At 40.0% G+C, this 72,089-nt stretch overlaps 1 long non-coding RNA gene across 1 annotated transcript; it reads right to left on the minus strand.

The window, feature by feature from the left end:
* Positions 1-14,322: 14,322 nt before the first annotated feature.
* On the minus strand, positions 14,323-46,504 carry LOC140523987 (uncharacterized). Its single transcript, XR_011973536.1, has 5 exons — positions 46,195-46,504; positions 37,258-37,503; positions 34,572-34,622; positions 30,900-30,976; positions 14,323-15,561 (listed from the first exon to the last, which is right to left on the minus strand). It is a non-coding gene; the product is annotated as an uncharacterized lncRNA (long non-coding RNA).
* Between the last annotated feature and the right edge of the window lie 25,585 nt (positions 46,505-72,089).

The raw sequence follows: 72,089 nt of genomic DNA on the forward strand, positions 1-72,089 counted from the left end.
AGTTACTCATGGCACTGAGAGATTAAGTGATATGTCCTAGGTCGCAAAGTCAGAAAGCTTGGATGGATCCTGTGCCGTGACTACCATGCAGACATACCATACTGTGCAAGAGTCACACATCATAGAGTCCTGGGGAATGAGATCCAGCCCAGAGACCAGACAGAACTGGGGCTCCTTTCTATTCTATGACAAAGCTGTTCATTGCTTCTCTGTTTAGCTGGCTGTGCATGCTTATTTGTCACTTATCTGTTTCTTTCAATTTAGATTTCATTTAGTACCACAAAACCCTATTGGCCAGCAGAATGGCTAAGATGTGCTTGTGTGTGTGTGTGTGTGTGTGTGTGTGTGTGTGTGTGTGATATTTATGTGTTTTTTTTTTAAACAGAAGATAAAAGAGAGCACATTTCTTCTGCGAGGGAGATGGCACATTTACTTCAGCCCAAACCTAGAAGCTTGGGAACTAATTTAGAACAATTGAACAAAGAGGAAAGGCCAGTGTCATACAGCACAGGCCTTGCAATGAATTTGGAATGCAGATACTTACAGAAATAAAATCATGAACAACAAGCCGCAAAACAAATACAGGACAGACATTTTTTTCTTTCACTTTTTATGATGTTAGTGGTATCCATTTGCCTTACCGAGGGTTGAAATGTATGCCAGGCTCTAAAAAAGAAAAGGGAATGAATTGTTCAGAAAGGGAAAGCCATGCTCATAAGGAGAAGGGACCTGTTACTGCCCACAGGAAGGAGGAAAATCAATTTGTATAAGCATATACAAGCTAGGTCCACCTTAGTGGATGATGGATATTTCAGATTCTGCACCTTCTAAATGTTTTCCCTAGGCTCTTCTCATAGAATTTTCCTACCCTAAATTCCCCACTTCTCTAACATAGAATCCTAAAGATCATTTCCCTGAACTGAATGCTTTATCTAAATCATTCCCATTCTTCTGAACCCAAAATTTGTTTTTTTTTTTTTCAATAAACTTCAAATTTCTTTACAATGATTCTCCCCTCCTTTATAGCTCTCTTTTCTCTCAACTCTTACCTGGCCCTCAGTCATTGAATAGATATGGCTTGAGACAAATGAAGACCTGGGACAGACTTTAATTTAGAAAGGCTGAGGTCACTCACTGCATCCTGCCATTCTCCAGTTGTCTTGAACTCTGGACTCCAATGACTAGAGGAGAGAGTGAGGCTAAAGACTCTGCAGCTTTGCCTCACTTAAAGATATTACCCTAGTGATGTCATTGGTCCTCTTGAGAACAAACAATCCCAACCACCAAGGCTTCTGACTTAACCACCATCAGTCCTCTATCTTAAATCTGTCCAGTGACATATCCGCTAGTCTATTGTTTCAGTACCAATGTCAAAGAAAAAAATTAGCTTCTCTAAACCCCAATTGTATTTTAGTTGTTTTGACCTTATCCACCTTGGGGTTAATCCCCAATTCTATCCACCATTTTGTGGATTTTTGTGGTTACTCTAACTCTGTGACATGGACTGAGGGTAATTTTGGAATGCAGAAAGAGGCCAAGGAAGGTAAAGAAAGTGAATTGATTCTCTCATTCAGCAAAGCCATTATGTTCAGTTAGGAGGAATCCAGGAAGGACTACATTTAGCATCCTATGCACTGTGTCTCCTCCTATAGTTATCTCTTCCCAGCTCCCCCCACTTCAAGAGCAGTGGTGGAGGGTCCTAAATAACCAAACTCTTTTGTCTCTTTCTTTTAAGAGGGCAACACCCAGATGCACAGGTTGAGTGGGGAGGGGAGGCCCCTACAAATATTGGGAAATTAGGCTTAATCCTTTCTCTGTCAAGACTTTGGAGTGAGCTTTCTCTGCCTTCATAGCTGGGGGCCAGGCTGTTAATGCTCAATTCATGTCCAATCAGTGAACATTGATTGGAACCTACTGTGATAGGTTGTAAAGAGGATGACAAAGATGAATAACATGTTGCAGTTAAACTGATCTCCAGTAGAAGACATTCCACCTCCTGTCCTTGCACCTTTACTCAGGTCGTTGCCCATACCCATGCCCAAGCCCATGCCCTTCTTACCTCTGCCTCCCTAGCTCCCTTCAGAGCTCAGCTTAAATGCTACCTCCAGTGTTTCCTGATCCCCCAATTCTTATCTCTTTTTTCTCTGCTCCTCTCCCAACTTACTTATTTACTTTGAAAATATTTTAGAATTATTTGTATATGTGCATGACATGTCCTTCCCAACTGAATGTAAACTCCTTGAGGTCAAGACTTTTTTTCCTCCATTTTATATCTTCAGTGTTTGGCATAAATCACAGCTACAAATCAGAATAATAAGCCCCCCTTTAAAGAAATTATCATTTTACTATTATATTGATTACCAATTATTAAATTGGGGTTTAGGCTTTTCTACTTTTTCTACTTCAAGGCCCAGCTCCTATAAAAAGTCAGTGTGTGAAGGACATGCCTGATCGATGAGACTGTCTGAAGTCGTCAAGAAACATGCTCTTCAATCTTGGGTGGGACCCCACCCCCCACCCAACTGGGAGACCTTATTTCTGTTTAGAGTATTAACAGAATCCAGTCTGGGTGAATTCTTACTCCAGGGAAAGAAGCCCCTGTCCTTGTACCCATCCATTAGAGTTTAGGGTAACCTAGCTCTTGAAGGAGAAAACCAACCAGAGTGGTCTGGATGGAAATGGATTCACTTGTCCAGATTGCTGGAGGGGGCTGAGTCTCAGGAGCAAGTCACATTCTCAGCAGGAGGAGCTGAAGACTCTTAGCCCACCTCATTAAAGGTCCACCAATCAGGATTAATTTTCACTTGTTGGGGCATTCCATTTTACAAAGGTACTTAGCGCACTTAAGTGTCTTGGTAGATTTGTCTTTGGTTACCAAGGGAAACCAACAACCGTCAATTTATTGATTGCTGGCTAGCCTACCTAATAAATTGATTATTAATTACCTGGAAACTCTTTCTCTTGGGTTTTTCATTCATCACAGCCTGAAATGGTAATATTATTCAAATCCGTGCTGTGTATTTCCACTGGGCTGAAACTATGACTACATTTTACATACTCATAACTTTGAATGCAGATTTGAACACATGGAACCACTTTAGTATGGAGGTTAGACTTAATAAGTAATTGTTGAATTGAACCAAACTTGTGATTTCTTTGGTATAGGGAAAGAGACTCCCGGGACAGACCACCCCTCCCACATACCTAACAAGCTAACCCCAGGGTTGATCGGGGAAACAAAAAACAAAAGCCTACTTTTAGCCTAGACACACATCAGCTCAACTTAAAGATCTGTACCTTCTGACTGAAAGAACCAAAAGCTACAACACTCAGCCAACATCATGAATCGGAAAAAGCAGACGAAAAATGAAAAAACCATAGAATCTTTCTATGGGGATAAGGACCAAAACACAAACACCAAAGAGGTTAGAGCTGAGACTGTACTTCCATCTGAAACCTCAGATGGGACTATGAATTTCTCGCAAGCACAACTAGATTACCTGGAACGTCTGAAGAAGGATATAAAAGAAAAACTGGCCAATGATTTTAAAACTATAAAAAAAGAATTCACTGATGAGAACATCACCCTGAAAAAGAAAATTGAAGAAATGGAAAAGGAAGTTCAAAAATTAACTGGAGAGAATAATTCCCTAAAAGGAAGAGCTAATCAAATGGAAAAGGAAACCCAAAACCTAATTGGGAAAATTGATCAGATGGAAAAGGAAACCCAAAACCTAACTGGGAAAATTGGTCGAATGGAAAAAGAAGTACAAAAATTAAATGGAGAAAATAGCTCCTTAAAGGGAAAAATTGGTCAGATGGAAAAGGAGATGGAAAAGCTAACTGAAGAAAACACTACGATGAAGATTAGAATTGGGCAAGTAGAAACTAATGACTCAATGAGGCAACAAGAATCAGTCAAACAAAATCTAAAGAATGAAAAGATAGAAGAAAATGTAAAATATTTAATTGGAAAAACAACTGACCTGGAAAATAGATCCAGGAGAGAAAATCTAAGAATTATTGGCCTGCCAGAAACCCATGATGAAGAAAAGAGTCTGGACAATATCTTCCAGGAAATCATCAAGGAAAACTGTCCAGAAGTACTAGACTCAGAGGGCAAAATAGTCATCGAAAGAATCCACCGTTCCCCGCCCGAAAGGGATCCCAAACTCAAAACCCCAAGAAATATAGTTGCCAAATTCCAGAGCTATCAAGTGAAGGAGAAAATACTACAAGCAGCCAGAAAGAAACAATTCAAATATCAAGGACACACAGTCAGGATCACACAGGACCTTGCAGCTTCTACATTAAAAGATCGAAAGAATTGGAACCCAATATTCCGTAAGGCAAAGGAGTTGGGACTTCAACCAAGGATCAACTACCCAGCAAAGTTCAGCATAACATTTCAGGCAAGGAGAAAGTCATTCAACGAAATAAGGGATTTCCAGAGCTTCCTGAGCAAAACACCAGAACTCAATAGACAATTTTATCTTCAAATGCAGGTCTCCAGAGAATCATAAAAAGGTAAACAGAGGGGAAAAAACAAAAACAAAAACTTGCTACTCAATTAGGGCAAACTGTTTACCTCCCTATAAGGGAAGATGATACCTGTTAATCTTGAAAACTGTGCAGCTATTATGATAAAAGGGATATATGTAGAGGGAACGGGCATAAAGTAAATGATGTCATGTCAAAAATATGATTTAAGTATGAGAAGGGAATGTAATAGGAGGTGTGGAAAGGGGGAAGCAGAAAATGGCAAATTATATCACAGGAAGAAGTACAAAACTATAGTAGAGGGAAGGAGGGGAGGGAGATGAGCATTGTTTGAGAGGTACTCTCATCTGATTTGTTCAAAGGAGGGAACAATAATCTTAAGTAGATAATCCTAACTAGCTCTATAGCTAGTAGGAGGGGAAGGGGGAAGAAAGGGGAGGGTGGCTAAAAGGGAGGAAAGAAGCAATAAGAGTAAAGGGGACTAAAAGGGAGGGGGGTCAAAAGAAGGAGGGGAAGGCTGCAGGAGGAGGGGGAGAAAAGTGAATACTATTGAGGAGGGGAAGGGAGACGGGAGAGCTAAAAGCACAAATGGTGGGAAAGAGGTTGGAGGGAAATACACAGATTGTAATCATAACTGTGAATGTGAATGGAACGAACTCTCCCATAAAACGGAGACGGATAGCAGAATGGATTAAAAGCCATAATCCAACAATATGCTGCTTACAAGAAACACATTTGAAACGGGGGGATACACATAGGATAAAGGTCAAAGGATGGAGCAGAATATATTGTGCTTCAGCTCATGTAAGAAAGGCAGGAGTAGCAATCCTAATCTCAGACAAAGCAAAAGCAGAAATAGATCTAATCAAAAGGGATAGGGATGGAAACTATATCCTGCTAAAAGGCACCATAGACAATGAAGCAATATCATTACTAAACATGTATGCTCCAAGTGGTATAGCATCCAGATTCTTAGAGGAGAGGTTGGGGGAGTTGAAGGAAGAAATTGATAGCAAAACTATACTAGTGGGGGACCTCAACCTCCCCCTCTCTGAACTCGATAAATCCAACCTCAAAATAAACAAGAAAGAGGTTAAGGAGGTAAATAAAACTCTGGATAAGGTAGATATGATAGATGGAGAAAATTAAATGGGAATAGAAAGGAATATACTTTTTTCTCAGCGGTACATGGAACATTTACAAAAATTGACCATGTACTAGGACATAAAAATCTCACAATCCAGTGCAGAAAGGTAGAGATAATCAATGCATCCTTTTCAGATCATAATGCATTAAAAATTACATGTAATAAAAGGCCATGGAAAGAGAAACCAAAAATCAATTGGAAACTAAATAATCTAATTCTAAAGAAGGGTTGGGTTAAAGAAGAAATCATAGAAACAATCAACAATTTCATTCGAGAGAATGACAATAGTGAGACAACATACCAAAACTTATGGGATACTGCAAAAGCAGTTATTAGGGGAAGTTTTATATCTCTGAATGCTTACATAAATAAAATAGAGAAAGAGGAGATCAATGACTTAGGCTTGCAGTTGAAAAAGCTAGAAAAAGAACAAATTGAAAATCCCCAAGTAAATACCAAATTAGAAATACTGAAAACCAAAGGAGAGATTAATAAAATTGAAATTAAGAAAACTATTGAATTAATAAATAAAACCAATAGTTGGTTTTATGAAAAAACTAATAAAATTGATAAACCTTTGGTCAATCTGATTAAAAAAAAGAAAGAAGAAAACCAAATTACTAATATTAAAAATGAAAGGGGTGAACTCACCTCCAATGAGGAGGAAATTAAAACAATAATTAGAAACTACTTTGCCCAACTTTATGCCCACAAATTCGATAATCTAAACGAGATGGATGAATATTTTAAAAAATACAAATTGCCCAGATTAACAGAAGAGGAAGTTGAATACTTAAACAACCCCATCTCAGAAAAAGAAATTGAACAAGCCATCAATGAACTCCCTAGGAAAAAATCTCCAGGGCCAGATGGATTCACAAGTGAATTCTATCAAACATTTAAAGAAAGAGACTCCCTGCTCTGCAATTCACAGTCTTCTGGAGTTTACCTGTGACCAGGGAGATTAAGTGATGTACCCAAAGTCTCACAGCATGAATCTGATTGGCACTTAAATCCAGGTCTTCTCCAAGGTCAGCTCTCTCTCCACTACGGCATGATGCCTTACTGAACAGAATTCATCCATCAAATATTCATTAATACCTACTATGTGTTAGGCACTGTTCTAGGTGCTGGGGATGCAAATACTAAGGAAGACAATCCCTATTCACAAGGAGTTTACCTTCTAATGGGGGATGACAGCCAGTACATGTGAAAATATATATAATAGGTGGCACAGTGGATAGAGTGGCAAGCCTGGAGTCAAAAAGACTCATCTTCCTGGATTCAAATCTGGCCTCAGATACTTACTAGTTGTGTGATCCTAGGCAAGGCACTTAACTCTGTTTGCTTCGGTTTCTTCATTTGTAAAATGAACTGAAGAAGGAAGTGGCAAACCACTCCAGCATCTCTGCCAAGGAAACCCCAAATAGGGTCATAGACAGATGGACATGCCTGAACAACAAACAGCAAGATCTACATAGTAGTTAAATAAAGGGTAGTTTGGGAAAGAGGGTGCTGGCTACTGGGCAGGAAAGGATGAGAAAAGATTTTATGCAGAAGATGATGCTTGAGCTGTGTCTTAAAGGAAAAGAAGGATTCTCTAAAATAGAGATGAGGGAAATACATACTAAAAATAATAAATAAGATTTATAAAGTACTTTTAATTTTACAAAACACTTGCCTCAAACCAGTTCTTTGAAGTAGTCAGTACAAGTATCATCATCCTCATTTAACACATGAGGAAAATCAAGTTTGCAATAGTTAGGTGATTTGCCCAGTTAGGAAGCGTTCAGACCTTCAAATGAAATCTAGGTCTTTTGACTCCAAATCCTGTGCTGTTGTTTTATTTTTCATTTTGGTAGTTCTGCTTTCAAATAGCTTATATATTATTAGGGGAAATATGTACGCAAAAAATTTAAATCTTTTTTGACAATACCAAATAAATGTGGATTGCAGGGATCGTTGATAGTATGGGAGCAAAAGGAGGATTTACATGGACACTTCGTTGGCATAGAAGCTCCCAGTGAGGAACTCCTGACAGTGCAGGCTGGCACCATCTCTGTAACTTTGAGTTGCCTGGGGTTCTTGCCCAGTGATTTCTTAAAGGTCCCATAGTATTTCTCATAGGCAAGATTTGAACCCAAGTCTTCTTGACTTCATGGCCAGTCTGGTACTTCACACTGTCTCTCTAGGGTTACGTGGGTCAAATCCATAATTTTCCTAACACTGGCTTTTCTGAGTGGATAAATGGGACATTTTTGAATAATCAAAATCTGTCACAGGGAGAAACTAAAGCAAGGTATCTTAAGAAAACCATATTCTTTTTCTAATTGTCACCTCTGTTCTTCAAAAGAAGATGGTTCTTGATGTTCCTAGTCTTCTAAGCAAGAGACATAGAAAGGGTCTTAAAGAAGTTGGCTGATGAGTTTCTTTATTAAAAAAGAATTTATATATCAACAAATGAATTTATATATCAAACAAATAAATTCAAAAGAATTTATATATCAACAAATATATATCTTCTTCATTTATATCTAAATATCTAAAAAAATATTTAGAGCCCAGATGTCATCAGTGTGATGTCACATTTTCTAGTAAGTCAGACTGGCTCATGAAAAACATAGCTTCCACTACCTGGACTCTGAGGTTTTCCTTTTGAGGAAGGTTGGGAGCCTGTGCAACAGGCAGAAGTCCTAATGGATGTTGCTGGACATAGGCATAGACATATACATAGATATAGACACAGACACAGTCAAAGACAGACGTAGATATAGACATAGAAATGTTCAGACACAGATAGTAATATAAACAGAAATAAACACAGACACAGACACACAGCTATAGACACAGAAACAGTGAGACCTCCAGATCCCTGAGTCCATGGCTAGTTCCTGCCACAAACTGACTTCTACTCAGCTCCAGCGATGATTATATCCGCTTACCACACCCAATCCCTCCCCATAGAGATCTATGGCAATCGGTTCATGATCACCACACCCTTAGTACATTCCGGGCAGTGGAATGGGGAAAGTAGAGTGTATGTATGAAAAGTGAAGGATAAATGAAAGATTCCCTCATTCTTTTAATAACATCCAGCTTCTCCATTCAGGAAAGGAATGAGTAGACCATTTATTTTACAAAGAAGCTGAATCCAGTCACCTTTACTAGGAAGAAATGCACAGTACCTACTGGTAAAATTTTGGTAATATTGGGTAATAATCCTTTAATCATGCAATTATCTCAAGCATAGGTACATCTCCTTCTTCCCATCTCTCAGAACCTCATTGTGGGAGGAGAAAAAGCAAGTGAGGTATTTGCAAAGACCTCAGATATAGAAATATCATAATAGTGGGTCTCTCACAAAGCTCTCCTGGGGAAAGAGTTCCTGGGGATAAGCTAGGAGCATTTGGTATTTCAAAGCCAGGACTAAAAATAATCCAGCTTTTTCAGAAATTTCCCCCTTGTAATATCAGAGCCAAATGCAGACATGACAACAGAAGCATAAGAGGAGAATTGAGTATGAGTGAATGCCTGGAAGATGAGCTCAGGCTAAAGGGATGGTGTTTGCATGTGGGCTAGGGAGAAGGAAGGAAGCAAGACTGCCCGTGTTTTCTAGGTCAGTGAAAGGGAGAACATTTTTTAAAAAACAGAAATAGGAGACAAGCAGAAAGCATTCAATAGCCCATTCACTCTAAAGAGCATTAGTCTCTTCAATAAAGCAGAGCAATTCATAAGAACAAATTGAAAAGTTTCTAGAATATTGAATCTGAGAACCAGGTTCTATCCTCAAACTACCATCCCTATTCCAGGCAAGGGAATGATGTCTCAGTGTTTACTCTGTAATGTTCTTTCAGTGATGCTGCATGGTTATGAGTCATGGATTGTCACAGTCTTTAAGGAACTGAATTTGAGGATTATCCAAGGATGTGATGGTGAGGCTGATGGAGGGCACAAATAGCTGTGACATGTGACAAACAAGGAATATGCCTCCAAAAGGTGCAAAAGCTTTTACCAAAGAAATATATAAGTAAAAAAAATATATAAGTAAAAATATATAAGTATAGGTTGCTCACATGTTGAGAGCATTTAAAGAAATCTCCCCATAAATGCAGTATGGGGACAAGGTGGGGTCAAGTGGGTACACACAGGGAACCCAGTTCCCTTGTGTAAAGAAGAGGCTGGGTACCACTTATAATATAATATTAGCTAGCATCTATATAGAACTTTAAGGTTTGCAAGGTATTTTACATACATTATGTCACTGAATCCTTACAACATCTCTATGGAGTAGGTGCTATTATTATTCCCATTTTACAAATGAGGAAACTGAGACTGAGAGAGGTTAAGTGATTCTCTGACTTTAGTGAATGTCTGGGCTGGGATTTGAACTCAGGTCTTCTTAACTCTAAGTTCAATACTCTAACCACTAGGCAAGCTAGACTTGCCAGGATGGGGCACTATAAAGGTTTTGCATGTTTGTAGTGAGGTACCCAGATTAATAGAAATATAGACTTCTCACTTTACATAAATTTACACTGTGTAAATTTGACTCCCTACTGATGGGCTCTGGCTCTGGACAGAGTAGGGGAGGGTGGGGTTGTGGGGTGTGTGGGTGTGGCATCAAAGACCTGTGAAGCCCATATGGCTACCTGCTGATGAGCTGTGGAGGGAGTGGGGGCCATGTAGGGCCTGGAGAAGGGAAGGAGAGGTCTGCAGAATAGTCCATGTAAGTTAACCAAGAGTACATATACCTTTATCAAGCTCCACTGATATGGTCTGGGTTTAGACGCTAGAAAAATTTTCCATTTTTAAGCTGAAAGCATGCTTTATATCTTAAGAACTACGGAAGTAGTCAACCAGACCCTTCTGTGCCTAACCTTTATTCTTTCCTCAATAGCTGCATAAGTCTAGAGGTTTTATTATCTTTTATTGAATCTATTACTATCTTAGGAATCCAAAGTGACTGCTCTCACCTTGGTTGGCCTCTTGTCTTTCTCTCTCTGCTTCTCTTTTTTTCTCTTTATTACTCTTCTTTCTTCCTCGCTTCCTCCCCCTCTTCTTTCTTTTTCTTCTTCCTCCTCTTTCTTCTTCTTCTCCTTCTGTTGTGATCTCCATTGTTGTAGGGTATACTCATAACAGGTGCATCTCAAATACATTGGAGAATTGGATTAAACTCCACAATTCAACCCAATTGGAACCAAATACCCTATGCTTTCTCACCTTTACACCTTCATCTAATCGATTTCCTCAGTTTTGAATGCTTTTTTCCCACAATACTGCTTCGAAGAAGCTTACCCATCTTTCAAGTCCCAATTGCAATGGCACTTCCTCCATGTACTTTTCCTATAGGCAGGGGGAATGTGCTAGATGAGCTTTCAAGGGCTCTCCTAGCTCTGAGATTATGTATTCAGAAAGCAAGAAGGGAGAAAGAAGGCCCCTCCTTTTAGTTGCGAAGTCAATAATAATTTTCAATATTATGAGAAAACTGTTTGACAGGAGTGTTACTTTGTAAAATAGTAAAACCAAAATGAGATTGACACAACCATTTGGTCTGTCTTCATGGATGATGGCTTACTTGTATGCTTATGATGTGATATTCACTAAAAATAAGAAAGGAAAAACAATTGTGAATAATCTCCATTCTGAAAGATGTGGGAGGGTGACCAACACTTTGCCTGACCTTCTGCCGGACCAAATGAAGGTGGGTTGACCCTCTAATAAAAGAGGTAGTGGTTAGATGTGAGGAAGGACTTCCTAGCAAACACTGATGATAAACCTGGGAGGCTTTCATATAGTTTACAAAATATTCATTTCTGGAGGAAATCTGGAGAGATAAGGAGAGATATCTTCCCTCCATAATGTTTGGATTTGAAGTGGCTATTACTGAATACAAAGGAATGAATGACATGAATTTTACAGGATCTAATTAATTCAGAATTTTTGATCATCAAATGGAACCCATAAGAGAGATTTGAGGAAGGAAGAGCAAATAGAGGAAAGAATAGCCTAGAGGAAGCATAATATATCACAAAGAACACTGGATTTGGAATCTGGAAATGGCCTTGAATCTCAGCGCCATTGTTTACTATCGATGTGAGTATTGGTAGCCATCTCACTTCTTTCTCAATCTTAGTTTCTTCCTCTGTAACAGGAGGATAGTTATACTTCTATTTCCCACCCAACAGGGTGGTTATGGGGAAAGCACTTTGAAAACTTACAAGTGCTACAGAAATGTAAGATTTTTTACACTTTAATTTCCTTGAGATGACCTGGAGTCATTAGTAAAGAGGCCAGAAAGTGAGTTCTTTTCAAAGAAATGTGTGTGTGTGTGTGTGTGTGTGTGTGTGTGTGTGTGTGTATTTTCCCCAATGACATGTTAAAACAATTTTTAAACATTTTTTAATAGTTTTGAGTTCTAAATTCTATCTTTCCCCCTTTTCTGAGACAGTAAGTGATCCAATATAGAGTATACATGTACAATCATGTAACACATTTCCATATTAGTCATTTTGTACAAGAAGACTCAAATAAAAGAAATAGAATAAAAGAAAGTGAAACTCTCTATGGCTTCACTTCTATAGGCCTGGCTTCTTTTTGCTGCCCAAGATAATTCTGGGTCACCTTCCACTCATCTTCACTCAGTGAGTTCCTTAGGTAGTGCAAATTCTGAGCAAAATATAATTAACTTAATATAGCTACTTCAAAAAGGTTAACAAAAATCCCACTAAGCACTCTAAAACTCAATGGGAATGAATCTTTTCTGCCTTATCTGCTACTTCTTTGATATTTTGATGCTCTGATGGCTCTGTGATCTCACTTCCTCAAGAGGTGCTGATTACAACCTACTCACACTTCCTTATCCTATGCAAGTCTTATCCATATCCTCTCCAAAAACCTTTAAACTGGGTCTACACAGTGGGTGGCAAGGCAGTCCTTTTATTCTTTCCCAATTGATTCCCAAGCCCAACTCCCACACAGGTAAATCCAAATTGCTTCTCCTCCCAACTCTTCGTACTATGAAGACCTTGCCTATAACTTTACTGAAAAAAAAAAATGGAGTTCATTGGCCATGAGCTTCTTTGTCACCCATTCTCTTCATCTTACTACTCTTTAACACCATTCTCCACTCTTTACCTTTCCTCAAATTTCAGACAGTGAGCTCTTCTTTCCAAAACCAATCTGATGCTATCTGGTCTTGAATCTATCTTCTCTCATTTCCTCTGGTGGATTGCCCTCTCAATCATTCTCTTTAATTCTCTAATCTTTAATCTTTCCCTATCTATTGCTTTCCAGTTACCTTTGAAGCTACCTAAGTCATCTCCACCCCTTCACTCAACTCTGCCATCCCCTCAAGCTATTGCCCTATACTTTTCTCTACTAAACTTCTAGAAAAAGCTCTAGTCGCCTCCACTTCCTTTCCTCCCACTCACTCATCATTTAACTGAAACTGATCTCACCAAAAGTAACCATGATTTCTTAATTGCTGAATGGGATGGTCTTTTCTTAAGTCTTCATTCTTTTTTACCTCCCTGCTACACTTGGTCCTATTGACTGCCCTCTGTTCCTAGATGCTTCTCTCTGGGATTTCGTGACACTACTGTCTCTTGGTTCTCTTAACAGTCTTCAGTCCCTTTGTCTGGCTCGTCATCAATATCATGTCACCTTAATGTCTAGACTGACTTTCTCTCTTCCCCCTCCCCCTCATCTCCATCTGTCTCTCTCTGTCTTTCTATATACATACATACAAATACACATACTCTCTGTATCTCTCTCTTTATAGTTTCTTCATTTACCTTTTATTTAATTATCATAGCTATGCCGATGACATGCAGATTTGTATTTTGAGTCCCAGTATAGCTGGTGCAGTGGATATAGGACTGGGTCTGAAGTCAGGAAGATCTGAATCCAAATAATGTCTTCAGACGCTAGCTGTGTGAACCTGGGCAAATCACTTCACCCTATTTGCCTTCACCCAGTTTTCCAATCTGTAAAATGAGCTGCAGAAGGAAATGGCAAAGCACTCCAGTATCTTTGTCAAGAAAACCCCAAATGGGGTAATGAAGTGTCAGACATGACCCAAACGACTGCACTGATATCTCCTGAACTGTATCACTAAATTACCAACTGCTTATTAGATGCTCTTATAAAAGGATATCCCAGGGACATATCAAACTTGATATGTCTAAAACAGAACTTGTTATCTTTTCCCTAAAACCCAGCCCTTTCCTGAACTTCCCTATTTCTGTGGAGAGCATTTTAATTGTTCTTGTCTCCTAGCTGCACAATGTTGACATTATCCTTAACTCTATACTCTGCTTCACGCCATATATCCAGTCAGTTGCTGGGTTTTTTTGCTTCTTCTTCCACATCTCATATCTTACCTTTTCTTTCTACTCACAAAGTCACCACCTTAGTTCAGGCCCTTATCACCTTTCTCCTAGCATACTGCAATGCCCTCCTAATTGGTCTTCCTGCCTCAGGTCTCTTCCTACACGAATCCATTTGCCGTACAGATGCCAAAGTTTTCCTTAAGCACAGATTTGGTCATATCACTCCCCCACTCAATAAACTTCAGTGACTATTGCCTCTAGGATAAAATATAAACCCTCCATTTGGCTTTTATTTTCTTTTATTATCCTGAACTTAAACACCTCCATTCAAGAGTACTTCTACACACACAAAAGAAAACGAATAGAGTGCTTTATTCATATAACTGTGAATCTCCATTTCACACTGCTTGCTTTTTTCTTTTTTAAGGTTTATAATGAATTTCACCCTTTACTTTCAAAAATGTCCTGCTTGTCTGTGCTTCCTTCTGTTTGCTTTTGTGCACTTTAAAAATTCTACAGTGGTCTTCTTTTGTGGTCTCACTAATGCTTTCTTCTCATCTTCTCTCTTAATACCTCCTTAAGCTTCAGGAAATTTGCTTTGCTTGTGACTTCCTTCCACTGCATTATGCCCTCTCTTACTCCTCCCCAATCTCCACTTATTTTCCTGTGAGTTTGATGTGTTTCTACACCAAACTGTATGTTCAGTCATCTTTTATGCATTCAGATAAGAATGAATTCATTCATTCCCTTCTGTCCCCTCCCAATTCTTTCTGCAAGAGCTTATGTCATTTTTTTTAATCTCTTGTTTCATTTCTCTTAGGTATGCATGAAGTTCTTCTGGAAAACCATTATTTCCCCTTTACATTTCCCTTTGCAGTTGTCCTAGAGTTAGATTTGCAACAATTTTGATAATGGATAGTGTTTCCTTTGATTTACTCATCTCCCTAGCTTTTGTTCTTGAATTGGGGCTTTGTGCTAGGGTTAGACTCCTGACCTACTCCCTACTACCCTTTTGAGTAGGGAGCTTGGCTTTGTTTAGTCTCAAGCTAGTTTCTTCAGTTCTTGTGCTAACCTCCACCTCTCAAGATCTGCCCCACCTGAGACTTTTGAGGTATATAGAGTCTAGGATGTTTAGGGCTCTCTCAGGTATCTCAGGGCAGAGTGTTAGGGACCTCAGAGCCCCTATGCTGTCCCTGATCTGAAAGCTGCCTTCTGTGGACTTTCCAAAGTTCTTACCCTGGGGATTTCTAACCATCTGGGACTTTTTCAGGGGAATTCTTCTCTCTTGCTGTCTCTAGACAGACTATACATGCCCTGTCTCTGGGTATGCTCATTTTATTTGATAGACCCCTTTTCATATTGTCCCTGGGCTTCTGGCTGACTTCTTGTGCAACTTTAAAGGGCAAGATGTCACTATAATTTTTCAGTGAATTTCTTGACAATTTTTGGTCAATGTGAACTTCAGAGTTTTGTTGGAGTGGGTATGTGAAAGCTGGGTGGCCTGCCTCATGTTCAGGCAACCATTGGCTTCTCTCATCTTTGGTCTCATCTTTTCCTGATGCTGGTAATCATCATGACAACATTCTGAAATAGGAGAAGATGACAAGCATGTATCAGTGCCTCTGGAACTCTGACATTTATTTTATGGAGGCCATTTCACCTGTTTCTGCTTGCTAGTGTCCAAATTCAGTCTGGAAGTCTCCATTTGGATTTTAAAGCCCTTTACAAAATGCTCCCAAACCAATCTTCCTAATCTCAGTATAATTACTCTCCTTCCTACAATCTACGGAGTAGTTACACTATCCTTCTTGAGTCTTCATCCACGGCCATTTCCCATCTCTCCCACCTGTACCTTTGCACTGAGCATCCCCCATGCCTACAATGTATTCCTTTCTTGCTTCTTACTCTTGGAAGCCTTGGTTTCCTTCAAGGCTCAGCTCAAAAACGACCTTCTCCATGAAACCTTTCCTGATGTTCCTATCTGCTAATGCCCTCCCTCCCAACCTACCTAGCTTTTTAATTATCTGTTATTTGTTCTATATTGATTCAATACGCATGCATATATTTACATATTTCCCCTGATAAAATAGGGACTCCTTCATAGCAGGGATTATTTCTTTTTTTTTTTTTGTAAACCCGGGGTCTAGCACAGTGTCTGAAATATAGTTAGTATTTAATATATACTTGATTGATCAAATTAACAGGACCCTAGGGAAAGAGTCCAGTCTCAGCTGAGATCTCGTGAGGAAATTAGTAGGATATGAAATTAGAGTTCATAGGGTAACCAGACCCAAGGAGGTAGATAAACAATGAGAAGGTGTTTGAAGTGCTGGTTTGAACCCTAGAAGAGTAATACAGTCATGGAGAACACAGGTCAAGAAGAATGGAAGGCATGGCTTGATGGTGGTGGTGGTGGTGGTGGTGACAGACTCCATCTGGGGACAGTACTGTCCGAAGGCAGAGCTGTATTGGCTGTGTCCTCAAACGTTGCTATTGCCTGATTTTAGACAAGAAAACTCCTAGGGGCAATGGATTATTTTCCTGGGAATATGAGTAGTAATTATGGCTGTTGTTCAGTTATTTCAGCCATGTCAGACTCTTTATGATCCCCTTTGGGGCTTTCTTGGCAAAGATACTGGAGTGCTTTGCCATTTCCTTCTCCAGTTCATTTTACAGATGAGGAAACTAAAGCAAAGAGGGTTAAGTGATTTGCCCAGGTCACATAGCTTGTGGTCTGCCATTTTCTTTGCCACCTCATTTTACAGATGAGGAAACTGAGGCAAACAGTTATGTGACTTGTCCAGGGTCACACAGTTAGTAAGTGTCTGAAGCTAGATTTGGATAATAGCAAGTACAAACATGTGAAATGGCCTCTATAAAATAAATATTAGAGTTCCAGAGGCACAGGTACATTCTTGCTATTTTTTCCTCTTATTTCAGAGTGTTGTCTTGATGGTTATCAGCATCAAGAAAAGATGAGAATATCAGAGAAGATGAGAAGGAGCCAGTAGTGAAAACAGGATTCATTGCATCTTTTTTAGACTTTCTGAAATCTGAAACTTAGAACCAAACAAGTTTTAGCCCCTGCTGTAGAATGCCAATTCAGACTCAATGGCCAGGGACCCAGGTTGTTCATGCACTTTGCCACATCCATCTCATATAGACTTCTTCTACTTATGTGCCATGTCTAAATCTGGGGGCTTTACTCCTTTCAGAAAAATGGATGATGTGAACAAACACTTTGAAGCTTTACCTTCATTTTCTTCTTCTGATGAAGATTCTGGAGGACATAGTAATGATGAGTCTTTCAGATTTTAAGTACAGTGCTCTGTCCACTGCAATGTACCACTTAGCTGCTCTGAGTAGTAATTAGCTTATACTACTTGAACTTTGTACAAAGATAAAGGAGCAGCCATGACCCACGATCTTGAATATTCTATCTAAAACACCCAGCATCTTCGGACTGTCCATTCTGTTTAAAGGATGGTGTCTCCTTGTGTTGGAGCACAGTACCTATTGTTTCTATTGCCCTGAAAATAGCTTTCACAAATGTTTGGGAATTTGGAGCATTGGAAAACACAGGAGAATTAAGTAAGTAGAGTAGACAGTAATAATCCTCAGAAAATGGTGGCCAACCACATAATTATTGAAAAATTCTCCAAGGGGGTTGAGGTTAGGGGGAAATTGTGTGTGTGTGTGTGTGTGTGTGTGTGTATGTGTTCATCCTTCATTTTTGAAGAAGACCATGACATCAGAGAAATGATGACATGACTTGCACTTGACTTTGTTTTGAGTGAGGGAGGGCTGTGCAAGGTCACCAGCCTCACTTTCTCCTCCTGAGTCATCTGGGTCCAGTGACCAGATATTCATCAGGATGACTGCACATGCAGTGGAAGACCCTGGTCTTTTTAGGCTGGCCTTTTCAGGGGGAGGTAAAGGTGAAGAATGAAGAAAAGAAAACAGAGTGATCTCTTCTCAGTGTCAGCAGCAATAGATTCCATGAGGATCTTTAAGGTAAGATGGGATGGTCTGTTTTGATGCTTTATTCTTCCTGAACCTCAGTTATGTACTAGCTAAGTGCTTAAACCATTCCCAGAGGACTAGAGTGCATTAGGCACCACCAGTAAAAGTTACACTGTATTTATTCATTCCCCAGGAGCCCAGAGGGACTTGAATAAAATGAAAGGGCAGAACATGGAGAGACCATAAAAAGAGAGTTTGGTTTTTATGCACTGGAAGGAAACCTGGAGAATTAATTCCCAACTGGCAGAGGCCAGGGTGACAGTAACTGAGTTTTAAGTGGTCTCAGAGAGAATCCTGTGGAGGAAGAGGCAGGAAGCCTTGACAAAGCAGGCTGGAGGCAATGTGAACTGGTGGTAATGGTTCTTGGGGAGGGAGGTAGTAGCAAGCAGGGAATGGACCTGCTACTGATATTCACTGCTGTGTTGAATGTGAAGTGAGATAGGAGTCTTTTAAAGCACAGCAGAAACTAGGTCTCATAAAGAGGCAACGAATTCCTAAAGGGGTAGAACTAGGAACGCCCATCCCCAAAGGGCTATGTGTCTGATCTATAGGGTGACATTTTTCTGAGTAACTAATTATCACTTTATTAATTATGTTAGCTAATAATCAAAAAATTGGTGGTCAGTGGTTTCTCTCAGAAAACCAAAGACCTCCCAGTGGAGACACTAAATGAGGAAGCAGAGAAGGAATCTTCAGTTCCTCCTGCTGATAATGTGGCTTGATCACGAGACTCAGATACCTTCGGCAATCTGGACGGGGGAATCCATCTCTATCCAGACCTCTCTTGTTGATTTTCTCCTTTATGAACTGGGTCATCATTTTCTTGGGTAAAAGAGAGACAATTTGGGGAAAGTCAACTCACTCTGTAAAGGACCAGGGCAGGGGAGGGGTGGTAGATTAGTAAGTTTGTCAATGAATATTTATTAAACAACTACTATGTGCCAGGCACTATGCCAATTGCTGGGGATACAAAAAGAGGCAAGACAGTCCCTGCCCAGAAGGAGATCACAATCTAACGGGGGAGATAACAAGCAAACAAATACGTACAAACAAGTTACATATTTCCCTCTTAAATAGGAAATAATTAGAAGAGGGAAGCCACTAGAATTAAAAGGGGTTGGGAGAGGCTTCCTGTAGAAGATGGGACTTTAGTTAGGACTTAAAGGAAGCCAGGGAAGCTAATAGAAAGAGATAAGTAGGGAGAGTGTTCCCAGCATCGGGGACAGTCAGAGAGAGGGCTTGGAGCTGAGAGATGGAAAGTCTTGTTCTTGGAACAGCTAGGAGGCCTGTATCACTGGGTCAGAGGGTGCGTGGTGGGGAATAAGATGTAAGAAGACTAAAAAGATAGGTGGGGGCTAGGTTATGAAGGACTTTGAATGCCAAACAGAATTTTGTATTTGATCCTGGAAGTTATAGGGAGTCACTAGAGTTTATTGAGAAAGAGGATGACATGGTGGGACCCATGTTTTAGGAAAATCACTGATGGCTGAATGAAGGATGGAAAGAAGTGAGAAGAAACTTGAGGCAAGTGACTGCAATAATCCAGGTGTGAGGTGCCAAGGGTCTGCACTAGAATGGTGGCAGTATCAAAGGAGAGATGTTGCAAAGATGAAATCACTAAGCTGTGGCAACAGATTGAATTTGGGAAGGAGGTGGTGAGAGAAAATGAGGACTTGACAACGTGAGACTAACAGGATGGTTTTACCCTCTATAGTAATACGAGAAGGGGAGGGTTTGGGGGAAATATAATGAGTTCAGTTTTTGACAGGCTGAGTTTAAGATACCTACTGGACTTGCAGCAGAGATATCTGAAAGACTATTGAAGATGCAAGATTGGAGGTCAGTAGAGAACATAAGTAGATTTAAGAATCATTAGCATAGAGATGGTAATTGAACCCATGGGAACTGATGAGATCACCAAGAAAAGTAGAATAGGAGAAGAAGAGAAGAGGGACCAGGACAGATTCCTGAAGGACACATAAAGTTAGAGGGCATGATGTGGGAGGAGGAACAAGGAAAAAATTTGAGAAGAAAGGGTCAGATCTCTAGGAGGAGAACCAGGAGAGAGTGGTATCCTGAAAACCCCGGGAGAAGAGAGTATCAAGAAGATGATGAACAGTATCAGACACTGCAGAGAGGTCAAGGAGAATGAGGATTGAGAAAAGGCCACTGGATTTTGCAATTAAGAGATCATGGGTAACTTTGAAGATGAGATCAGAAGTCAGGTTGTAAAAGGAGTTAAGAAAAGATCGAGAGGAGAGAAAATATCATTGTAGACAATCTTTTTAATGAATTTAGTCACAAAGGGCAGAGGAGATATGGGACAATAGTTTTGGGGACAGAAGGATCAAATGAGAGTTGGGAAGGGCAAAGTGAGAGGTGGGAAGCAAAGAGAGTGTTCCTTTGAAGTCATCCTTTTAAAAGCTAATAACAATAGAAATGATAATGGTAATAACAATAATATGAATAGGCAAACTCAACAATGAGGTCCTGGTCCCTGAAATACGTGCAAGCCTTCTCTGCTTGCTTCCAATCTAATATGTGGAATTTTGGAAGCCAGTTTTGGCCATGATGACTTAGAAGTTCTGAGCTATAGGGTGATGAATAGCCTTCTAATTGACTTTGGAGCCAGAAAACTAGATAATTTACGAGGCATGGAGCTGGAACTGAGTTAGCACAAAAGGATCAATATACCTCTCCCTTACCCATTTTATTCTGAGGGAGGCAAGAACTACTGTGAACCCAGTGTGAGCTGGTTCAGCAGCTTCCTTATCTCCCCAACCAGCAGCCATGTGTCTGTAAACACACAGCTCTGATGTTTCTTTTATCTTGTGTTTTATTCATTCCTGAATTCACCTAGATGTGTATGCTGAAAGGGAATTGACTAGATCACAACCTTATGAACTTCAAAAGGTTGAAAGAACCTTCAGAGGTCTCCTCAGCAACCAGAGTCAGTAAGAGAGGCCATTAGAACATAGCAAGGGAGTAAACTTCTTGACCTTCCCCAACAGTGGATGAACCCATCAGCAGAAATGCTCTGCTCTGCCAGGATCTAGCCCAGCTGAACAAGGGAGCGACTTATCCATTGAAGATGAATCAGCTTCAAATGACCTTTGTGGGGACCCCATTAGGGGAACGAAGCATTCCCAAGGCTATGTCACAAGGTACCCTGGGTTTCACGTATTTCTTACACCTGTGTCCTACTATCTTTATTTATACCAATGACTTTAAGTTCTAGACCTCTCTCCTCAGGAATCTCAGGAATACAAGGGAAGACTATGGTCCTAGTTTGGGGTGCTATCATCACTATTTTTGTTGTTTAGTCATTTTTCAGTTGTGTCCAACTCTTCATGACTCCATTTGGTGTTTTCTTGACAGAGATATTGGAGTGGTTTGCTATCTCATTTCCAGTTCATTTTATAGATGAGGAAACTGAAGCAAACAGGGTTAAGTGATTTGCCTAGTGATTCACACAGCTTAAAAAGTGTCTGAAGCTGGATTGGAACTCAGGAAGAAGAGTAGTCTTTCTGACTCCAGGTCTGGTGTTCTATCTGACCTACCCTTCCTATGCCTTTTTAGTAAATATCACTTTGTAAAAGCTAATTGATATCAAATAATTAATTGATATTGGTGTTGGGGGACAGGGCTTGGGGGGCGCACACTAGACTGGAGGTTGTGAGCAATAGTTTTGGAAACCACAACTTTTCTAGATTACTCTGAGGAGGAAAGAAGTAGTTAGCCACCTTTTGAGGAACCAACCAGCAGAGTTGGGAAGGCAAGTTCAGAAAGGGTGTTAAAACAATATATATTATAAATAATACGTATACATATTTATAATTATATATTATGATTAATTTTTCAAAATGTTTTACATAAACATTACTTCCATTTTACAAATGAGAAAATTGATGCTGAGAGAGATTAACTCCCATACTTCAGATACAGGAAAAGATGTTAAAAAACCTGCCCAGGGCCACACTTCTAGTAAGTTCTGAAAAAATGGGAATCCTAGGCTTCCTAAGAACTTGTCATAATAATACTGGAGGAATTTCTTGACTGAAATGCTAATGGTTGTTTTCAATCCTCTGAGAAGGAATTCCTTATTTAATACCTCTGGGTGTTGTGAAGGTGGAGGTTATGCCAGTGAAATACATGCTGTGGCCAGTTGGTTCAAAGATCTTGGTAAAGTAGAAAAAGAGCTCTGGATTTGGAATTGGAAGACTTAGGTTTTACCAGTTCTACCTGTGTGATCTTAAGCACGTTTAAAAAATTTGTGTGTGTGTGTGTGTGTGTGTGTGTGTGTGTTGGTTTGTTTTGTTTTACCATCTTTGGTTCTGTTTTCTCATCTTCATACAGATAACAACACTAATCATTCAAACTTTTGAAGAGAAAGGATATAAATCTTGGAACATAATTCTTGGAAATCTTTGGAAAAATTATATGTGAGTGGAGGGTAGGGGTGGGATTAGACTAGGTTATCTCCCATGTCTTTTAAAATTCTGTATTCTATTACTGTGTCAGTTTTCTGAGTACCAGTCTAACTTACTAAGGGCAAAGAGGCTCATCAGTAGATTGACCACAGGATAATGAAATTTTGGGATATCACAACGCATGAAAGGTGGAAGGGTTATGATCTGTGCTGATGTAGGAAATTCCCATATGAATAATGATAATTAACAATTGTTGTTGTTGTTTTTTTTAGTTGTATCTGACTCTTTATGACCCCATTTGGGGTTTTCTTGGCAAAGATACTGGAGTAGTTTGCCATTTCCTTCTCCAGCTTATTTTACAGATGAGGAAACTGAGGTAAACAAGGTTAAGTGACTTGTGCAGGGTCACACAGCTAGTAAGTGTCTGAGATCTGATTTGAACTCAGGAAAATGAGACTTCTTGACACCAGGCTTGGCACTCTATCCTCTGTGCCTCCTAGTTAACATTTATACAGTACTTACTATGTACTAGATACTGTATACTAAGCACTCTACAATTATTATTTTATTTCATCCTCACTAAAACCTTGTGAGATAGGTGGTATTATTATCTTCATTTCACAGGAAGTAGCTACTAGTATTAGTACCATTTTACAGATGAGAAAACTGAGGCAAATATTGATTTAAGTAACTTAGCCAGGGTCACACAGCCAGTAAATATCAGAAGCCAGATTTGAACTTAGGTCTTCTTGATTCCAGGTCCAGCACTCTATCCATCGCATTACCTAGCTACCTGTGATAAGGATGAGAAAAACTATTCATACAGACAACATCACTGATCATTTAAACTTCCAAAGAGAAAGGATATAAATATTGGAAAATAATCCTTGGAAAAAACAGCGAAGCTCAAAGAGCATGAAGGACCCAGTGTCCCTCTTTTATCATTATGGGCTGATAGTATTTAATTTAACAAACATTTATTAAATGCTTACTGTATACAAGACTGTGCTACATGTAGCTACATATAATAGTACTCCAGTACTTGTTCCAAACGCACACAGATATCTATGTTGCAAAGACTGTAGAAACAATAGCAAAGTACATTGGGTTGATGTGACTGGTTAATAAGGACTGTGGGTTATTATGGGGCCCAGGAGGAAGTGAGTACCATTTTAATGATTGGGAGGTGGAGTAGGAAAAGAAAAACAGGTAGAAAACATGCAGGCTCATCCTGCCAAAGATGTCTTCCCAGCCAGAAATCAACCAAGGTGTTATTTTACCTTTTCTTTCCCCAAATTCTGCACTTTCTTTTTCTAAGGACTATAAGCAGTCCTGGCAATGAGAATGTGAAGGAGCTATATGGATGAGATGATGAGGCAGAGAGAGAGTTCCAGCAGAGGAAAACTAGTGAAAGCTTGAATGTTTACGCAGAAGGGAGTCATGGAGAGAAAATTAGGAATGCATGGACACAAACCTCCAGCAGGTCCTCACCTAAGATACAATACACTTTATTCATCCTCAAGAGGCAACACCATGTAGCGGAAAGAGCACAGAATTGGGATTTGGGAGGTCTGGGTTCAAGTCTTAGCTCAGTTACCAATTGAGGGACTCCTTCCCCACTCTTTGCCTATTGAATTTCTACACATCTTTCAAAGCTTTACTCCAAAGCTGTCTCCTCAAGAGAGCTTTCCTTGTTTCCCTGGTCTCTTGGCCCTCACCTATCATATCCTATTCAGAAGAAATGGTGATTTTTTTCCCTAAACCACAAACTCCATGTGGGCAGGAACTGTATCACAACTAAATTTTGTGCCTCCCATTTAACCTAGCATTGTGCTCTTGTGCAGATATCCCTTCCAGATGATGAGCAATAGGGGTGTGGTGCCCCCCACCCCGAGATGTGGAAAATCTGCCAAGATTTTTGGCCCTCCCTTTGTCCCAGAGAATCTGAATTATTATGGCATTCAATGATAAAATAGGTTATTACATAATACTATACATGTATTTTATGCATTTATGAGTTTCTAAACTTTTCCTGTACTGTTTGCTGGCCTTTGTGTGTTATCAGCAGCTTCTGCAAAGTCCCCCCAAATTTCCATTTAGTTTCTTATGTCCACTCATGATATTGAAACCTTGATGAGTCACTATGTGGAAAGGATAGCTGTATACAGGAGGTTATAGTGATTGTTGTTGATTGTCCTTGGTTCCTGAAGAGGACCATGATATCAAGGAGGTGATACCAGGACATGCAGGTAAATTGGATTCAAGTGAGGGAGCAGTTTTGTTAAGATAGGCAGGGGCTATGTACAGAATCACCAGCCTCACTTTCTCTTCTGAAGCCATTTGAGTCTAGTAGTAAGATGTAGATCAGGATGACTGGAAATGGCATAAAATGCAGTGGAAGACTTTGGCCTTTGGCCCAGGTCTCAGTTTGAGGCAACATTCATACCTTAAACTCAAATCACTCTGGCTCTAGTTGATTGACCAAGAATCGGTCCCAGGTCAAGCCCCATTTGGTCATTGTTTGGGCCCCAACTGACCTAAAAATAACAATTGTTTCTAGTTTGGCTAGAAACTCTGAGGGTCTTCCCCTCTAGGATTAAAATTTTTTTTTTCTTGACTAGGTGAAAGAGGCCTGCCTCTTTTTTTTTCTGTCTCATTTCTTACCTAGCCTGAACCACTGAATGGGTGTTGCCTTAGTCAAACTGGGACCTGTTAAAGACCTTTGCTTAAAAAGGCCAAAGTCTTCTACAGCATCTAGGGCCATCTCCAGTTGTCCTGATATATCCTCCCACTGGACCCAGATGTCTCAGGAGGAGAGAGGGAGGCTGATGACTCTGCCCTCCACTAAAATTCAATATAGAAGGTAATTATTGAATGAATGAGTGATTTGGACAAGTAATTTTCCCTTTCCAGGTTTTAGTTTCTGCCTCTGTATAGCTTTCAAGGCCTCTTCTAATACTAATGGCCCATGCCCATTCTTCCACATGTAAGTACACACCATGGTGACATTACAGATGGTATAAAAGTGCTCACACTCTGGGAAACAGCAGCATGAAGTGGACAAGTTAAGAAATTTTTCAATGTTTGGCACCATGGAGAAGGGAAGGAGGCTGGCCTCCACAACAAAATCAACCAGATACAGCTGGCAGGGCATGTGAATTGATCTGGGCCAGAGCAGGATGAGGTCCCAGCCATGGTTAGCTCCCAGCAGACAGAGTCGAGCCTCTTTTACCGAGGTTCCCCACCCTAGAGGGAGAGGGTGGAAGGGAAGCCAATTACATCATCATTTGGGCTGGGGCCAATGACATCACCAGGAGGGCCAGCCGCCAGCCACAGAGAATTATTTATGGAAATGGCTGGGCACCAGGTCTCAGATTCTGAGCTGTTTCAGATGTGAGTGGAGACATAGACTCCAGCTGTCTTAACAAAGCTGCCAGACCTGAGGTTACCAAGAGGAGGAAAAAGGTGGAGATGGTGAATGCAGCCAACTGAAGGGGACAGGCCTCTTCAGAGCCTTTGGGGGACTTGGATTAATGAGTTGCATCAGTTTAATGGTTCCATGCATCCTTTGTGTCAGCACAGTTCAGACTGTAGAGCCAAAAGACTGAGCCTAACTCAATAGAGGTAGGCCTCAGATACTTCCTAGCTGTGTGACCCTGGGCAAGTCACTTAACCCTGTTTGCCTCAATTTCTCCATCTGTAAAATGAACTGGAGAAGAAAATGGCAAACCACTCCAATATCTTTGCTAAGAAAATCCCCAATGGAGTCACAAAGAGTCGGACATGACTGAAACGAATGAAAAACAGCAACGGCTCTGTTGAGTTCTGAACCTAATACATTGTTGGCACTAGCAAAGTCTCTCAAAGCATCAGGCTCCATGAATTTGAACCTTGGCTCTGATTCTTATGCAAATTTGGACAAATCACTTAATCTCTTTTAAGCCTCAATCATGGGATTGAACTACATCAGTGGTTTTCAATGTGTGATCTACAGACCCTGGGAAGATCCCAAAACTTTTTCATGGAGTCCGTGAAATTAAAACTATTTTCATAATAATACATTTGTTATGTTGAGTAGTTTTTCAGTTGTATCTCTCTTGTCATGACTCCATTTGGAGTTTTCTTGGAGAAGATATAGGAGGGGTTTTGCCATTTCTTTCTCAAGCACATTTTACAGATGAGGAAACTGAGGCAAACAGGGTTAAGTGACTTGCCCAGGGTCACACAGCTAGTAAGTATTCGAGGTCAGATTAGATTTGGACTCAGAAAGATGAGTCTTTCTGACTCCAGGCCCCACACTCTATCCACTGTGCCATTTAGCTGTCCCTAAAAAATGTCAAATCTTTTCTTTGCACTAGGTGTCAAAGTAGTAAGAGTTCTGGGCCTGAAGTCAGGAAGACTGATCTTCCTGAGTTCACATCTGACCTCAGACACTTACTAATTATGTGACCTTGGGCAAGATACTTAGTCCTGTTTGCCTCAGTTTCTTCATTTGTAAATGAGCTGCAGAAAGAAATAGTAAACCATTCCAGTATCTCTGTCATGAAAAACCCAAATGGGGTCACAGAGTCAGACGTGATCAAAAAATGACTGAACAACAATGTGCCAGGAACCATGATAAGCCCTGAAGATCCAAAGGAACATAAAAGATGTAAAATCTTGAGAGATCTCAATTAAATGGGAGAGACAACATGCAAATAATTTTGTATAGTCTAGTATATACTATGAATAGTATAGTATGAATTAAAAATAAATAGAGAGAAATCACCAGAATTAAAAGGGACTAGGAAAAGCTTCCTGTAGAAGGTGAGATTTTAATTGGAACTTGAAGCAATCCAGGGAAGCCAGATAAGGAGAGAGAGCCTTCCAGGAATGGGGGACAGCCATTGAAAATACATCTAACTTGGAGATAGAGTGTCTTGTGTAAGCAGTAACAAGGAGGCCAGTGTCACTGGGTGGAAGAGCATATGGGGCAGGGTGGGGAGGGTGTAAGGCAGAGGTTCCCAAACTCATTTTCCCTATCTCCTCCTTTAAAAAAAATTACTCAGTGCCCCCCTAGAAATTTACTTTCTTTAACCCTTTAACATTTTTTTAAAAATTGGTATCATTTCAAAAAATAGAATTAAAAAAAGATGCATCTTAAATTTAATGATTTATTGTAAATTTGTGAGGTGTTTTTCCTGCATTGAAATTTTGATGACATGATATTGCATCATGTAACCATATAGTATCACATTGTAAACAAGTCATTACAAGCACATATTCCTACTGATGCATGCTGGACTTCCAGACAACTTGCCTGCCAACACCTACTTGTTAAGACCTGTTAGCAGACTTGATCACTGATCTGTTATAACTTGCATTTTGTGTGTTTATTTGGAAAATAATGTAATTGCTATGACTTTAACTCTGTTCCATAACAGATGAAACATGAATGGAAGATTTTTCAAAATTTTCTTCTCTTCTTTCCTTATGTTTCCACTGCCCCTTATTTTTATTCAATGCCCCTCAGTTGCACCCAAGACTACTACCCCCCACCCATGCCAGCACTCACAAGGGAGCAGTATCCCTCATTTTGGGAACCTGTGTGTAAGGGGAAAGAAGAGGTATGTGTATATGGGGATGGGGGCAGGGCTTCATGCTTTGAAAGACTTTGAATACCCAGGATTTTTTATTTGATCCTAGGTGTAGTAGAAAGACACTGGAATTTCCTGAATAGGGAAGTGACTTGGTCATACCTGTACTTGAGGAACACCACCTTGACAGCTGATTGGAGGCTGGACTGGGTTAGAAAGAAACCTGTAGGGGCAAACCATCCAGCAAGCTATTGCATTAGTCCAATTATGAGGTGATGAAGGCTTGCACTAGGGTGGTGGTAATATCAAAGGAGAGAAGGGAGCATACGTAAGAGATGTTACAAAGGTAGAATCAACAGGCCTTATTTTAACAGACTGAATACTGGGAGTGGTGGAGCAAAAAGAGTTCCCTATAGTAAACAAGAGAATTTGCGTGTGTAGATAAGTACTTATGTGTGAGTGTGTACAGTTATTCCTACCACATTGTGACTTTTCCCATCACAGTTTTGACACTTCACGGGTTAGCATAAGAAATTAAGTAGGAATTTGGGGGGAATTTTGCAGAAGCCGCAGAAAACATACAAAGATAGCAGATGACAGAAAAATACTTAACCCAAATTTTACAATAAGGTAGTGTAAACACCCCATAAAAGAAAAAGAAAAAATTCACACTTCTTCAGTGGTACAAAGAGAGGGCCAAAAAAATTTCTGGAGATTTTCCAGATTGTGGGGGCACTGGACCTCTAGCCTCTATGACGTGGATAGGATAGCTGTTTTTGAGTCTGACTGTCTATGTGAACTTGTGGGCTCTAAGATATAAAATAATCAAGTGTTTGTATGTGTTACCTCTGTAAATTTATATATCTCCTTGTTGCCTCTCTCATGAAGCATGTAAGCTCCTGTTGAGTAAAGATTGTTTCATTCATTGTATTTGTACCCCCAGGGTCTAGCCTAGTGTCTGGTACACTTAATAAATACTTGTTGATTGATTAAGTATGGTATAGTTGAGAGAGAGAAATGTACAGCCAGCAGAGGACATAAGACTGTCCTATAGCAAAAATGAGGGATGGACTGCCCAGAGGCTCTATCAGTCCCCACATAATGTCAAGACATAGAGACACAAATAATCTGCCAGGATTTGTGGGCTGATAGAAACAAGAATCACAGAACATGAGAAGATATGGACAGTTGATAACCTACGCCATTTCAGGAAGCAGCCAGGTTATAGATTCATTGACATTTTCACTCCTTAGGAGTAGGGATTGTTTCAGGCTTTGTATTTGTGTCATTAATGCCTAGCACCTGGAGGCAGTTAGATGGTATGGTGGATAGAACCTTGATTCCAAACCTCCCTCAGACTCTTACTTGCTGTGTGACTCTGCACAATCACTTAACCTTTCTCAGCCTCAGTTTCCTTATATGTAAAATGGGGATACTAGCAGTACCTATCCTCCTGGATTGATATGAACATCAAATAAGAATATGATAAAGTGTTTTGCTAACCTCCAGGTTCTATATACATAGTTATTATTATTTTTGGCTCTGTACTTGGCACATAGTAGGTGCTTGTTACATTTTTGTTGCTGGATTGATATCCAAGGGAATATATGTTACATATCTGTGCTTACATAGTTGCTTAGTTGTATATCGTTGAGTGTATGTGTATGAGAGAGACAGAGACAGAAAAATACAGAGAGAAAAACAGAGAGAAGGACAGGAGGAGAAAGAGAGAGAGAAAAAAGAGAAAAAGAGAGAGTGAGAAAAAGAGCGAGAGAAAGAGAGAGCGAGAGAGAGAGAGAGAGAGAATATGAGCAATTGGGAACTGAAGAATCAATGGGGAAGAGAAATCACTGTAGGGGCTGGAAAATATGATTTTGGTGAAAGATACAGAAGCACTTATGGAAGCTTCAGCAAAACTAGACAAACCTTTCAATCCATTTATCAAAAGTGCCTGCAGTCCTGTAGCCTGAGCAGGTGCAACAAGAATAAAATATTGAGTGGAGCTGGTGATTATGGAGCTGGAGAAGTTTAGTAAATAAAATATACTGGAAGCATCTCTCCCCCGCCTTCCACCTGAGATGAGTTGGCTCAGGGCAGCTCTCCTCTCTATCAGTGCTGCTGAAAAGAAGAAACTGGATGGAAGGGAGGTGGTGGTGGTAGAGGTTATAAGGGTCCTATGACGTTTTCTCTTTAGATGTTGTTCAGTCATTCCTGACTCTTCATGATCCCATTTGGGTTGCTTTCTTTTTTTGGCAGAGATACTGGAGTGGTTTGCCATTTCTTTCTCCAGTTCATTTTATAGATGAGGAAATTGAGGTAAAAAGGATTAAATGACTTGCCCAGGGTCACACAGCTAGTAAGTATGTGAGGCCACATTTGAACTTAGGAAGATGAGTCTTCCTGACTCCAGGTCCAGGACTCTGTGCACCATGGCTAGCTTCCCCTTCCTTTAGATGAGGGTTCCTCAAGTTAAGGAAAGTTGTGGGAAAGATCCCTGGACATCATTAAGATCAGAACTATAATGTTAACAGCCTAACATGCCCCTTCTCTGGGTAGAAGGAAGTAGGAGTAAATTCAGTTGGTATAATTCTTTGTACCAGGCTTGTTCTGGGACCCATTTATGTCATCATTCACTCCTCCATTTCTCATGCATGTAATGCGGGGGCTCTAGAGATTAGGAACCTTGAACCTAGATTTTATAGGTGTAGGGAACCTGTAGTCTTGAGGCCACATGTAGCCTTCCAGGTCCTCAAGTGCAGCCCTTTGAATCCAAATCTGGACTCAGTCAAAGGGTCACACTTGAGGACCTAGAGGGCCACATGTGGCCTTGAGGTCACAGGTTCCCCACTTCTGACCTAGAACAACACTGGTACCCCTGAAGATCATCTCTTACCAAAATGAAGATCAAGTTCTTAGCATTGTCAGCATAAAGCAGCTCTGCCTCTTCATCTACTCTCCCATCATTCACTCCTACCAAATGAGATTAATAATAAATAATAATAATAGCTAACATAATCATAATAGCTTAGCACCTACTAAGCACCCAGGTGCTGTGCTCAGTGTTAAAAAATATTTTATTTGATCTTCACAACAACCCTAGGAGGTAGGTGCGTACTTGTAAAATGTTGAATCCAATGTCCTATAGTAGGGGCTTAATAATTGCTTATTTCCTCCTGCTCCCTGCTACCACATTGCTTGCCACCATCCATAGTCCTCTCTAGCCAAGGAAATGCTAGCCTATCACCACATTCAGATATGCCTTAATACCCTGGAAATGCTAGGGCAACCAGGCTCCATTCTGTTTGACTCTTTCCAGAGAGTGCTCTAAAGAAACTAGTGTTTTATGAGATGCCATCAGCTGCTTCAACTTCCTCTTCATCGGGTGAACCACAGTGTCCCACTATCTCTATGATACTGACACAGATATCCAAATAGTTACTTACAGGTAGCAGCAGAAAACCGGGGTCCTGTGCCCCATTCTTTTGTCTCCTGAACTTTTCTCCCTAGAACAATGGAACTTCCAAAGGAGAAGTCACCTTAGTTAACTAAAGTGACAGTAATATAATAATAGTAACAACAGTAGCATTTACATGGTGTTTGTAAGGTTTGAAAGGTTGCCTTATATTTTAAAATTTGTGTTTATTATATATAATTGTATATAATTATTTATTGTACATTTATTTACATTGCTTCATTGGATCTTCCCAACATCCCCGTAAGGTAGGTGCTATTATTGTCCACAGTTTACTATTAAGGAAACTGAGCTAGATAAAGGTTAAGGGACTTGCTCAGGGTCATGTAGCTGGTAAGTATCTGAGGCTGGATTTGAATTTGGATCTTCCTGACTCCAGACCCATTGCTCTAACTACTGTGAACCCTATGGTATGGATTTGATCACTGTAGTCCAACATTCATCTGAACAGAATCCCATCTATGGCATCCTGAACGAGTAGCAATCCACTCTTTGTTAGATAAGGGTTGGAAATTGACTGCTGCCTGGTGCCCTCCAATCCGCTTTGGGTCAGCTCTAGTTGTTAGGAAGTTTTGCCTTTCATTGAACTGAAAACCACTTCCCTGTAAATTCTACCCATTTATCTTACTTTTCCCCTCCAGAGCCAAATTAAACATGTGTAATCTTTAATGTGATAGTTTTTCAAATACTTGAGCACTTCAGTCATTGCCCTCCAGACTAAACACCTCTATTCCTCTGACCAATAATTATATGGCATGGCTTTTCTTCTAACTACCTTGGTCAATCTCCTCTGGGCTCCAACTTGTCAATCTCCTTGGTAAGGGGTGTTACCCAGAATTAAGCATCATTTTCCATATGGGATTAGGTCAGGGTGGAGAATTATAAAACTATAATTTCCCTCATTTTAGATATCAAGTTTCTATTAATGCAATTAATGTTTATATTAGGCAGCTAGATGACACAGAGGACAGAGAGCTAGGTCTGAAGTAAGGAGGGTCCTAGTTCAAATCAGTCCCCAGACCCTGGGCAAATCACTTTGTCTTTGTCTCCCTCAATTTCCTCATCTGTAAAATGGGATAACACCTTCCAGGTTTTTTGTGAAGATCAAATGAGATGGTATTTGTAAAAAAGTACTTAGCACAGTACCTGGCACATGGTAGATGCTTAATAAATGCATATTTTCTTCCTTCCTATTAATTCATTATTAATATTATGAATATAATAACATTGGCCCAAATTGACCTTCTGGTCTACCAAGACCTCTAGGCTGCTTTCACAGGAGCTATTGTCTAACTACACCTCTCCCATCCTGTACTTATGCAGCTAATTTTTTTTAACTTAAGTGCAAGACTTTACATTTAACCCTGTTAAATACCATATTATTAGATTTGAGCCATTAGCCTAATCTGTTTATATCTTTTGGCATCCTGATTCTGCTATTTCAACACATTAACTATGAATTCCAGCTTCATATCATCTGCAAACATGATAAACACTCCATCTTTGCTTTCATCCACATCACTGATAAAAATGTGACTGCAGCGCCAATGACAGGGTTTGGCAGCATTTCATTAGAAGTCACTCTTTGATTGGAGACCATACTGTATTCAGTTATTCAACCAATTTTGGTACCTCCATCCATTCCACATTTTTCCATCTTGCCCACATTGATGTAGGAATGGACATTTAGGCTGGAAGAGAGCTTATGGGTCATCAAGTCCAACCCCTGCATGTATATTACGTATTAATTTAAAATTACTTCATAATCATTTTTTTCACTTCCTAATAGGTGAAGAAATTGAGGCACAGAGAAGTTTAATGACTTTCTCAAGGTCACACAGTAAGTATCCAGGGCAGATTTTGAACTCAGATCTCCCTAAGGCTAAGCCTACTGTCACCTAACTGCCTCATGAAGCACATTCTCAACAATATATTAAAACCAAGGCAAAAATTATTTATAGTTCTCTCTATTCCTTTAAAATCTTCTATGGAATGAAACTACAGTCAAGGGGATCCCAAATAAGTAGTTCAGTGGTAATGGTGTCGTTATATTAAAAAACAAAACTATAGATTTTCTTCTTCTTCTTTTTGCTCCAAGGGATAAGAACTTGCTTGAGAACTGCTCTTTTCTCATTTGCCTGTCTCTAAAGTGGATAAGATGACAACTTGAAGGAATGTGTGGGAGAAAATGACCCACAGCTAAGAGGGATTTTAAGAGAGCTGGATCCAGGCTATATAACAGGAACTATTTCATCTCTCATTCTAAAATCCAAAAGGGAAGGATACAGCTCTAAGCTTAGGACCTAAATGAAAGCTACAGGATTCACCAATCATCAAGCATTTATTAAACACCTACTATGTGCCAGGCACTATGTACAAAATACTATTCTCTGAGCCATACATTGCTGGGATGAGGGGGAGTAGGTAAAGGACAAGTAGGTATAAGACCACTCTCTAGGTTGCTGAGATAAATATCTAAAGTGCTGGAAACAGAAGTAAAAGGCTAATGGTGGATCCATAAAGCAGCTAGTGAGTATTCAGTATTAGAAAGGAATGGAATCACAGCTTATATGGGACTTCCTGGTCAAATGAGTCTCTTCTATTCCTAAAGGTTCCCAGGCAATTGCTTCTCATACTAATAGACCTCAATATCAAAATGGCTCCTCACTGTCTGTGGTTATGCTTCAGCTGTGGTTATAGTGTCTGTCCTCATGTACTGTCTTCCTTGGGGCCTGGTTTGCCTCAGGAGTCTAGGAAGGGCTGAGGGTCATCTCCACTGTGCCTGTGCCCATCTATAAGGTAGTGTCATGGAAAGAGCTCTGGTCTTTGAGTCATAAGACATGGGTTCCACTTGTGACCGGGATTCTTTTGAGCTATGTGACTTTGAACAATTTGATAAATCTCTTAGTCTCAGTTTCCTTTCCTATTAATTGGGAGCAATAAGGAGAAGTATTCCTTTAGGATAATCTCTCTCCCATTAAAACTTTCAGGTTGGGTCCCCTTGGGGGATGGCTACATCAGTAGTCCATCCAAAGTACTCTGTGGATCCATACTCCTGAAACTATAACTCAAGAGCCCCAACCATGTGCTTACCTGGTTTTTAGTCAGCCAGAGGACACAATTAGTTCAAAAGAGAGACATTTCCTGGAATGGAAGAATAAAAACAATATTAATAAAAGCTTTCTCCCATAAATCTGGGGTTCATTCTCCCACAAATACACACAGCCTCAGTGGAAAGAGTGGATATATGCATAGCGTTTAGGAGAGAGGCACATAAATAAGAAACATTTGAGACCCAGGTGCCTAACACCTCTGGTGCTGTGATCTCCTACCCCTCTCCCCAACCCCATTCCAGTTCATTTAGTGATGTACTCTGAAAAGGACTAGTATCTGTTGGGCAAGTTATTCAAATGGACCTCACATGACATCTGAGGTCCTGCTCCCAGATTGCATATGTGACTGCAATGCTTGACCACAGTGTCTCTGCCTACAGCTTTGGAACTAGGTGAAATCTTGACTTAGGGAATCTCTATGGTCTCTCAGAGAGAATCAGGATGTATATGTTAGGACCAGAAAGAGCCTTTGCTCTGGGGTCTTCTCTGGGCTCCCTCCCCATGGTATATTACCTTGTGATTTTGCTACAAGACAAATTAGGGGAGCAGGAAAGAGAAATCTTGCTCATCCTTTATAGTTTTATTTCCAACTGTACTCTCTGGAAGTGTGCTCAAGAGTTTTCTTCTATAACTGGCTGTGTAATTCCATAGCTCTATTTCCTTACCTTTAAATCTTCATTGAGATTATCCCTGCTCAGAAGGTAAGTCAATTGCTACTGGCCATCCACAATGAAGTTTCCTAACTTTCATATTCAAATAGATCAGTCACAATCTAAAGGAGGTTGTATCTGCACCCTTGTTGATGGGCCACTCAAGGTCTTTAATGGGATGCAACCCAATATCTCATATTCTCTATTACCTGTCCCTTACTTATTGCAAATTCATCAAATGGATTTGGAAAGGGATCACTTGATCAGCTCCTAGTTTCAAATATAATAGAGGCAGCTGAAGGAGGGAAAGAACTGCATTTCTTTTTGGACCTCAAGGACTAAGTAGAGCTGAGAGTAAAGATTTTTTTTTGTAAGTCATTTGACAAAGTCTTTCATAAGCTTTTGGGGGCAAGATGGAAAGATGTAGCAGAGGCACTTGCAAAGGGAAAGGACTGCATTTCCCCTGAGGCTCTTGGCTTCAAGGACAAGTCTGATTAATGTTCTCAGGGTTTAAATTACTGTGCAACTATGTGTCTGCAGTGCGGGGTGATTACATCAGGAGGGCGATAAATTCCAAGGAGAAGTGAGCTACGTGGAGAAGAAAGAGAAGGCCATCACTGTACTATCTGGTGCAGTATGCAGACTTTAGGCAGCTTCCAGGAGCAATCCGGGGAGATCTAAGCCAATGCTGCAACTGACATGGCGGAAAGTGGTGGCTTTTCCAATGCAGATCCCCATGCAATATGAATGTAGCTTCCCCATCTTCATCTGCGTCATGGCCGAGACTTGACTGTGGTCTTCTGACACCAGAATGTGAATGTCAGAGGAAGTTATAGCCCCACTATTTGTTTAGGAATGGAGACCTAATCTCCAGAATGTGTATGCTGAGAATATTTTCCTATTTCTTTACCAACAGTTTTATTCCCAACTGGATGTTTTGCTTGTATGATACATGCTAGCATGGTACAGATTGAGTTTAGATGCCCTTAGAAATTCCCATCTGAGCTAGGATGGGGGCTCAAGCCAAATGAGGTACATTTATCATCTAAATTATCCCTTATTGAACTTAGTAATAGGATCATAGATCATAGGATCATAGATGTAAAGCTAGAAGCGAAGCTTAGAGGCTTTTTAGTTTACTCCCTTTTTTTTTTTTTTTTTTTTTTTTTAGAGATTAAGAAATCTAAAAAGAGGCTAAATGGCCTGCAGGTAATAAGTGGCAGAGTTGAGATTTATACTTGGATACTTTGACTCCAAATCCAGGCCTCTTTTCCACTAATCCATATGAATTCAGAGTTATGTAGCATTCACATTACAATAATACTCCTACTACCAATCTCATCAGTTTTTGTGAAGAAAGTTCTTTGTAAACTGAAAAGTGCTATCGAATTGGGTATAGTTATTATTGTTATATTATTGAGGCAGGGAGTCGGCTGAGGGTGACTGCAGGATTTTATAATAAACTAGTCTTAGGGCAAAAAAAAAAAACAACTGATGGGAAGATGTTCATTGTAAAGATCAACAACCATGAAACATGCTTCTCATACTTATCTGGTCTAGAAGTTGAGCAGACTTCTCCTCTACCACATCTTTGACTTTGTCCAAGCCATCCTCTACTCTTTGGGGAAGGCAGGTTAGGTGGTGCAGTGGATAGAGTGCCAGGTCTGAAGTCAAGAACACCTGAATTCAAATCCAGTTTCAGACACTTACTAGCTGTGTGACCCTGGGCAAGTCACTTAACCCTGTTTGCCTCTGCTTCTTTATTTGTAAAATGAGCTGAAAAAGGAAATGGCAAGCCACTCTAGTATCTCTGCCAAGAAAAGCCCCAAGTGGCCTCACAAAGAGTCAGACACACTAAAACAAGTGAACAATAACAACCTTAGAGAGTCATGATTATTGGAATTATGGTATGCGATGACAAGTATCTCAGGGATAAGACTCAAAGCAAAGTGAGAAGAGGAAATAGCATTCCAGTCCTTTGTTATCTTCCAATCTATCCCGTGATATAATACTCACCTGTATTTGGGAGGAAGGAAGGAAGAAGGTGATAATTCCAGTTTCTTCCATTCATAAGATCATAGATTTAGAGCTGTATGGGACCTAAGAGGCAAATCTCCTCATTTTATTGATGACACTGAGACTGAGAGAGTTTGAGCCCAAGGTCACATGACTAGGAGAGAGAATTTGAACTCAGGTCTTTCTTTGTCTGACATTCTCCTCCCTTTAGCCCCAGTGGGGTGGTCAGTCTCCATCTTTGAGCATCTGAAGAAAGAAGACAGTGAATTTCCTCAATTAGAGCTGCAGAGAGCTAGAAATCTCTAGTTTATATTAACTCATAATATCTTAGGCACATGCTAAACTGAAAAGAGACATGCTCCTAGACCATCTGCATTGCAGCTGTTTTCTTTCTTTTTTTCTTTCTTTCTTTCTTTCTTTCTTTCTTTCTTTCTTTCTTTCTTTCTTTCTTTCTTTCTTTCTTCCTTCCTTCCTTCCTTCCTTCCTTCCTTCCTTCCTTCCTTCCTTCCTTCCTTCCTTTCTTTCTTTCTTTCTTTCTTTCTTTCTTTCTTTCTTTCTTTCTTTCTTTCTTTTTCTTTCTTACCACTGACTCCCTTTGGGGTCCTTTGGGGGCCTGCCTTTGGTCTGTACCCAAGACTCAGATAAGGGAAGGAGAGGAAATGAAACAGTGACATTTTACTTCCTTTTATCAAAGCATTTACCATCCCACTCCCTTTTATCAATTATATCTCAAAAGACTTGGGTAAGGGAATGAGCTGGTTCAGCCTGAAGAATTCTCAGGAGTAAAATCAAATGACTGCTTTTTAAAGTATAGACTGGATAGGATTTTGAGAAGAGTGCCCCTCCGCTGTTCTCTCTGTCCATGGTAGGCAAGGTGAAGTATGGGGTTAAATTATAGGAACAGAGAGTTGTGGTTGGTAAGCATAAAGGAAAACTTTTCGACAACACATTGGAATGGGGCCACACGGGAGATCTTTAGGCAGACAGCAGACAAAGACTGGCATCTTTTAGAAGATTAAAGCTTCCAGTTGCCTTAAGGCCAAGGTCTAGATAAGATGCCATCCACAGGCCCTTTCCCTCTCTCTGGTTCTGTGATTATTTGTGAGTGAGCCGTTCTGATTTCCTCCTCATTTCAGCAATTGAAAGAGTATACAGTCTACCCCAGTTTCCATCTTGGCCCCCTGGACTTTTTACTGTTAGGGGTAGCTCGGTATAATTCTAACAATGAAGCCTGTAAAGTATGAGAATTTCTGGATATTCTTGATATCTTTATTTAACGTTTGCAGAGCATTAAGCCTCCCCAAGCACGCATGAAAGGTGACAGAGCTCTGAGCCTGAGTACACCAGCAAGAATTCCTGCCATCAACAGCCCAAGTCAGAACAGGGCCAGGGAATGAACCAGATAGGAATAGAATTGAGGCTAGGGCTCCATATAAGCCCCCAGAAGGACCTATATTGGGGGGAAACTTGTGAGAGAGTTAGGAAGGAAATAAGAAAACTAACAAGGAAAAAAGTTCAATCAGATTTGTAAAGAGCACAATTTACAAATCCGTCACATATTTTACTAGGCTGGGATTTACGGATTAGCTTGTAATACTTAGGAGGCTTTTGGTAATAAAACCCTGAGCTGAGGCAGTCTTGGGAAAGTGAGGCGGCAGAAAGGAACCTTTTCTCTCTATCTGGCTTTCATTTTCCCAGCATTTTTTTTATCTAGGCAGCCCCATTAATCTGCTCTTTATCTGCCTATAGAGAAGGATTGAGCTCTTTATTGGATTTTTGTCAAGAATAAATGATTTAGTTTGGGATATTGTGGAAACGATTTTTGTGGTATTACACCATCTAATAAATGAAACAGCGGGGATCAATTCCTTTCTTGCAATGTGTTCAACAGGCAGGGTGAAATATGCCCCACAATTATTTGGTATTGCACTATATAGATATTTATAACCAAGTATGACTGCATGTATATGGGGGCGGCATAGGCATGGGCTCCCGGACAGAGACATGATCTATCTATCAGCGGAGCCTCAGGCCTTGTGGAATATGCGGCTGCAGATGCAGTTAACATTCTCTTTGTCAGGCAGGGCAGAAGTCCTACTGGAGAGGCATTCACAGAAAAACTCTTCTTCCAGTCTGAACATCATATAGTGAGTACAATGCTAGACTTAGAGGCATGAAGGCCTGGGTTAAAATCCTGCCTCAGACCCCTACTTAGCAAGTCATTTCATTTGTAGGAGTTTGTTTCTGCTTCTATGAAAAAGGAATGATAACATTAGGAGGTCAGCTCCTTGAGGGTTTTTCTTGTGTTTGTATCTTCATTGCTTAGCTTAGTGCCTGGCACATAGTGAGTACTTAATAAAGGCTATCTATCTGTCTGTCTGTCTATCTATCTATGTATCTCTCTATCTCTCTATCTGTCTGTCTGTCTGTCTATCTATCTATCTATGTATCTATCTCTCTATCTGTCTGTCTATCTGTCTGTCTATCTATCTATCTGTCTGTCTGTCTGTCTGTCTATCTATCTGTCTGTCTGTCTGTCTATCTGTCTATCTGTCTGTCTGTCTGTCTATCTATCTATCTATCTATCTATCTATCTATCTATCTATCTATCTATCTATCTATCTATCATCTATCTATCCAGAGAATCTATCTGTCTATCTATGTGTCTATGTCTCTCTCTCTCTTTCTCTCTCTCTCTCTCTAACTATTGTCTGTCTGTCTATTTATCATCTCTATTTTTTTTTTTTTGTTTAGGGGTCAGGGTGGGGGAGTTTTCCTTTTTTTTCTTTTTTTGTGTACCCAGCACTTAGCATAGTGCTTGGCACATAGTAAGTACTTAATGAAGACTATCTATCTGTTTATCTATCTATCTATCTATCTATCTATCTATCTATCTATCTGTCTGTCTGTCTGTCTGTCTGTCTGTCTGTCTGTCTGTCTGTCTCTAGCTATCTGTCTGTCTATTTATCATCTCTATTTTTTTTTTTTGTTTAGGGGTCAGGGTGGGGGAGTTTTCCTTTTTTTTTTTTCTTGCATACCCAGCACTTAGCATAGTGCTTGGCACATAGTAAGTACTTAATAAAGGCTATCTATCTGTCTGTCTGTCTATCTAGCCATCTATCTATCATCTCTACTGTTTTATTTATTTATTTTTGCCTTTCTTTGTATCCCCAGCACTTAGTATATTCTTGGCACATAAAAATAACAACTGACATTTATATAGCACTTAAAGATTCATAAAATGTTTTGAGGACATAATCTCATTTTTATCTTCACAGCAGTTCTGGGAGATAGGTGCTATTATTATTGCCACTTTATAGATGAGGAAACTGAGGTAGACAGAGCTTAAGTGACATACTCAAAGCTATAAAGTTAGGAACTGAGGAAGAGATTTGAACTCATGTCTTCCTGACTGTGGGTCCAATACTTTACCCACTGTACCACCTAGCTGCCTAGGATTATACGTTGCTCTTTCTGTTGAGATGTTTCAGTTGTATCTGACTCCTTACCACCCCATTTCTTTGGAGGTTTTTTTTTTGGCAAAGGTACTAGAGTGGTTTGTTATTTCTCTCTCCAGTTCATTTTACAGATGAGGAAACTGAGTCAAATAGGGTTAAATTACCTGCCCAGGACTGCACAGCTAATAAGTGTCTGAAGTTAGATTTGAACTCAGGCCTTCCTGACTCTATCCACCGTGCTACCTAGCTGCCCCATAGGCTTACATAGTAACCAGTTAAATACTTGTTGACTATCTATCTCACTGTACTGTAAAAATGAGTAAAGGAGAAAAGTGAGATCCCTCCTAGAGGCCCCAGTGTTGTAGGTAACAAGCCAGGTGGAACATTTTCTCCCTACCCTCCTATCCACAATAAGCCAGGTACATTCTTATAATGACAAGGCTGGTAGGGAGTATGCCTAAGGACTAAACTACTGTGGCTCTGCTTCTCCACTCATTAAAAAAAAAAGTATAGGTCTCCTCGCTGCAATCCCCCACATGCCTCAAGGTTCCCAGGCATGAAACTCATTGCTCTAGTGTCAAATTCCAGATTGGACACTTTAGGGGATGGTGGAGTTTATGAATTCTTGGGGATGGAAACTGGATTTCTTCCTGTTTTGGATTATAGCCCTCACAATCCTGAAGGTCGAATGCGAAATGCAGGATTTCCCTCTCTCCATAATATAGACTTCCATATAGACAACAGAACTGGCATTGGATTGAAATCTCTATTCTCCTCTCCACTAATTATGTGATGTTGGGCAAGTCCCTTAACCTGTCCCAGTTCCAGTATCCTCACCTGTAAGATGAGAGAATTAGACTAGATTATTTCTAACATCTAAGTTCCAATTCTTGTGATGTTATAAAATGACTAAAATGGGAGATCCATAATTAAAGTGGCTATACCTCCTTTCTTCCTTCTCAGAAGCACTCTGGATCCTCAAAATGATGATAGGACAGAGTCCTTGACTCTGAGACGTTTAGATGTCAGTCCTTTCTCTAGTTTAAAATAGAATGTGACCTGATCTAGGCAGGTGAGGGGAAATGGGAAAGGTACCAACAGGGTGCAGAAACACTGAGGCAGCAGAATTCAGCAGTCCTCACTTTAGAACAAAAGTATAAGAAGTTCTGGATTGCCTCAGCATCTAATGGTACAATAGAGTTTTTTGACCCTGAGAACCCATAGGTCTTTTATTAATTTTATTTTCAAAATAATATTTTATTTTTTCCCCGTTACATATAAAAACTTTTTAAAATGTAATTAAAACATTGTTTTTGACGTCCAATTTCTCTCCCTTTCTCCTTCCCCTCCTTCCTTCCTGAGAAGGTAAGCAATTTGATGTAGGTTATACATGTACAAGTATATAAAACATATTTCCAAATTATTAATTTTGTAAAAGAAAACTCAAATCAAAAATAAAAAAGAAAGAGAAGGAAGGAAGGAAGGAAGGAAGGAAGGAAGGAAGGAAGGAAGGAAGGAAGGAAGGAAGGAGTATACTTTGATCCTCATTCAGCTTCCATCAGTTCTTTCTCTGAAGGCAGATGACATTTTTCCATCATAATTCCTTTGGGATTGTCTTGTGTCATTGTATTGCTGAGAAGAACTAAGTCATTCAGAGTTAATCATTACACAATGTTGCTGTTATTGAATTACAATGTTCTCCTGGTTTGGCTCACTTTACTCTGCATCAGTTCATGTAAGTCTTTCCAGGTTTTTCTGAAACTATTCTTTTTTGCATTTCTTACAGTACAATAGATTATTCCATCACAATCATGTACCACAACTTGTTCAGCCATTCCCCAGGTGATGGACATCTCCTCAATTTCTAATTCTTTGCCACCACAAAAAACTGCTGAAAATACCTTCGTAAAAATAGGTCCTTTTCCCTGTGGGTCTTTTAGCGATTATGTCATTCGTTGTGCTAGCTTTAAACAGTTTATCACCTGCCCCAGAATCAGATTTAAAAAATAAGGTTGAACATCCCAACCATTATAAGAAGAGGGAAAATTGTGAAGAAATCTACATTAGGTATAAGATTGTATTTCTGCCACAGTCCAGTTAGTATTAGCTTTTCTCCAAATGCAGTTTGGCCACTTTCTAGGAGGTGAAGGGGAAGGAATTTGAGAAACACCTCTCCATACCCCAGTTTGCTAGGGACAATGCTCTTAAAGGACTTTAACAAAGGGGAAAACTAATCTGAGACGGAAGAAGGGAGACATCCCTTGTTGGGAGGTTGGACTGGATTAGAATGTTACAAGACAAGGAAAAAGGACAGGTGCACCCTTAGAGCTCTAAAAATAAACAATCAAACTAACAGATTTGAGGGTCTTTCCGAAAATAAGGAACTGGATATTCTGACTTGTCTTTGAAGGAATGACATAGTATCTGAGGTGGCAGCACATTCCTGTAGTGGTTGCTGTTTGAGTTTAAGTAGGGCTAAGATTGATCAGGTGTCTCCATTAAATTTGGCACCAATATGGTGAACTCCTGGGAATGAAGGGTCACCAGGCTGCCTAGGGAGAAGAGAATCTAAAAAATAAAGTAGCTTGAAGCTTTTATGCCAATCAGGATTGAGATTAACCCAGAGAGGTATTTAAAATAAGTCTTGAAAGGACGAAAGCAAGGAAGCAAGGAAGGAAGGAAGGAAGGAAGGAAGGAAGGAAGGAAGGAAGGAAGGAAGGAAGAAAGGAAGGAAGGAAGGAAAGGAGAGATATAGTAGAGTCATTGGCAGCTAGGTGGTTCAGTAACTATGCATCAGGCCTAGAGTGAGGAAGACACGAGTTCAAATCCAGCCTCAGACAATAACCAGCTGAGTGACCCTGGGCAAGTCACAACTTTTGTTTGCCTTAATCCATTGGAGAAGGAAATGGAAAACCACTCTAGCATCTTTGCTAAGAAAACCTCCTGGACAGGATGGTCCATGGGGTGATGAGTAGTCAGGCACAACTGAACAACAACAACAGTAGTCACTGAAACAATCAGGCAAGATATCCAGAGGTCAGATGAAGAGTAGTTATATAGGTGTAGCTGGTGACTCCCTGATCAGGGATAATGACAAGTTGTCTTGATAACAACAAAAGGGAAGTCTGTTTTTTCTAGGGCACGTATCCAAGACATAACAGAAACTCTCAAGACTTATCAAAGTGGATGACAACTCTCCACTTTTGATGATTCATGTGAGATCAAATGATACTACTAAAGGAACATTTTAAAATCTTGCCAAAGACTACAATGAAACTTGAGACCCGGTTGTGCTTTCCTCATTGTTGCCCCTTGATGGCAAGGGATGCAGATGAGAAAATTTGATTTGAGAAATGAATAGCTAAGTAAGATGATGCTTGAGAACTGAATTTGGACTTTCAGGCCATGGCTTAAAATAGAGGGACAACAGACTTTTGGCAAAGATGGAGCCTACCTAACAAAAACTGGTATGAATGTATTTCACAGTCATTTGTGCCAAAACTGTATTTGTAAGTCTAATGAAGAAAGCTTTGGACTAAAAAGGATAGGAGGAGAAGATTGTCTATGTATATCCTCAAAGCTGGATACACTAGATCAATAATTCTCAAATCTTTTGGTCTCCACACCACTTTACATTCTAAAAAATTATCCTGCACCCCTCCCAAAGGGCTTTTGTTTATGTGGATTATTTCTATTAATATTTGCCATGCTATGATATTGTAATTACCTCATTATATCTTAGTATTACTGTGAAAATAATTTTGACCTCATTGTCCCCCTGAAAGGGTCTTGGAAACCACTTCCCTCTTCCCCAGGCATTCCTGAACTTTGTACATATTTATTTGTTTGCTCTTTCCCCTGGTGGATTATGAGTTCCTTGGGGGAAGGAAAATGACTTTTGCCTTTTGTTTTGTATGCCCAACACTTGGCACAGGGCCTGGCACATAGTAGGCACCTAACATGTTTATTGATTGACTGTACTACTATGTGAGAACTACTGCCATAGAGAGTAGCTACAATGAAGAATGGTCATTGAGACATACAGAACTTCAAAAGAGGCAAAAGTCAAGAAAGGAGCTAGTAAGAAAACCCCTGGCCTCAAAAATCTACATACAAATACCCAACAATAAGGGGGTATTAATACAAGGTTTAAGACAAGAGGCAATTGGGCTTCAAAAGCATCATGGAACTTGGTGTGATGGAACTCTAATGGTATCTGGCACTGAGTGGCTGTAGTTTATTTAAAAGAAAACGATAGGAAAACAAGAATGAGGGAAAGGAAGGGAATATTAAGAAGGCACATTCTTGTGAGGAAACCAGGGGACCAGAGGAAGGAAGTATGGGAGAGATTATTTGGATAAAGCTCAATGGAGTGAGAAATGTTCGTGATTTTGTCATTATCACATTCTATGGATCACCTACACAGAATTAGGAAATAAATGAAAAGTCTTTGATAGAGTAGTGATGGGAGACCTCAATAATCCGGATATCTAATGGAGCTTTCTCTTTGGCAGAATGAGTTGTCACTGGGCAGAACGTTTTGGCTTGCTTTAGAGATAATCTCATCCTCTAAAAAGTGGAGAAACAAACAAGAGAGATTTAATTATGGAACTTGTTCTCACTAACAAGGAAGATTTGTCTGCTGGGGAAGAAATGAGAGGTATCCAGGGGAGAAGTGATCACTCCCTCCCAGATTCAGTGGTAGAGAAAAGGAAATCCAGGGATAGTCTGGCATTCACACCAGATTTTGGCAAGTATATTTAAAACATTTCAGAGGAAGGATAGAATGCATCCCTTATACTAAAATTCTACAAGGGACTTTGGTCCAGGAGAGATGGGAGATGCTCCAGAATGAAATTTCAAAGATACAAGAGAAAGATTTTCAATAAAGAATAAAAATGAAATTTATCTGAAGAGACCCATGAAGATGCACTGAAAGTTCACCAACCAACTTATATTTTTAAAAGAAATGTACAGAAGGTGGAAATGAAGTCAGGTAAGAGAAAATGAAAATAATAGTGTGTCCTGGTTACAAAAATATTGCCAGGAATGCGATTGTTAAGGGAAGCTAAGGACAATAGAATGGGGTTTCAATCTTTATTGTGAGAAAAAGGAGGATTGAATAAGAGGTAGGACCTTTGCTTGGGGTGGATATGATGATGATAACTGATAATATAAAGAAGGCAGGGATGCCCAGTTCTATATTTTGCTTCTGTTTTCTCCACTAAGGAGAATGGCCATTGCACTGGAAATAATACGACAACAAGAGTAATGGCCAATGAAGAACTGATACCCATAGAAGGAAATAGTAAGAAAGAGCCTAGTTGCCTTCCATGCATCTAAGTTACCTGACCCGGATGACCTCTGCCCTTGGATCCTGAAAGAAGAGCAGGTATTATTCTGGCCACTGTAAATAATATTTGAAAGAGCATAGAAAATAAGAGAAATGCTCCATGATGGAAGAAAGGAAAATACTTACATTTTCCATAAAAGAAAAGAGAACAGTGTCTGACAACTGGAGGTCAGCAAGCTTGACTTTGGATATCAGGAACATTGGTTCAAAGGTGACTGGTGAAAATTCAGGAAGGAAAACAGAAGTAGCACGACTTCATTAAGGATAGGGCAAATTCTGTTCTTTTCTTTTGTTGATTCTTCTTATGGTGTCTAGTAAGAGGCCATGTTCACAAAGGAGGGCCTTAGGGTCTTCTTCATTTTGAGACCATGTGACCCCAAGAAGTGGACCTTGGTCCTTGGCCTCTGCTTTTGTCCTTTCCCCTTTTAGGTGAAGGTGATTGGAATCCCTGACCTTGGGAGTTCAAAAGAATGCCTAGCATTCTAGAGTCTAAATTCCAGAGCCAGTGCAACATCATTGTCCCAAGGAATAAAAGGTAATCTTCAGGAGTGACCTTCAGGACCCATGCCAGTATCAACTGAGACAAGGACATGACTGGCCATGATGCCACTTTGGACATGAATTTGATGGGACTAATGATAAGTAGGAACTGAACTAAATTAACCTTGCTCCTCCACAGACCAAGGTAATATTGGGGAGAGTATACTTCCAAAGTATTGGGTGGGGATGTTTATACACTTATTCTTGCTCTGTTGATATGCTTTTGTAGGGTGAAAAAAAAGAGGAGACATGACAGACTAACCTCATTTTCTTTTTTAACCAAGTTTACTGAAAAAGTAGATGAGGGGATTGGTGTAGATCAGAGGAAGCAAACACTCTATCCACAACACTCCCAGGTATGGCTTGTACCAGATGAAAATATGATTGGGAAATATTTAACAAAATCAATAAAAATGCAATAGAACAAATAATGTTAATATACCTTTTTAAGTCAATTTCTATTTCAGTTTGACACACTAGTGTAGATAGAGTCTTTCTAGGTTTTCACAAAACTTTTCTTAAATAAGCTCATACTGTTTTTGTAGAGAATACGGGGCAGTGTGAACTAGATAATAATATAATAAATAGATTCAGAAGACTTGGATGACCAGACTTAAAGAGCAGTAATTTTCAATGGTTTGATTTCATCATGAAAAGAAATTTCTAGTGAAATACACCAAAGATCGGTACTTGGCCCTGTCCTCTTTCACTTTTTTTTTTAACTCAATGACTTGGAAAAAAAGCATTGGAATATTTATCAAATTTGCAGAAATAGTGTAGGCTGGACAGTTGGGACTCCTTGGTCTCCATCCTGAGGTTGTCTCTGACTTAATGTCAGAATTTGGAGCAAATTCAGTAGGGGTTGGGTGGCTAGTAAACTGTGGGTCTATTAATACAGGAAAAAAAGAGGTGCTAAATCCAGGGGACCCTGGAGGTATGACCTGAATGGGGTAACCCAATGCTCACCAGAAAATCTCATGATGAGAATATCTGGAAAAGGACTATAGGCCATCCTTCCCTGCCCTCCCCACACCCGCAGAGCAAAAGGGTATTTCTCCATGATGGTATCAGGGGCAAATCGCAGTTTGCTCTGTGTGTGTGACAGCTCTCTTTGCTATAAGGTCTTATCATTGATTTGTATAACTAAGCATTTTCATTATTTTCCTGTTTCCTTATAAGTTGTGTCTCCTACCTGTAACACCTCCATGGAATGATAGTTGACATTATACTAAAGTACTATATTGAGATCGCATATTGCAAGAAAGCCTTGTCACCAAACTTGTCAGGAAACAAGCCATATCTTCTCTTATTCACTTTTACCACTTAACCACCTAGATGAGGAATCACTGTCCTCAAAGTCTACCGTTAATGGAAGTTTCATCTGATACATTTCAGAGAATATTAAAGTAGTTATTACATTAATAATTAATAGGGTACGTGAAGGGCACATCAAAATTTAAGTAATGTCCCTGCTGTTAACAGGGCATGTGCTTGTAGCTTGTTTTAGGAGTAGGGATGTGCTATTTTGAATCTTTCAGGTTCTTTCCCTCAAATCTGTCTGTGGTGAGGGGTGCACGTCTCCCAGAAGGCTCTCCAAGGTCTTGTTGTGACAGAAGAATATTTTTATTTCATGTAAAAGGAACTAGTACATTATCTAGAAAACAATGGACTCAGGGTCAAATGAAAACAGTCAGATTCTCAAGATCATCAGACCCAGGCAGTTAGATGACACAGTGGCTGGAGGGCTGACCTTGGAGTCAGGAAGATCTGAGTGTGAATCCAGGCTCAGACATCTGCTACATGTGTAACCCTGGACAAGTCACTTAACTCTCTCAGCCTCAGTTTTCTCACAAAACAAGAATAAAAATACAAAATAAATATTACTAATAATAATAATACTCTGCAGAGTTGTTTTAAGAATCAGATTATATATGTAAATCATTTTGCAAAACTTTAGTGCTATATATATGGGCAGATATAGATATAGATATGCCAGTAATTATTATTCTAGTCTGGAAGGGTCTTTGGAGATAATATCACCAATTCCTCTCATTTTGCAGATGACAGAGAAAGGATATTAAGTGATTTGTCCAAAGTTACACATTTTGCAGATGAGAGAGAAGAGATATTAAGTGATTTGTCCAAAGTATTGGCTAACAGGAAAAAGGGGATCTGTGGGTTTGCATAGGATTGAAACAGGGCAAAATGGAAAAAGCATTGTATTGCAAGTTAGGAAATCTAGCTTCTACTACTTATTATGTGACCTTGGACAAGTCAACTAACTTCCTTGAGGCTGGTCATTCTCCCCTACAGAATAAGTAGGTTGAACTATGGACTATGAAAGTGATAATCTACACTCTCCCATAGTCAATCAATATCTGAAATATCGCATCCAGTTTTGGGTATCAAATTTTAGAAAGGACAAGCTAAAATACTCCAATACAAGGATGGCCAGGATGGAAAGAAAACTAAAGACCATGACATATGAATATTAATTGAAATAACTGGGGATGTTTAATCTGGATAGGAGAAATTAAATTAAGCTGTCCAAAAATGGAATGGGTTGCCTTGGGAAATAGATCAATTACTATTGCCACCATCAACACCAACTGCTGAGCAGTGAGCAGAAAGGAGCTCTGGGAGTAGGAGCACTACCCCCTCTTCCCATAACGTACCCACCCCTTCAGATCAGTGGTCCTGCTTGAGCTCAGTCCCTGTAGCCATCATCCCAGGAAGCAATCCCCATAGAGATGTGACCTGGCAACTGCTTCTTTGGGTGCTGTAACCACAGCTATTGAGGACCCAGAAATGAACTTCTCACAACCAAAATCCTGGGCACTGGGAAATGGTTCAACATCAAAAACTGATATGATTTTATCAGTGAAAATGACATTAAGGAAGATGCATTACCCTCTATTTTGTCACTAAGGACCATGGAACTTTTCCTTCTGACTTGCTGAAATCTTCTTTAAGCATTACCTATCCCCATTGGAATACTATTAGTCTCCTATGTGATGTGCACATGGTAAGTACTTAATAAATGCTTTTTCATCCATCTGTTCATTGTTCATCCATCCATCCATCCATCCATTCAAGCATCTATTTATCCATCCATATATCCATTCATCCATTTATCCCTTCATTTTGGTTTTCTCTTCACCAAGTATCTTTAAACAAAAGTTGGATAGCCACTTGCTACTTGTATTGCAGAGATGACTCTTGACTACTTGTTTGACATGTTGTGGGAGGGATTATTTTTTTGAGCATGGATTGGACTAGACCTCTGAGGTCTCTTTTAACTGAGATTATCTAGCCTCAGAGCAAGTCTAGACTAAATGATCTAGATGTTCCCTGCAATGCGAATATTCTAGGACTCTATGGGAGAGAGAATTTCTCTTCTTCCCCTGCAAGTCATAGCAGATAGTAGGTGTTTTCCTTTCAGCTGCCCCAGATCCTAGGACTATTCAAACAGAAAAACAAAAACAAAAAACAAACTAAAACTATAGATCTGACCTATAGGTCAGAAGAGCAATGGACAGCTTCTCCCCACCTCCCATCCACTTTCTATCTCTCTCTAGTTTTGCATCTACTTGGAGTATCACATTTCTAACTGCACGGGAGCTCATCTATTTGGGGATTTTGGTATTAAATATGAGTCCCCCTCCACCCAGAGACATAGGAAGACCAAAAGCTAGAAGCACATGGGTCATCACTAGAATGCTGCAAGTCTTTTGTTTTCAGAGGAATTGAAAGAGATATTTGGGGAGAAGGCAGACAGCCACATGGACAGATGGAGGAGGATCCTTAGATCATAGAATCATAGATTTAAAGTGAAAGTCCAACCCCCTTTCACAGATGAGGAAACTGAGGTCTAGAGAGTTGGAAAGAACACTGTTCTTGAAGTTCATGGTTATCAGCATCCATGCTGGCTATATCATTGCCACCCTCTATTCCATACCTTATTCCAAAACACACACACACACACACACACAAACACACAAACCCTTGATGTGAACAGAGTAAGGGCCAGTAACTATTGCTTGCCTGAAAGCATTCAGCAGTGGAGTACAGCTGAGACAAAGAGATCAGGTGCAGAGACAAGGGGCTGACCAGATTCAAAAGAGACACAGGTGGACAGGGAATGGCCAGGGAATTGAGAGCAGATGGGGCCAAAACAACAGATGTGTGGTTGATGAGACAAAGGACGTGAACTGGAATCCACTCCATAGCCCCTTTGATGTCCTCCCTTTTCCGTGGAACATTGCCCCAGAGGAATTCTAATTTCTCTTTATCTATCCAATCATTTCATTTTCCATTCTGCCTCCGATTTATGGGAGGAGAGACTTGAAAGGGGAAGCTAATCTTTGCTCACCCTACCTACTGTAGCCATTGCAATGTTCATTTAGAAAACATTCCTTTCAATGCTTATTTGCATTTCTAATACTATTGAAGGATGCTGTTAAACTACATGGCCATTTAGCAAGTTTCTGAGTATACAGTTTGAGATTGAACAAGACTGCAATTAACCCGAAAAGGAAAATAGATTTTCTCTAGGAGGACCATGGTGGGTTATAATGAGCTGATGAAATATTTGAAATTTTAGCAATACCTTGTGAACTTTCCCTTAGGGCTTGTTAATTCACTTTGTCAACAAGTGTGTATGTACATGCCTACTGTGTGCCAGACATTGAGGATACAATGGAAAAAATGAAAAACTCTGCTTCAAGGAGTTTATATTCTCTTAAGGAAGAAAACATATACATTTATAATTATATACAGAATAAATCTATAGAGAATACTCTTTTTTTTTTCTCACAGATTGGCCAGTAATAAGTCCCAGCCCAAGCCTCAGTTGGTCATTGTTTGGGTTTTGTTGACTCAGAGTGAGTGTAAACAGCAATTGTTTCTGTTCTGGCCAGAAACCCAGAGAGTTTTACCCTCTTGGACTAATTTTTTTTTGAGTAGGTAAAAGAGACCATCTTTTGCGTTATTTCTTACCTAGCCTTAATCACTAAATGGGTGTTGACTTAGACAAACTGAGACCTGGGAAAGACCTTAGCTTAAAAAGACCAAGATCTCCCACTGTATCTGGGGCCATGTCCAGTTGTCCTGACCTATATCTTGCCACTGGAACCAGATGGCTTCAGAAGAGAGAGTGAGGCTGATGACTCTGCACAGTCCTGCCTCACTTAAATCCAATTCACTTACAGGTCAAGACATAGCCTAGCTGATGGTCCTCTCTGAGAAGGAAGAAAAATCAACAACAATAATAAAGAATAAACATAAAATAAATACAGTAAAGGAGGAAGGGCACTAGCAGTTGGAGGAGATCAGAAAAGGCTTACTAAATCTTGAAGTGAGGGATTCCTAAATGGAGGAATTTGAGAGCTGTGAAGGATGTCAGCAGTCCAACCTATACATGAAAGGAATTGTTGAGGTTTAGGAGTGTGGGGACCCCGAAACAGGACCTCGTGAGTCCTGCATGAATGAATTCAACCCAAGCCTTCTTTCCGACAAAGAAAAACAGATTTATTGAAGATCCTTCATATTGTCCAGACTCTTAAGAAATCTCAACATTTGTACTGCTAATGCAAGTGGACCAGATTGAATCTAAGCATTTTCATGGAAACAAGATGGATTTTACAGAAAGACCGTGGGAAGGATCTAGGGTTGGCCAAGTCATGTGGGGTGATTGGAGGAGGGGTCTAGGGAGGATCTTGATGGGAGTGGTCAATAGTCTAGGGTAACTAGAGGCCATCCAGAGGTAACAGACAATGGAGGGAGATTGGGCTTGGGGTACAATGAAAGGTTAGTTGATAGCCTCAAGCCAACACCAGATCAAGTAGGAAGATTCAAGGAGAGTTCAAGGTGGGGTTTTCCAGAGTCTATACCCCATCATAATCCCCAATATAACATACCTGAAAAGTAGCCATTCCTACTCTGCTTGAAGACCTCCAAGAGCGTCTTTCACTCTCTAGGGATCTGAAGAGTCATACCCTTATGGAGTAGGAGGGACCCAAGGGTCATCATAGGTACTTAGCTCGTGGCTTTAGTCAAATGACACTATGGATTACCACCTGCTGGAGGTAGTCAAGCTTATTCTGGACCCTATGCCTAGGGAAAGAAGAAAAGGAGGAAGTATAAAAGAAATGGCAGAAACAATTTCTTCAGCTGGGGGAGGTAGGTTGGCACAGTGGATAGAGTACTGGAACTGGAGTCAGGAAGACCTAATCTAACCTCAGACACTTACTAGCAGTGTGACCCTGCTTGCCTCAGTTTCCTCATCTGTAACATGAGGCATCAAAGAAAATGGAAAGCCGCTCTAGTATCTTTGCCAAGAAAATCCCCAAGTAGTTGGACATGACTAATCACTTTGGGGGTCTTTTTTTTAACACACTGAGGATATAACTATTTGAAATTTTTACAATTGTCATTTTGCACAAAGATGGTGAACTGGGTCCCAAAAAGAACTTAATGCACCACATTTGGTAAAAAAAATCAGTTGCCAGCAATGATTTAAAAACAAATACAAAATGGCAAATAGAGAAGCAGTGGGGTATAGTGGGGAAAATGACCTAGAATCAGGAAAGATCTGAGTTCAAATTCTAGTTCTAATGTTTAGTGATTCTGTGACCTTGGACTAGTTCAATTTTGCCTCTCTTTCTAACCTCAGTTCCCTCATTTGTAAAATGTGTATCATAATTTCACTAACCACAGGGTTGTTGGGAGAATCAACGTAGAGAATGAATGGAAAATGTTTTGCAAACTGTAAAATGTCATAAAAATATGAGTTATTAACAGTTAAGTTGAAATAGAAATCAATTAACTCAGTGTTATTATTAATAATAACCTCAGCAGCTGACACTTGTATTGTACTTTATGAATACCTGGATTTTCATGAGTCATTTATTAGGTATTTATTTTATGCCAGACACTGTACGAAGCCCCAAGGACATAAAGATAGGTTAAAAAAACCCAAAACATCATCCCTGTCCTCAAGGACCTTACATTCCACTTTTGGATAGCTTCATTTAATATGTACCAGACCCTGTACTAAGCTCTGTGGGTAAAAATAGAAAAAAAGAGTCAACCCCTGCCTTTAAGGAGTCTACAAATTCTTAAATACCATGATAACAGATGCTAGGCATACCAAGTACCAGATGACTGGTATAATCACTTCATGGGCATCCACCAGTCATATACCCAATAAATGGAGGGAGACAGCAAAACTGAGGCCACTCTACCTTATCAAAGGCTCACGAGGTCTGGCAATATAACTAAGAAATTTAATTTATTTGACACCAAGTTGGATTGGGAAAGAGCTATCACTACTATAGCAAAAGAAACAAAATGAGTGCCCCTCTCTCAAAACAATCTCTGGGTAGCTGCTTCTTTTATACAGCACATGGGACTTGGTGCCCATGGTGGACATTTCCTTGCTAGATTAGATTTTTTGGTACTGACAAGCCTCATTAAGATCTGAAATTAGACTCAGAGATTTAAATAATTGGATTAGGGTTCCACAAAGCTTTAGAGATCATTTAATCTAACTTCATTATTTCATGGAACAAACTGAGTTCCAAAGAAGTGACTCAAGTGATACCTTTATTCATGTATACAACACTCACTTTAAGTTTTGCAAAGAATATCTCAATAACTTTATCCTCGAATCAACCACGGGAGGTAGGGGCCATTGTTGTTCCCATTTGATGGATGAGGAACCTGAAATTGAGAGAAATAAGTCACTTGCCCAGGGTCTCATAGTTTTGAGGTGTCCGAGGCAGGATTTGATAGGTGTTTCTGAATCCACTTCCAGTTTATCCATTATTCCACCTAGCCACATAATGATGACATTTATGTGACACTTTTAAGGTTTGCAAAGTGCTTTACATTTGTCGTTGCATTTGATCTTAGAACATCCCTGTAAGGTGGGGTGTTATTGTTCCCATTTTATAGATGAGGAAATTGAGGCAGATAGGTTAAATGATTTGCCCAACACAGCTAAATGTCTGAAGCAAGATGCCAACTCAGGTCTTCCTGACTTCAAATCAAATGTGTTATCTGCTACTGCCTTCGTAAATAGCATAGGCGGGGTGAAAACTCAGGCTCTTTGATGGTAAATTCCGGGCCCTTTCCATTGTACAGTGTTGTCTCCAGTCGCTTCACCATGGTTTCCAGAGGAAAGGACAAAAATATACTTTCTATGTACTCTTCTTTAGTCACGGTAACTCATCCTCGTGGCAGAGGGAAGAAGACAGATTTCTAAGACTAAGAGACAGTTAGTAGGACACTTAACGGGAGGGATGATTTCTTCTTCCTAGGTCTTAGTGGTGGCATCAGCCAGGTTCCTAATGTAAGGACTGTGGAGTTAAGAGAAAGAAACTGCTTCCAATCTTCCCATTCCATACCCCTAGCAGCCCAGGAAAAACACACACTCACACACACAACAAAACTCCAAAACAAAAAACAGGTGTTGCCCATTAACAAGATAGAAACACGAATCTGAGGAAAACTGCTCAACCATTAAGGACCTGACACTGCTGTGATTTTGACAAATAAGGCACAAATGGAGGAGGTGCCAGGAGCCCCGGCAGCCAAGCTGCAGCTGTTGGCACAAATGAGAAGGTAAGAGACAAACCTGGGGATCTGGTAAGGGCTGGGGCTTACCCAGAAAGGCATGGCTCAAGGCAGGGCTTCCAAGACACTGTGGATGTCCCAACAAGGCGATGCTTCCCTCCACAGCCCCTCAGCTGAACCATGAGAGGAGAGCTAAGTCCCAAAACACCCTCAAGAGCTGGGGCTGGGCATCTGGGTAACTACTGCTGGCCCTCCAGATCTCTGGCTTATGCACAGGAAATGTTAATCCTTCTAACTTACTTCCAGAGATTCTTAGTCTGAGGGGGGGGGGGGGGGTGTCTGTGGACATGTTTTTAAGTATTTTGATAATATTTCAATATAATTTGTTCCCCTTGTAATCCTTTGCATTGTTATTTTATGCTTTTAAAAGCACTATCCTGAATGCAGGTCCATAAGTTCCATCAGACTGCTTAAGAAAGGGGTCTGTAACTCAGACAAGAAGGTTAAGGACTCTTGTTCCAAGCTTTCAACCTTTTCTAGAGGGTATAGATACAAATCATATATATGTGTGTATAAAAATTTAATATATATTTAATATATTAGATATACAATGTATTATGCATTTAATATATTAGACATATAATGTATTATATATTTAATATATTAGACATGTAATTTAATATACTTAATATAGTAGCAATATCATTTATCATATATTTTAGTAAATATTCAACTTGTATATTTACTATATTAACTATTCTTTATTATATATCTCATATTTAGTATAATCTATTTATATATTATTTATTTGTTATGCAAAATTTATTTATTTTTAACATTCATTTAAAAAATCTTTTGAGTTCTGGATTCTCTCCAGCCTCTCCCCTACTCATCCAGAGGGTTTTAAGGTTCCTTCTGGCCACTGCTGAAAGCCTAAGAAGATGTAAATTTGCATATCACTTGCATACTATTCATTTAATGTCAGAACGCCCTGCAACTCCTTTTTGCTGAGTTTTTTCTCCAGGTTTCTTTCAGCCCATTCTATCAGCCTAGGCTGGGCCAACCTGGCAAGTGGGTCTCTGCCCTAGGCATGCCCAGGATACTTCCTGAGGCCCTTTGACTGTGATGTCCCCTTTCTCAGGCCTTCTATGCCCCATTTCCTGTGCAACAAAACTGGACCTGTGAGATGAGGGGACAGGAAATGGGGACACTCTCTATTTTCTGAAAGCAACACTTAGAAACAGAACTACTTCAGAGTGACGCGGCCTCTAGGGGACCAAAGGCAACAAGCCTTCTCCATTAGACTCCAGTGTTTCAACTCAATTCTGTTGCTGAATACAGAACAGTATAGTGGCTTAAAGAACAATGTCTCTGGAGTGTGGAGAGCTGGGTTCAACTCTCACCTCCGACAATTACTACCTCTGTGAGCTTGGGCAAGTCACTAAACCTTTTTTTTTCTTTTTTTAATTAAGGTAATCAGGGTTAAGTGACTTGCCCAGGCTAAAACAGATAGTAAGTGTCCAAGGTGAGACTTGAACTCAGGTCTTCCTCACTCCATCTCACTTGACTTCGGTTCCTCATTTATAAAATGAGGGAGGACTAGAGGGTCCCTTCCATTTCCAGACTTGTGATCACTTATCATACATAATATTGTATATCCTACTATCTGGTTTATCTTACCCCCTTCTTAAACTGTAAGTTAAGGACAGGGGCTGGACTCATCTAAACTTAATATCCTTCTCACACCTGGTACCAGGTGAACATGCAGCAAGTACTTAAAAATATTATTAATTTTTTTTTTTTATATTTTGTTGTGTTGTTACCAAAATTCAATTTTCTACATAAAACCTTTCCTGGTCTCCCTTAATTCTAGTGCCTTTCCTCTGTTGATGATTTTCAATTTTTCTTATATATTCTTTATTTGTATATAATTGTTTGCATGTTTTCTCCCTCCACCATTAGACTGTGAGTTTCTTAAGAGCAGGGACAATCTTTTGCCTCTCTTTACATCTCCAGTGTTTAGCATAATGCCTGATATATAGTAGGCACTCAAGAAATGTTTATTGATGGCCTGTATTTTATTAACCTCATCAAAGAAGTGGAATGGGAAAGAGATAGGTAGGGAGAAAACTATAGCACCACTCTCTTGTGTCTTCACAAGGCAATTTCTCAGTTTTGCTTACAGTTTCTCTGCCTTACTTTGGAGTGAGGTTTCCCTTGTGACTTAGATTATGGGACAAAGAGGGGGAAAAAGGACCCCAGCCTTCTGAATATATAACTAGATGACTAGATTAGGGGGAATAACTCTCTTGGAGAATGGGCCCACCATCTATGCCAACACCAACTGCCAACCAATTGCCACTGATGGCCAGGCAAACCCAGAATTTTCAGGAATAGTTGTATTATAAGTAATATACTATGTACTATATACTACATAGTAATATAATAACATGTAGTAATGTACTATATAGTAATACAGGTTCTCCCACAGCTCCAGTCTTGCTTATAGCTTGGCCCTATAGACATCCCCCAGGGAAGTATCCCCAGTAAAAAAAAACCCAAAAAACAAAAAACCAAAATCCCCTGAGACCTGAGAGCTGCCCCTGGAGATGCTGTAAACTCTTCCTTCTCAGCAGCCCCAGTTACTGAAGACCAGAAAGAAAAAAATCACCACCCAAGTCCTTGGCACTCTCAAATGGATCAATGGATATGGCTTTATCTATGGAGATGAGACTGTAGAAGATGCATTACTATCTGATTTGTCTCTGCACTTTAGAAACTTCTGGCTTTTTCCATCTGATTGCAGCTGAAACCTACGTACGTTGTCTCTTCTAGAATGTTTTTTTATTTTGAAAGCAGAAAGTGTTGTTTTTCTGTTTGTATCTCCAGCACTTAGCAGAATGTTTTGTACATATTAAATGATTAATAAATTATTTTTCATTCCTTTTTCATTCATTCATTCATTTATTATCTGGTGTTACCTTGATCAACTTCTTTCCCCAACAGAGAAAACAAAGAATGGAAAATTTTTAAGGCACAAAAGGGCCTGACTACAAAAGGACTGATTTTGTACTTTGAGACGCCCTTAAAATTGCTTCTTTAGATCCTCCAGTTACCCTGACACATGTGGCACCCTCCAACACCATATATTTTTTTCTTCCCAATAGTGGTTATCTTGCCTCAGACAGAATGGCTCTATCACACAAAGGTTCATAGCTGTCTCAGCTTCACAATAGAGAGGACTGGGTCCCAACAAATACCCTGATGCAAACGGTGTCAGAAAGAAAGACAGGCAGGAGCAGTCTCGGAAGGAAGGAGGAAGGGAGGGAGGAAGGGAGGCCAGTCAGGAGGGAGGTGGGAGAAGTTGTCATCTTGCATCTTTTATAACACATGAAAGAGCTGAGAAATGGGGAGGGAGAATGGGGAATGGGAAGTGTAGGGCTGCCGGCTGGGTCTGAGGATCGGCTCTATGAATGATCTGGAGATGACACAGCTAAAAAAGCATTGCCTAAAGGCTGGGGAAGGTAAATGCCACTTCTGGGCCCATGCTGCTTCCCAGACTGAGAATAAGATAATGAATTATTACCCCAGGAAATGAAACTGCTAATAAATTCAAAAGCAAAGCTGGGGAAGGTCAAAACTCCATTTTTAAAAGGGAACTGGTGATTTATAAAGTATATTCCTCCTTCTCTCTTTGAGTTCTGCTGGCTCACTTCTTAGTTCTCTGTATCTCCTCCCCAACCCCCATCAATTTCCCATCCCTAACCCCATCTCCATGCCAGTTATGCTTTTTCTTACTTGTGTGAATTTGAGCAAGTCAATTAACCTCCTTGAGACTGAGTTTCCTCATCTGTAAAATGGTTTAAATCAGAGTTGGAACTAGGATGGGGCCATAAGGAGAACATGGGGACTTTGCCGCAGGGTGAAGAATTTGGAGGATAGTAACAGGATAGGGCAACTAGGTGGTGCAGTGGGATAGAGTGCAGAGTCACTTAACTCTGTTTGTCTCAGTTTCCTCATCTGTAAAAGAGCTGGAGAAGGAAATGGCAAACTACTCCAGTATCTGCCAAGAAAACCCCAAATGGAGTCAGGAAACTTTGGACACAAGTGAAAACGACCAAATAGCATCAAGGGTTCCTTTGGCTTTCACACTGTAGAAACGCTTCAGCTTCCCAGAATTTCCTTGCTCTCCCTAGGACCTGTACCCCATGATGAAGATGGATCTCTCCATCTGCTAAAGCCTCCTCTTTTAGGTAATGTTCCATCGACTCTGTGTCCACCCTGTTATTTACATGTACCTAGTGACTTACTCATCTTCTACTTACTCCAGTATCTTTGCCAAGAAAACTCCAAACGTTCTTACTCACGAAAAGTAAGACATGACTGAAACGACTCAAAAGCACAGCAGGGATTTACATGTTTTCTCCCTGCTAGAATGTACGTTCCATGAGGACAGAGACCTTTTCTCCCCCTTTTCTTTGTATCGCCAGCATTTAGTACAATATCTGGTAAATGATAAGTACTTAATAATGCTTACTGATTGACTACCAAATCTTCCCTTCCCCATCAACAGACCACTCCCCCCACTTACCCCAGGCACAAAAATAGCTAGTTTTGCCTCACATAGAACAACATATTTCCCAAGCACCCTTTTTGCACTCAATTTATGATCCTCTCCCCCTTTTTTCCTATTTGGTTCCATCTCTTGCCATCTTTACAAGAAAACTAGATGGTACAGAGAACAGAGTAGGGAATATCTAAGTTCAAATCCAGCCTCTGATACTTACTAGCTGAGGACAAGTCACTTAACCTCTGCTTGCCTCAGTTTCCTCAAATATAAAGGTAACAGTATCTACTTCACAAGGTTATTGTAAGGATCAATTGAGAAAATATTTGTAAAGAACTTAATGTATGTTGGGTTCCTTCCTTTTCTAGGGTCTCTCCCTCTTTAACAGCTCTACCTGCCTCCTCCACCTTTTTTTCTCTTCTTTCCCTTCAAACTGCCCTCCTCATCCTTTTTCCTTCTCTCCCCTCATCCTTCCTATTCTAGTCTCCTTATTCCCTCCTCTTTGATTCCCCCAGATTAGAGATTCTTAACATGTTGTTGTGAGCTGAATTCAGTCTAGTTGGTTTAGAGCATCCTGCCCCCAAAGAGTGGGTTGGGGGTGGGGAGAGGAAAAGAGGGAAGGATACACTTCATTTTCCCTTACACTTTATTCTTGATCTACCTCATCTGCTGTGAAAGTGAAAGATGTCTAACTTGGGTGGGGCAATCGAACTGTAATCTGTAGTGCAAGGATGCTCCTGGAATAGTCTTTAGATGATATCCCTAGGAAGACCCCTCCTCCTCTTCAGGAAACACACTTGCTGGAATGTCTGCAAGCATCTTCTAGCTCCATCCCAGCAACTCACATCCCTCCCAGAGCTCTCCACCTCATTCCTAGATTCTTACCCTCCCCCTTTCCCCCAACCACCAGCCCCTGCCGTCTGACCTCACCGGTCCCCGTTTCCATGGCAACCATTTTGTGACGTCACTGATGTGTGCCTGAAAGGGTTCCAGTGGGGAGGAGGGGGAGCCGCAGGTGCCCAGGAAAAGGGAAAAGAACAGAAAAACTTGTTACTGTGCTATTATCTCTACATAATGGAAAATCAGTGTCTGGGGATGGGTGTGAGAGGGGCAAAGGGAACATCTGATATGACTGAATTGTTTCTAAACAGACTGACTTTCAAAGTCTTCTCAAACCACCCCCAACCCCGCCTCCCCCTGGGGCCTTCGTTAGAGAAGACAGAAAGGTAAGGGGCTAGATCAACCCCCTACTCCCAAGCTTCTACCTAATGAACATTCAAATTCCTGCCTCAGGGATAACCAGCTGTGATTTATTTTATTTTTTTCTTTTGAAAAGCAGCTGCCTGTCCCTGAAGGTGAAGCAGCAGCACCAGAGGCTTTGTGTGTATGCCTGGGTTTGTGTTTCATGAGCCCTGGGGCCTTAGTGGAGTCAGACCACCCCTTGTCCTGCCTGGATCCCTGTAGTTTGTGCTAGCCTAAAGGGAGACTATGGATGACCAATTTACCTATGTGTCTAACAAAAATCAGACTCTGGGTATTGAGTCTTCGATATAAATTGGATTCTGGGAGGAAACACCCAATCTTGGGTATTGCTTTTAGAGGTCAGTGGGAAAAGCAGCTTTAATATCCATGATGAACAGCAGACATCCCTTATGGACTTGATGTCTGGGAGCATCTGATCCACACTTCGGATTGGTTCTCTCAGTCCTGGGGTTATGTGGTGGCACAAAACATTGCCTGGATCATCTGAGAATCTATTGTGGCTTATCGATCTGCAAGCTGCCCACCTCCCTGCTACCCTCCCTAATCCTGTCTTCTACTTTGGAGTTCAGCCATTTTTCAGTCATGTTTGACTCTTCTTGACCCCATTTGGGGTTTTCTTGGCAAATATCTGGTGTGGTTTGCCATTTCCTTCTCCAGCTCATCTTTACAGATAAGGAAGTTGAGGCAAACAGGGTTAAGTGACTTATCTAGGGTCACACAGATGGTAAGTGTCTGAGGCCAGATTAGAACACAGGAGGAAGTCTACTCAGGACTCTATCCACTGCACCTTCTAGCTGGCCCCTCTTCTATTTTATTTGCTCCCTAATCCCCTTCACCCTCTGTTCCTTCTTTTCAAAAGGAAGGACTGAGGGAGACTGAGAGTCAAGTTCATCCAAATCCTTTGCCCCAAAGTCAGGCTATGGCCACCTGGACAGAATCTTCTGTTTGAAAGCACCATCAAGAAGAAAAAGGGCAGTGCCAGCTTGGACTGGGTAGAAGGGGGAAGGGGAGAGGGCAGAGGAAGGGAGGGGAGAGGGGAGAAAGGGGTAGGAGTGTAATTCAGGTCCTTGTGTGCATGCAAATAATTCAGTCAAAAAAATTTTTCAAAAAGCAACAAATAACCATTTTCTCCCGAATTGCACAGAATAGATACATGTAAATACCCAGATAATGGGGGCTAGATTGTGCTTGGGGGCTCAATTACATGAATGATTTGCATGTGAATAGGAGGCATCTTGGTTGAGTAATAATAGGAAGAGCTGTATTTACACCCAGAGTTCCTAAGTTTCAGTCCCAGATCTTTCACTTGCCACCTGTGTTATATGGGAGAAGTCATTTAATCAACCTGGGTCTTAATTTCTTGGTCTGGAAAAAGAGAGCTGAACTTGATGTACTTTAAAGTTCATAATTTTAGCAAAACAGCAACAATAGCAGTTAACGTTATATAGCACTTTAGGTTCGCCAAGCGTTTTACATATATTATTTCATTTGCACGTTAGGATCCTGTTAACCCAGTCTCAGAAAAAGGGCTGGCACAATGGATTCTGATTGTAACTTTGTTCCAGATGTCTTAGAAACTCATCTACTTGCACCCCAGTTTTCCAATCTGCAAAATGGATGCAATGGACCAATACTGATGGAATACAACAAAAGGATCGTTGAAATCCAGGGATCCTAACCCTTTCACCATATGGTCATGCCTTAATTTCTCTGATTTTTGTAGTTCAGTCATTTTCAGTTGTTTCTGGCTCTTTGTGGCCCCATTTGGGGGTTTCTTGGTCAAGATACTGGAGTGGTTTGCCATTTCCTTCTCCAGCCCATTTTACAGAGGAGGAAACTGAATCAAACAGGGTGACTTGCTTAGGGTCACACAGATAGTAAGTGTCTAAGGTCAGATTAGAACTCAGGAAGAGGAGTCTTCTTGACTCCAGGTCCACCTTGCTATCCGCTGTGCCACCGAGCTGCCCCAGTGTCAACAGAAGACAGATAACAAAATTTATGGCAGCTCAGAATAAAGGTGCTAAGTGGGAAAAAGGGAAATTACTCTTATAATAGAGTAACATTTCATGCATGGGTTAGGTTCTAAAGTCAGAGCATAAAGCAAAAATTTTGCATCTAGTCAGAATTACCCTTGACAATCTCTTAAATCATCCATAAAGTGCAATAGGGTATCTTTATCTTTATTTTTGTTTTATCTTATTTTTATTCATACCTTTTGTTTTTCTATTATATTCTGTATATATTCTTGCTCTCCTACCTAGTGAGTCATTCCTTGTAAGAGAGATCTAAAAAGAAAGAGGGGCAGAAGAAGCAGTTCAACAAAACTAACCAGCACATAACAGTGTCTGTCAATGTGTCTAACATTTCACGCTTGTAATTCCCCACCTCTACAAAGATAGGAGGGAGATACAATTTCTCAAGTCTTGGGTGAGAGGGGAGAACCAAGCTTAGCCATTATAATTATCCACGTTCAACTTTTTAAAGTTCTTTTGCCCCCCTTTTACAGTGATGTAATCATTATACATGAAACCCTTATTTGTGCAATCAGGGAAGGATATTAATATCGACCAATAGTTAAGGTTAAGGACATAGGGCTCTGGTTGTCTTCTGACCTCCCCTCTCTTGTGTGGTCTGCTGCTTTATAGCAAACACCTGCTCAGAATGCAGCAAAAATTAGTTTTTCTTTATCTAGAGACAAAACCCTTCACAGAAGTACAGACTGCTGTACAAACAAACAAACAAAAAAAACATTGTTTAACTAGAGCATGAAACTCCCAAGGGTAGCAATGCCATTGGGCCAAGCACCAATGAGATTAGGGGAGTGAAGGTGGGGGTTGGGGGAGGGGGGGGGAGGAAAGCCCATTTAGACCAGAATTAAACTAGGTTATCATCTTTAATGTATTTTCCCCAAAAGAACCTTAGCTTTTATTCTAACGATTTTCCTAAAGGAAGAAGTCTGGAAAGGATTTTAGGCTGAAGAAATTATTATTTTCAAATATTTTCAGTTGAACTAAAAATGTGATGTTTTTTAAAAGTATGTTTCTTTGTAGCAATACACAATACACAATTAGAGGGAGAGGGCTAAAAGCAAAGATATTATATTTCAAAAATATTTACTGAGAACTGAGAACCTGATGTGTGTGCTGATCTGACTTGGGTAGAAGACAAGGTAATCTTAAAGACCTTGGGAATCTTAAAGATCTTCTGAAAGACTTTAGAATCTTTTACTGTATTGAGTCCTCTCTCTCTCTCTCTCTCTCTCTCTCTCTCTCTCTCTCTCTCTCTCTCTGTGTCTGTCTGTCTCTCTCTCCCCCTCTCCCTTTTTCTCTCTCCCTCTCCTCCTATCTTTCTTTTTCTTTTCCTTCCTTCCTTCCTTCCTTCCTTCCTTCCTTCCTTCCTTCCTTCCTTCCTTCCTTCCTTCCTTCCCTCCTTCTTTCTTTCTTTTCCTTCCTTTCTTCCTTGCTTCTTTTTTACTTTCTTTCATGTTCTGAAGTGTTATCCACAATACTGTACTACTAAGAGATACTCAACGAATACTTGATGATTGAATTCTATTTAGAGAAGCAATGACACATCAGTGAAGTAACTTCTTCAAAACAGTAGATGTAAAACATCCTTTGCCACTTATCATTTATGTGACCTTGCTCAAATCACTTCAACATTTTGTGCCTTAGTTTTCTCATCTACAAAATGAGGATAATCCCTGTCTTGCCTAAGTCAAATATTTGAGGATGAAAATGAAGTCTTGTCATTTTCACCGTCATATACCTCTTATGTGGCCCCTCCTCTTCTTTGCGGTCATGCAGTTGATACCTTGGCCCTTGGCCTTATTATCTCACACTTATACTGTTAAAGTAGTCTTCAGGTTGGTCCCTCTGCCTTAATTTATCCTCCACTCCAATTCCAATCCAATCCACCTTCCACTCAGTAGCTAAACTGATCTTCCTAAAAAGTTCAGATCTGATTAATTCCCTCTTTAATCAATTGTAGTGACTGTTTCACAAGTAACACTTAAGAGGCACTGTAGTTTTTGGACTCCAGCCTCTAACAAGTTCACTCTTGATCTGGTCAGGTAGAAAGGACAGGAAGACAGCTTCGGAGGGGTTAATAATCTTACTTGATATTGGTCTGCTCTTCTCAAAAGGGTTGCTGATAATGGGAGCACCAACTCCTACAACATTTCCTAATCACCCTTCTTAGAGGGGTCAGCAAGAAAAGGGGGGCAGCTACCCCTACATCTCCCTGGGGTCAATCGAGGCAGGCACAGCATTCCAGCTTGTGCACTCCCCTAAATTCCTTCAAGCCTCAGCAGGGGCCGATTGAGTTAGGTACATACATTCTTCTATGTATTACCCAAATCCAAATGGGTTCCCCTATGGATTCCCCACTCAGTGACCAGTGTCCACTTGCTTTATGGGGCAACAGACAAAGAAGGCATCATGCCAACATTAAGCTCACAGGCTGACTTTAGCAATATTATCATTCAGAGCAAGCATAGTAAATATCACATTATGTCACCCCATATCTCACTGCACAGTATCAGTAGGACTCTCTAGGAGTTACTATCTAGGATCCTTGAGGTAATTCTGGGAATTACTATCTAACACCTGAAAACTAGACATGGCCATGGCCATGGATCCCGAGAAACAAAACTCTAAGAAAGAATAACAAAATTCTCCTTACATACAGTGACCTAAAAAAGAAACAAAAAATTGTAGTGACTCTCTATTATCTCCAGGGTCAATATAAAATTGACTTCGGCTTCCAAAGCCCTTTAACACCTAGTCCCTTTCTACCTTTCTAGTTTTCTCTCATTTTATTCCCTCCCACATATACTACAAACCAGCTATACTAAACTTCTTGTGGTTCCTTTCCATGACTCTCCATTTTCTGACTGTGTTTTCTCCCCATGCCTGGAAAACCCCCCTGCCTCAACTCACCTACTGACTTCCTTCAGGATTGCTCAAATCCCACCTTTTGCAGGAGACTTTTCCTTGTCTGGCAAAGCACAAGTCTTCATGTATGTATCTTGTACCTACAGTTGTTTCTATATTGTATCTCCCATTAGAATATAAGCTCCTTGAGGACAGGGATGGTTTTTTTTTAAGCTATCTTTGTGTCATCATGGCTTATACAGTGTCTACTACAAAGTAAATGCCTTCTACATGACTCCTGAAAATGTAGGTATTCATGAAGCACAACACAAATGCCAGCTGCTGAGGTTATTATTAATAATAGCATACTGTAATTGATTTCTGTTTCAACTTTACTGTTAATAACGCATATTTTTATAACATTTTACGGTTTGCAAAACATTTTCCATTCATCCTCTACATTGATTCTCCCAACAGCCCTGTGATATAGTTAGTGAAATTATGAGGAGATATACTTTACAAATGAGGAAGCTGAGATTAGAAAGAGAGGCAAAATTGACTAGTCCAAGGTCACAGAGTCACTGCACATCAGAACTAGGTTTAGAATTCAAATCTCTCCTGATTCCAGATCTAGTATTTTCCCCCACAATACCCCATAGCTTTTCTATTCAGCATTTTGTGTTTGCTTTAACATCATTGCTGGTGACTGATTTTTTTTTTTTTTAACCAAATGTGGTACATCACAAAAAATACCAAGAAACACTTTTGGGACTCTATCTACTTGGTGCAAAATGACAACTGTAAAAATTTCAAATAGTTCTATCTTCTGTGGGTTTAAAAAAAATATATTTGTAGGGGTCGAGAGATATGATTATACTAAGTGAGGTCTATACTAAAATCTCTAGTAGAGACTAAAGCTCTAAATGCTTTAGGATGAAAAATAAGTGAAGAATTGGAGGTGAACAGGTTTAATTGAGGGAAACTTCTTGGAGCAGGTAAATTTTGAGCTGACTTTAAAAGCTGTGATCGACATGGATTCATGGAAAGGAAGGAAGGCATTCCAGAAAGAAGTAGAGAAATACCAAAAAGAAAGACAGAGGGATATACTCCAACATCCAAGAAATAAAGATGAAGGGATGTGGTTCAATGACTTATGACCAAAAGTATCTTTAATGCAACAGAGACCACCAGTGAGGTTTAGCTTAAGTAATAAGGATAAAAGAGATGTCACCCCAGTTTTCAGAGCAGACTCTGATTCCCACTCAGGAAATCCATACCAGATCTCATTTTTATACATCTTCCTATATTGCTTAATGTTTCCTTGTTCGGTCTGAGTGAGACCTGGGGTCAGTCTCTCCTGAGATTTGGGGTCCTTCAGCATTCCAGTATATAACACTTGGGCACGATAAAGTGCCCTGCTAACTCCAACATGTATTTGTTATTGATTGCTTCTTAATAAAATCTTGACTTTCTCTTTCTCTGGAGACTTTTACTTTGTCTCACCTACAAGGCTTCTAGGCTTTGTAAAGAAGTTCCATATCATGATCTTTCCCCATGTTCAAAGTATTACTTACAAGTGTTAAAAGTCCTCAGATACCTTTTCACTCACCTACTTGTATTGTCAAATAAAAACAAAACAAAACTGAACTCTGTGCTATGCTTCAGGAAGTTCTCTTCATCTCCACTTTGATTGGTCTGGCAGGAGTTTTCCCCACATCAAAACCAGAGAACCTCACCTCTCCCCTTCAAATTACAAAGGTGGTTAAAAATGGGAGTGTCCCATATACTTCTACTACAGTTAAGGAGTTGTAAAAAGTGGAAACTACTACTGTGGCAGGAAATGGCATGATACAAGATGGTGCCAATGATCGTGTCAATGGGATGGATTCTTGTTATTGAAGGAAAAGAAGCAGCAGTGTTCTGTTTCTTCTGAAAGGCCTGTAACTTCACCTGAAAGTGAAGCAAATGCCATCCCCCAAGAACTGGAGCCTCTTCCCAGATTCCTACATACCTATTCAAGAAGGTTCTGAGCTTCAAATATACCCATTTCAAGACAAGTCAACATGCATTTGTTAAATGCCTACTATGTGCCAAAAACTGTGCTTAGAGCTAAGGGTATAAAGAAAGGAAAAAATGGTTCTTGTCCTCCAGGAGCTCACAATTTAATGGGAGGAGAGAAACAAAATATGAGCAACTATGGACAAACATAATTGTGGACATACATACACACATATATACATACACATTATATATAAATAAATTCATATACACACTACATATAATATGCAATATATTATATAAATGTATAATATACAGTAACACGTCACATATTACATAAATATATAATAAAAAATTGTATGTACAGGATAAATTGGAGATAATCTCAGAAGGAAAGCATTACGATGAAGTAGGACTGGGAAAGGTGACTTGCTGAAGGTGAGGTTTTAGCTGAAACTTGAAGCCAGGGAAGCCAGAAGTTGGAGGTGAGGAGCATTCTAGGCATGAGGACCAGTTAGTGACAATGTCCAGAATGGGGGGAGATGGGAGTAGCTTGTGCAAGGAAGGGCAAGGAGGCCAGTGTTACGAGATGAAGAGAAAGTGGGGTGAGGGAAGTATAAAGTGTAAGAACACCAAAAAAGTGGGAAAGGGGAAGGCTATGAAGGGCTTTGAATGCCAAAGAGAAGGTTTTATGTTTGATCCAAAGAGCTATTGGAGGTTATTAAATGGTGGAGGGACACTGTGAGACTTGCATTTTAGGAAGATCACTTTGCCATCTGAATGGGGGATGGAATGGAATAGGAAGAGACTAGAAGCAAGAAGGGAAATCAGAAGGTAATTGCAACAGCCCAAGGCATGAGATGATCAGGGTTTGTACAGGGTAGTGGCAGTGGCAGTGGAGAGAAGGGGGCAGATAGCAGAGATGTTGCCAAGATAGAATTGCAAGGACTTGGCAGCAGACGGAATATGAGAGGTGAGAAAGAGTAAGCGGTTGAGAATGATGCCTAGATTGTGAACCTGGGTGATTGGAAGAATGGTGCTCTTGACAGTAATAGGAAAGTGAGGAAGTGGGTAGGATATGGGGAAGGGTGGAGAGGGAACAGGGATGATACATTCTATTTTGGACATGTTGAATTTAAGATGTCTACAAGACATATAGTTTGAGATGTCCTGGAGATGCATTTGGATGCCTTTGGAAATGTCAGATGGGAGGTCAGGAGAGAGGTGGATAAGCAGATCTGTAAAATCAGTAGGATTGTACAAACTAGTGATGATTTTTGGTTAAATGGAGTTCTCCACTTGGTTGAGATTGTCATTTTAAATTTTATGACTTATAAGATTGTAGGATCATAGATGTGGGATTGGAAGGACTTCCAACTCCCTCGTATTACAGACGAAGAAATAGGCTTAGTGATGAGGAACAGACAGAATTTTTTTTTCAAAGTAAGTCATTTATCTTGGTAGATGAAGGGAATTTGACTTCTTGGTGGGTGGGTTTTTTTAATTTAGAAATTTTTATATTCATTTCACATTGCTTGCTTTGCAGCCTAGGAAATATAAGTATATGCCAAGCCCAGGTTCATTCCATCTCATGGACTCCTGACTCATGGTTGCTGAATCCCATCTTGCCCCAGTTTTCCACCAAGCTCCTGCAGGAAGATACTTATGTAGTCAGAGCAGATCTGTGGGGTTGCATCCAGGTCAATCATTTGTACTGGTGCTCACTCCACCTGCTTGGAGTTAATTGTCTCGTGCTGGTTTATGATTAATTTACATCTCTAAGTATGAGGTCAACAACAATAAATATTGCATTACTCCTTCCCTACCCCAAAAAAGAAACAATACCTCCTGCAGTTAATTTTACCTACCTATCTAGGAACTGTGTAATATGACTGCCTAGTCCCTGACTGAGTTTGCAGACTCCTTTCACTTCTGAGCTTTCCCTTTTCAGGTTATACCATAGAAAAAAATGGAAAAAAAAATCCTGCTGGATATAGCTTTCTTTCCACCTGAAGAAGAATGCCTCCATCTCTGATGATTCTTTTGTGTGTGTGCTTGAGCCAATTGGGGTTAATAAGTGACTTGCCCAAGGTCACATAGCTAGTAAGTGTCAAGTGTCTGAGGCTGGAGTCTGGTCATCTGACTCATGCTCTATCCACTGTGTCCTCTAGCTGCCCCATGATTGGGGCTAAGCTACTTTGGAAGCAGGTTTCTATTCTGCTTATTTCAAACTTTTTCTTGAGGTTTGCTCTCTCATTTTTTCTGTCACTCATTTGCAAAAGAAAAATAGAGAAGGTTGTTTATTGGTTTTCCTCTCCCTCCTCATCTCTGCCTCCTGGCTACCCTGACTTCCTTCAAGTCTCAGCTAAAATTTCACCTTCTACAAGAAGCCTTTCCCAAGTCCTTTTAATTCTAGCATCTTCTCTCTGTTAATTATCTCCAGTTTATCCCACGTATAGTCTTATTTATACATGGTGGTTTGCACATTGTCTCCTCTGTTAGATTGGGAGCTCCTTGAGAGCAGAGTCTATCTTTTGTCCCTTCTTTGTATTTCTAGAACCCAACATAGTGCCTTCCATTTAATAGACACTTAGTAAATGTTTCCTGACTTATTGACCAACATGACCAACCCATATTCTTTTTTGTTCAGATTTTAAAAAATTAGATACTTTAATCTGTCTTCTCCTTCATAGATCCTCGTGTGTGATATATGGCGCCCTACTCACATCAATCATCCATGTAGATCCTTCTTCATCACCTTCTGGGTGATCACAACTTGAATTCTTTGGAGACCATAGTGTGCCATGACTGGCCAACCATGTCACAGCACCTGAAGAATATTGGTATTAAAAAGATGATTCTTTGTTTCAAAGACTCTTGGAATCCTTCCCATAGAAAATTTAACCCACTCCTCTGTTCAATTCTGGGCACGGCTCATCATTCATTTGCAATATCTGTCTGAGATAGAGATGTTGCTAGATGACTTCTACAGGTTGTCTCTCCAACTATATAAAGTAATCCTGTTATTTGGTTCTCTCTTTCCATATTTGGAAAGACTGCTTCTATGGCCATAACTGTTTCTTCCAATAAGATATGGTTTTTGAATGCGTAAGTTGTTACTAGGGTAGGTTCTATTTTGCCCATTTCAAAATATTAAATAAGCATTCTTCATCTGCTTGATTTTTCCCCATATAGATAGTTGAACTGTGGTCTTTTGAATGATTATGCATCTCATTTAAGAGCATCTGCAATGTTCCAGGGCTTGATGCAATCAGTACAATGTCAGAATCTATAGGGAATTTTTCTTTGACTTGGACTTTGATTGGATCTCCTTCCATGACAGTGATGAACACCTTTCTGATTTATGGCTTGCTAGATGTTAATTATCAGAAGGTAGGTCAAAGTTCAATAGTACATTGTTCAATGCATCCTGCATAATTTTGATATAAACATGAAAGACACCATGTTGGAGGATTAATGCTAAAGCCATATTTTACTCTACTAAATCAATTTTTAATATTAAAAAATACAATGGGATCTAACATTCTCTAAATCTTTCAGTCAATTGTGTGGTAGTAAAGTTGTAATATTCTGTGGAGTATCACTTGGGATACCTTCTCTATTTCTTTTTTCATTTCTTAACCAAGGATGACTTCAATCGTGGCAAGACTATTCTCATAAGAATTTTATATAGATTGTGAAATAAGCATATGGATTTATAATCCTCTCTTGATTCCTTTTTTTTGGTAGTAATAAGATATAAGATTTTCCTTATCACTTTAGAATCTTCACCCGCTTGTGATATATTGAAAATCAAATTTTCAATGTCCTCAATTTGTGATGTCTTGAGCGCAAACCTATTCTGTGTATACTTGATCTAGTACAGATGCCTTATTTTCTCCAATATTATTTCTACTTCTTCCGCAAGTACATCTGGAACTGTGAAGTTAGGGCTCAAATATAGAAGTTTCATTGTCCTTGATGATTTAAAGAATTTTTTATAAAAATGATCTTGACAGATCTTTTACATCTTTCATCAATGAGTTGTCCTCCTTTGAGTTTTATCCTTAAATGCTCTTGGTAGAGTTTTATTTAGCTGGGTCTTTCACCTCACTTTAAAAAGAACTTTTTTCCTTCACTGTTTCTTGATGAGTATTAAATACCCCTATTCATATGTATCCACTATCCTTCTCCATAACATT

This window comes from Notamacropus eugenii, chromosome 2, assembly GCF_028372415.1.
Source record: "Notamacropus eugenii isolate mMacEug1 chromosome 2, mMacEug1.pri_v2, whole genome shotgun sequence".
In the NCBI taxonomy this organism is placed as follows: Eukaryota; Metazoa; Chordata; class Mammalia; order Diprotodontia; family Macropodidae; genus Notamacropus; species Notamacropus eugenii.